This window comes from Echiichthys vipera (assembly GCF_963691815.1).
Source record: "Echiichthys vipera genome assembly, chromosome: 23".
Classification (NCBI taxonomy): Eukaryota; Metazoa; Chordata; class Actinopteri; order Perciformes; family Trachinidae; genus Echiichthys; species Echiichthys vipera.
The window spans coordinates 6,017,521-6,071,097 of record NC_139848.1 but is presented as its reverse complement, the minus strand read 5'-3'; the positions used below and the strand labels follow the sequence as shown (position 1 = coordinate 6,071,097).

The window sequence follows — 53,577 nt, the reverse complement described above, 5'->3', positions numbered from 1 at the left end:
AACTCACAACAGAAATCGTCAGACAAATTCGAGGAACGGTGAGAGAGTGCGTCACGCTCTGCCTCCTGCACGCTCTGCCTCCTGCACTTCCTGCCTCCTGCACGCTCTTCCGCCTGCAGGCTCTGCCTCCTGCCTCCTGCACGTTCTGCCCAGGCACCAATGCCTGGTGCATCAATTCTCCGAAAGGTGAAAGCTCACAAAGCGCAGATATTCAGCATCGGGGAGCACTAATGTTGTTTACACACCGTTGTATCCTTTGTCTCCTGTGAGATGCTCGGCTTCACCACAGGCGGTCGCGTTGACCTTTTAACCGTCTTCCTGACACGCTGCTCGAGACCATTATGAATCTGTTTTGTCGAGCGCCGATATTGACTGTCAGGCTTTGAGCTCTGATCCCAGGAGTTGACCTCGCCATGACCTGCAGTTTCGGCTGCACAAAGCCTCGGGAAATCACTGCTGCGGGCTCAGAGCTGTTCGAGTCCGTCTCCGTCTAATGCAACATTGTCAGTTGAGAAGACGACAACTGCCTCAGAGTCATGGGACCTGGAGAACTACTACGCTGCAGTCAAGCTGTATGCTTTCTGCTTTCTGTTTTGCAGTTTTTCACATGCTTTAATGCTCAAAAACACATTATTTTGAGTTAATATACCCGTACACCTGTCTCTTTACAGGCTGTTCTCATGCAGTTTTCGAACATATAACAACAACGAAAAGTAATGTGCAGATATTTGTGTGTATTCCACATATTTATTGTGTGTCTGTCCTCATAAGGGTGTTGGCATGATCCTAAACACAGGACTTTAAGCCAGGGGAGCGTACTAAACCAATTCTCGGCCTCTTTTCTGATCCTAACCAAGTTTTTATGCCCTAACTTTCACCTTATGTTGGCTAAAATCACTCACGTCACGTTGTTTTTCGCAGTGTTGCACTTCCGGTGTTGCGTATTTTCACTTCCGGTCCGTCCTGTGGTCAGTACGCGTGTTTTTCTGTACGGATCTCTGTATTTCTTATATCACCTTTAAAACAAACGGTCAGTTGTTTGAATGCAACATGAAGAAAGCTGAAGGTAGCTCAACTGTAGCTGCAGTGCACATCATTTCAATGTTGCAGCCCTGTTTTCCATCCTGCAGCGTGAAAACTATCTAGCCTTGAAATACAAAAGCAGTAAACACATTCACAGTGTGTCTATTTTGTATATTTTTCTTACTGGCGTCATGAAACGAGTCAAACATTCTCCTGCGAGCGACAGTGTGTCCGATCGCAGCTGGATGTTATCTGTCTCCAGTAGTGAAATAGAAGTGTTTTATCAGTAAACATACAGACTCTCTCTCTCTCTCTCTCTCTCTGTCATACACACACACACACAAACATGCAGTGTCTCAGCCTCGGCTTTGTGAGCTTCCCGCTGTCGCTTTAGTCTAATCCTTGCTATTTTAATGGGCTTCTGGCTTCGTCTAAAAGGGAAACCTTTGGCAGAGAGTCGGATCAAAGCATTGCACCTTGCATTGTCTTCTCTCTCGCCTGGGAAGTTCCTCCAATGTCTCTGCAGTGATAGTGTGTGTGTGTGAGTGTCTATGAGTGTGTGTTCTTTGGTGTGTGTGTGTGTGTGTGTTCAGATCCGGGCCCTTAATCTGTGGTGGTGATGATGACCCAGTTTTCCCCCCCACACACATACACACCCCACCCTCAGCTGTCGGTCGCCAAGGAGACACTTCCCTCTCATCACTGGAAAAATGAGTCCGTCTCAAACACACACTCCTCCTCCAGATATCAGCACAAAACACTTTTCGTTGAAAATGCACTAAGTCTTATTTGGATTTGGAGTTTTACGGTGAATTCCTTCCTGTCTTTCTCTCCCTCCCTACGCCTTTTTCCAACCCACAGTTGAAACGGGAAGCAGCAACTTGATTGCAAATTCATGCAAACTGATCACATCATGCTGTGTCATGATCTGCTGCCTGAAACACCTGCACCTCCGTGTGCACTGGATTTGCATGCAAAGTTTCACTTCAATGTGTGTGTGTGTGTGTGTGTGTCTGCACGCAAACAAATGCCTAATCGAACATTTACTAGAACCACCTACAGAAAATAATAGTGAGTGCCTCCATACCTCGCTTTATTTACAATATCTGACTCCTCAGTATGGATGGCTTAGCCCAGGGGTTTCCAGATGTTTCCATGCCAAGGCCCCCAAACAGCATTAGCTTCTGGTCGGGGACCCCCCTTTGCAAACCCAATGACAATGCTACAAAATGATCACACATCAACTTTACAAAAGTTTTTGTTTGTTGGTAAAAGCAAATCCTCTCCGATTGGGTGAGTTTTTTTTGCACGAGCAATGAGGTACGAAGCTAAAAATGATGCCTTCAGGGCCCGCTCGGGAACAGAAGCTTGCTGTGTGAATGCTGCAGATTTCATGACCAAATGCTCTTCTACGTCTGAAGAAGTCTGACGTTTTTTGGCCTCTGACGGACGTTTTTGTATCAAGTGACGGTGAAGTTTGGAAGGTCTCCAGACAGAGCACACATTATGGGGCAATCATGGCTGTGTGTGAAGCCATACTTAATGTACGCTGCCTCATACCTTAGGTCAGTTCTCAGGTGTTTCTGCAACAGTGTCCTCCACAGCCGGGCTGTTGGTCTGCTCCTTTGCTCTCTCTCTTGTCCGTTTTGAGCTAGCTTGCTAGCTTGAGGAGTAAAGCAGCTTGAGAAATGGTGCAAACCACCAGGTCTATACGTGACGTCATGAATGATGTTTTGATTGGCAGGCAATTAGAAAGATGAGCATGCAAAAAACATTTTCATATGTTCTTTTATTATAAATCATAGATATTTTTAAATAATCAGATTATATATTATTTCAATCTAATTAAAAATCAATTCGATTATATATATTTTTGTCTTTCCTTTTTTTTCTTATCTGCTCTCAACTTTTCTGAGGGGCCCCCCTAACGCCCCCTGGTGGTCCCCCATTGGACTGTGGCCCCCACTTTAAAAAACGATGGATTAACCTACACTCACCTCCACAAACCCACGCACACACACACACACACACACACACACACACACATCCCTCTACAGCCCCCTCCATCCAGCAGTTTATCCGACGAGCCGCTAATCCCGCTGGCCCAGATTTGGTCCACAGTCTGCTCCACATGATGTTATGTTGTTGTCATCGTCATCCCAACAACTGCACACACACCCCACCCCCTCCCGAGGCCGCCTGCCCGCATCATGTGACCTCGAAAGTCATGTGACTGACGCACCTGTGACCTACTGTACCCGACTGCAGCACACGCCAGCAGCAATGTGGGAGATGAGCTGCTTCCCTCTACAGTGTGCACCGTGAGTCACCGTGCGGAGGAAATGCAAAACAGGGTGGGTTCATCATCTTCATCATCAGCGTCACTCCAGGGGTAGAAGATCAGCTGGGGGAGGTGATGGAGAATAGCTCTGCTGTGTGTGTGTGTGTGTATGTGTATGTGTATGTGTATGTGTGTGTGTGTGTGTGTGTGTGTGTGTGTGTGTGTGTGTGTGTGTGTGTGTGTGCGTGTGTGCGTGTGTGCGTGTGTGCGTGTGTGCGTGTGTGCGTGTGTGCGTGTGTGCGTGTGTGCGTGTGTGCGCGTGTGCGCGTGTGTGCATTCACTTACCGTCTATTTTTTGCGTGTGGGGCTCGTTCAATGTGGCGGGATTTGAGATGACGCTTGCCTCGGAGCTTTGTGCATCGCCATGGCAACAGGTCCTCTCGACGACGACTGATTCTGACACGAGAGAGTTGCTGTTGGGCTGAGCTTAAAACGCTCACATGCGGGACGATGAAAGCAGACTGAATATGAAAGCAAATATGACTTTTGGGAGGTGGGCGTATTGAAGACATGGATGCATGTTTGAAATAGTGCAAAAGAAATATGCTTTGGCTCCTCTACGGCTTCTAGTCAAGTCAACATAAGAAATATGAGGTGCTTCAACCAAAGAGTGGCTTTCAAAACCTTTAAAAAAACAACAACAAATCAGAGAGCGAAGGACATAAAATCAATAAGGCACATAGAAGAAAGGCAACAAAGACAAAAACAGAAATATGTCTCGACATCAGGTTGTAGGTTTCTGTGATATAGTGAAACTGGACCAGTCCCAGCCTGGTCCCGGACCAGTCCCAGCCTGGTCCTGGTCCTGGTCCTGGTCCAGTCCCAGCCTGGTCCTGGTCCTGGTCCTGGTCAAGTCCCAGCCTGGTCAGATGCGTACATGAACTGATGAAGCCTCTTGGATGAGAGGTGAAACGTCTTCCTAGACAAATAACCAAGTCCAGTTGCTTTTGACTGAAATTGCTTTGAGGAGAACGACGACAGACTTAGTGAAACCAGATCTATTACGCCCTAAAAGTGATCAATACAACCACAAAATCAATTCTGCGACAGGAGGATGAAGCACAGGGGCTGGAGATGTTTGAGATGAGAACACGTTAATGAAACACAGAAGTCACAGAAGCAGTTCGTCACTGGAGCTGCACACCTGTTCCCAGTCCCCTCGTCAACACTTCAGTTTACAAACAGACTCTTTTTACTCACTTCTTTAGCCGTGGTCACACCAGCATCTGAAATCCACTACACTGGATCTAAGTATCGCATTCAAATTTAGGCGGTTGACCTATCCGGCTGTTCAGTCTGACGTAACACCCTTTCAAAATAAGATTTCCGGGTCCAAACAGACAACAACGGCCGAACATGTGAGCAATTACGATCCCCTCTAACCTCAGTCAGACATCTTTTACATCCATAAGAAAGAGATGAAATGACAATTACATCGTTTAAAAATTCAGATCAGTTCAAACAACGGGGAACACGGCACTGCTGCGCTGTAGAAACACGAGGCTTGGACTGGGAAATCATATATTGAAAGGGCGCTATGTCACGACTTAGCCAGTCTTGAAACTACTGACTGTTGGATGGCCTCAAGATGAAGCCAATTTGACAAAGTCGCCAATAAGTTGTAAAATCCGGGTCTGTCATGTGATGCAGTTTGGCTCGAAAACGCTTTTTTCCCATTGACTTACATCGTGAAAGTGACAGCTGTAAGTCAGTGGCTCGTTTCACTTCCAGAATGTGATCCATTCGGTCTTATAACTTTATTTAATTTAACATTTAATCGTCATTCGCGTTAGCCAGAGTGCTAAACAGGAAGTAGCCAGCTCGGCCGGCTGAAGTCTCTAGTGCTCCTGCTCTATGGGTCCAACAGTCTGGGTATTTTTGGACTCATTTTAGTTCAACTCTGTCGGATTTATGCACCAATGAGCAACTTATGAATGAACGGTGCCCTGCCTTGAATGCTGTTTCCAGTTGTCTTTACACATCCATGGCTTTTGGGGGGATGTGAAGTCCAAAACAGAGGCAGCAGACAGTATTTGAACCATTTGCTTCGTATTTGGCCGTCCACAGACTGTTATTATGACACTACCAGAGCATTTTAAGTGTTGGTACACTGTTATTCTAATCAGGTCGGTGGATCGTTCCACTTTTCCAGCTGAGTGATCATTTATTCCTTCAGAATAAAACAATCCTTTCAAACGCGCGGCCTTTGAAGTCTGCCTGCTCGACGGCTGTTGCGCGTTCACTCATTCTGCACGTCGGCGGACCCACAGGAGAGGATGCAATAGAGGATATGAGTTTACACATATCCACGGAGAGGAAGCTGCAGAGAGCACAAAGAGAGAATTCATGAAGGAGGCGGCACGGGAGGGGGAGGAGAGGCAAAGGAAATGGGGGGAAAAAAAAAATAATGATGAAGACAACGAGAGGAGCAGATGCAGACGAAAGACGAGACGATGATGCTGACGATGATGAGACTAAAGTAGCAGTTTGTGGGAATAACAAGAAAAAGAGGGGAGCTGAAAGAAGAGAACTTTACGACGGCTTCCTGCAGAGGAATGGCTCCAGTAAATCATGTCACTTGGCTACATCCTGTCTGTTCTCAACTTCTCACCGGCCTGAAGCCGATAAACAGCCCGGCTGCCTTATTGGAAACAGATGTGAATGGGAAAGAGAGACAAAGACAGAGAGAGAGAGAGAGAGAGAGGGAGAGAGAGGTAGGGAGAGAGAGAAACGCTTGGCTGTGGGATAAGTGGCCTAATGAGATCAAGCTGAGTGCCACTGGTTCCGATGCTGAACGTGCGCCATTACACTGCGGTTTGATCTCTTCTTCTGAAACAAATTGGAAACCAGTGGCGATCGCGTCCACGGCCTGTTTTCTATTATCTCAACCGCGGCCCCTTTCTCTGCCGTTTGCCCGTCTCTGCTTGGCTTTCCCGCGCAACAAGAAACTGGTGTTATCAATGTCAACATCCACCTGTACTTAGAAGTGTCCACATAAATAAGTAAAACCTTTTTATGGCCTTTCCCGCACTGGTTTGAACGTTTTTGTGTATTTATGTTAGAGACAGACGCCTGTTGTGTTGCTAGATGCTTTCCAGTGCTGCTAGGTTCATGAATAATTGCTCTAAAGCCAAATTAAAGCTGTAAACACTTCAAATTTTAACCCTTAACAGCTCTTTCTACCTGTATGAGAGTTGTGACATGTGCACAACAAATGTGCACAACCCTGCACTTCCCGCGGCTTGCATCCACATCTTCCGTGCTTCGACCTTGTCCAGCCTGTTTAATCCACAGCGAGGGAGCGGATCACTCCCTCTTAATCCAATCAACGTCAACTCTCACATGAGGAGGTGACGTGGGAAGGATACAGTCAGGCGAGCTCCCATTTTACCTTGAAAGAGGACAAAAGTGCATCTGTATATATTGAATTTACGTTAATATTCAGGTATAACTTTCATTTAAAACTTAAAACTTTAGAGAAACGTCTGGGAAATGAATGCAGGAATGGGACGTTTTGAAAGTAAGTTGGGAAATCTTCATTTGCTTCTGTCTTTATCTTTAAAAACCTTAAACCCTGCCCTGTGAAGTGACATGCAACACACACACACACACGCACACACACACACGCACACACACACAGTTACAATTAACAACTGATAATTGTGCACAAGCCAAAGTAAAACTGCCCAATGTCCAAAACTAACAGTGCGGAGGATATTCTCCAGAGATAATAGATAGATAATGTGTGTCCGTGGTGAAAATGAGTAGCCTGATGAAGTTCCACCCTTTGTTTGAGCCTTTAAACTGATTAGCAGACATGAGAATTACGAGTCAAACAAGGTGCATCACCCCGCGGAGCGCGCACGAGCACAAAAGGGCCGTGCAGCATCCAAACCAACCAAAAAACAACATTCCTTCTGCAGTCGAAGCGAGAGTGAACATGCATGAGAGGATAAAATGTGTAGAAACAGTCATCCTACCCATTCTGCAGCTAACCCTGACACACAAAACAGTGACGGGTCTCCAGGATGACGTCCACAGGCTGTTTGGAGGGGGGCCGCATACAAACAACTGGACGTCCCGGTTAGGAATGGAGGGAGGGGTCTAGAAATGGATCAGACTTCATCATGAATCCCCAAAGAGCTACCCGGTGTAATCTACACAAGGATATTGACCCTCAACAGACACTTTACAGAGATGGAATCCAATTTATTAGTTACAAATGTACAGCAGTAGCTCAGTCCATAGGTGACTCGGCTGGGTACAGTAGGGTCGCTGGTTCAAGTCCCTGTGTGGACCATGGACGGAGCGTGGACTGGTGGCTGGAGAGGTGCCAGTTCATCTGAGGTGCTGTTGAGCAAGGCAATGGACCCTCAACTGCTCGGGGCACCGATCCAATGGCAGCCCCCTCGCTCTGACATCTCTCAATTAATTGCATGTATATAGGTCCTGTTTGTGCATGTGTGTGTGTATTTCAGGCCTGTGTGTGTAACATGTATAATCCCGTTGCGGAATAATAAAGTAATAATTCTTCTAAACACAAGAACTCTCTTCAATGATACAAACTGGAGTAGAGCTTTTCTTATAAACCGTGATTCTATAAATTAAATAAGTGTTTCCCAAACTCATCTACCTTCACTTTCAAGCAGATTTTGAATGGAGGGTTTTAAAGTATAATAAGTTTAAAAATGTGTACTTTTACTAAATAAAAGGATCAGAGTCCCCAGTCCTTTACACTTCCTAAATCAAGCGCAAACATGATAATAAAATAGTTTCTCTTGGATGTAGAAATGTGTTGCCTTAGTATAATCATGAGCCAGACTCTGCGTAGAGAAGTTAATAAGAAATCACTTTATTATAAACAGAATTTATATTAAAACACATGCTTCTGTCTAAAAAAGGGGCGCGAGCACACGATAAAAGAGAATATTCAACGTCCCTCCTGAGAAACAACACGAACGGCTTTGAACTGGATGAAGCGTCGGAAACCAGAGACGCAAAGTCTGAAGCAGCAACAACAAATCGCTCTTCGTGTTTCTTAAAAAGTGAGAATATCGGATGCGGCCGTGCGGGAATGCGTCTACGTTTGAACAGAGGAGGGTGGTTGAAAATGTTTCTGCGGTTAAACTGAGTTGACAGGCATAAGAGGAGCCAAAGGGTAAACAGGGACGGATTAGGAGGAAACATGTTTGGATGCATTTACATCACCTGCAGCGCAGAGGCAGATTTACTGTACCACTGAACCTCAGCCCACATTTTTATTCTTTTGTCCTGAAATCTGGGAAAAACACAAGTGGGAGGGCGACGCACGTTTAAAAAAACACACAAACAAACATTATGTAGCATCAAAATGATGGAATTTCATTTAGAGCAGCAGCTGACAGGTCAGCGACATCCACGTCTGGCTCAGCAGAAGCTCAGCTAATTTATGCCACTTTTTGGTGCTTAAAATAACGTGTAACCCTCGGCTAACCCACGCCATTAGCTCTCCATCAGCAGCGTAGACGGCCGCAATCCATTACACGACAAAGCTGCTGTCTCACCGAGAGATCAGAGGAGGGATTTCCTCTGATTCTAAAGCGTTCACAGTTTCAGTGGGATGACGGGCCAGTACTTGGGCTGTTTGAGGTCACAGTTTCTGTCAAAATTGAGCTGCATCGCCGTCTCCATGGCCACGATCTTGGCCGCGTCCTCGCCGTACAGCTTCTGCATCTCAGCGCCGCGCCTCTCCCCGGGTCGCTCTATCGGTGGAGCCATGCTGCTTCGCCAGGAGGCCGCGCGCAGGTCCTGGTCGTCCGGCACGTAGCTGTTGTGCTGCTCGTCCTCGATCTGCTGCTGCTTCTCTGCAAAGACAAGGAAACAGATTATTAGGGTGCACTCACACTGTCCGTCCGTACCGTGCCCCGTGCTTTAGGGTCCTTGTCCCCCCTCCAGGCCTGTTTGTACTCACACTACCTGGGCCTCGGCGAATGCTTCTTGCTGCCTATACGTCATCACGCCCTAACACGTCACATGCATTGATGACTTAATTGCGATGCGTGGCTTTGTTTACAAATCTTTCCGTAGACCTCGGAGTTTTTGTGCGTGTTGTCGACTGTTTTTGAATCTTTTCATCGACCAAATCTGCAGTAAACACTCCACGTCCGCATCACACCAACGTGAACCTTTCACCGCCATTGTTTTAAATGTCCGCGCATGGTCCCTCCTTATTTTTTCTGTGTCCCAACAGGCGCACATAAATGACGTCAGAGCCGCCGTAGGCCTCGTGCTCGTGCACTTGCGCACGCTCGTGCTCGTACATGTGCAAACGTGCTTTACAAAAGCCCACCTCTCTCAAACGGGCCGTCGACGGCAGGCGCGGTACGGTTTCACTCACACTGGTCAAACGAACTAGACATTAGCCGTGAAGCATGCTTGGGCACGGTACGGATGGACAGTGTGAGTGCGCCCTACACAGCCGTCTCTTCACCTCATCTGCACTACAGAGTGTGCACCCCGACACAAAGCTGATTTGTCGATAAAGACGGAGAAGTTTGGAGACTCTATTCTGTCACAATCTTTAACTTTTCCTCTTACTCAGCTCCTCTCTGTGTTTCTCCGTCTGGGCGAAGTACTGCCGAAGCTCCTCGCTGATCTCCATGTTGCTGACGTCGCACTCAATCTCACTGTCCGAGCTGCTCTCCTCTTCCCCGTCCTCCGCCTCTTCGCTGTCACCCTCGCCTGAGTTCCAGTCTGCGTAGCGCTGCTGCTGTCGTTGCTGGTGGCTGCTGCTGGGACGCTGCTCCTGGCTGTAAGCGGGGCCGTAGGCAGCCTCCAGGGCCTTTTGGTAGGCTCGTCTATGCCTCTGGTGCCAGGCCATAGCCTGCTGGTAGTGCTGCCAGTAGCGCCTGTAGACAGGGCTGGAGAACCAGGACATCACAGTGCTTACGTCCTCCTGCAGATGAGAAAAATCAGTACATCTTTAATGCTTAGATCGTGATTAATCAGCTAGTTTACATTTGAATTCAAAAGGGACAATATACTGGACGCTAACGCACAAGGATGTCTCAAAAATGCAGTAAATCTGTAGTTCAAAAGGAACTAATTAATTAATTTAATTGTCATTAATTTGATGCTGAAAGGTCTCTGCTGCAGTCATGCATCATTACTTTACCACAACATCATCACGCAGAGTCCACCTTTAATGCGCAAAAGTCTAAAAACGGTGAGATTTGACCTTCTCGGCTCCCTTACCATGACTGAAGACGCCTGCAGTTGAGTGGAGCTTCTTGCAAACCTGCTAATAATGAATTCTGCGAGATAAAGAACAATGAGTTATTAACAAATATGTAATGACGAGACACTTAAGTAACACCTGCCTCTGGTGAGTTAAAACGCGACTCTAAACACAACAATGAAGCCAACTTTGAGGCTTGAGGAAGACTTACATGAGCACGCGGACCTCTGGAAAACAAAAATGGACGCCAGCGAGAGAAACACCAGTTTATTTAACATATAAAGTTTATCTAACATATAAAGTCTGTTTCCATGCTGAGTGCCTTAATATAACAACCATTACCTGCTTTGGTTTCGGACTCGTTCACCAGCTCGCGGTGCTTCCGGGAAGACAGATTTCCCAGCATCCTTTGAGCCAAAGCAACATAAACTCTATGCGTGTGGCGCCACCTGGTGGACACTCTGCGCATGTGCAGCTGCTGTTTCATGTTTTCAGCAGCACAAATATAATTTAGAGAAATGTTAAAGTGACAAAAGCTTAATTACAGACTAATAGAAAGGGAGATAAACTCTTTATTACATTTTATTAGGTCTCCATATTCCCAGATACTCCGTCTTTTTAGCTTCCACTCTTCTGTTGCTCCTGAAAAAGAAGAAGAATCTGCCAGATTCATTATTTTCGCTGTACTGAACGTACAAAATAGATGAAATCCTGACCTTTAACCTCTCTCTGGGTTGTGGTGATGCAGGAAAAATAACTGAACTCTTAGTAAATAAATACAGAACGTAAAAAAAAAAGAATAAACAGTAAACGATAAACTCTTAGTCAAATATATATGACGTAGATGTAAGATAAATAAACTCACAGAAAGTTAAATCAGGTAAGTTTAAGTTATGACTGTATATGACAGAAATGAGCATTAAAGGGGTGGATAAAGTTATTGCACAAAAAAGAAGATAAGTGTCCAGGTGTGTGAGATTAATAAATAAAGTCATAATAATAATAAAAGGCCTTGCTTTCACCATCATAAACTGTTAGTATTAGCAGCTACTGTACCTCTGATGCACCAAATGAACTGTATATTTTCTGTCTTAAGGTTTTTTTTAGGGTGAAGCTGCTGATATAAGACTGTGGACGTGATGCGCGGGACGTGTGTGAGGGTCAAAGGTGAAGGTCAGTCTCCTTAAAACCAGGGAAGACAGTTCTTTATCTGTTGCTCAGACATTCAAGTTCATTCATTCATCTTCACCCGCTTGTCCCTGTCGGGGTCGCGGGGGGCTGGAGCCGATCCCAGCTGACATTGGGCGTGAGGCGGGGTCCACCCTGGACAGGACGGCAGTCTATCACAGGACACATAGAGACGAACAGAGACAGACAACCATTCACACCTACGGGGGATTTAGAGTCATCAATGAACCGAACACCTGCACGTCTTTGGATTGTGGGAGGAAACCGGAGAACCAGGAGAAAACCCACACAGACACGGGGAGAACATGCAAACTCCACACAGAAGGGCCCCAGCCGGGATTCAAACCAGGAACCCTCTTGCTGTGAGGCCATAGTGCTAACCACCACTGCACCGTGTCACCCCTCATTTAAGTTCATGTTCATTATAAATGTGTCTGGATTAAGTGCATTTCTCATTTAATTTAGTCGTACACTATTGTTTTAAGACTGCAGTTGAGTTTTTCATATTTTTGTAAATGTAACATTACGTCAGCGAGGACTCTGTGATGTTCCAGGCTGGTGTAAGTCCGAGTGTTCGAGCGCTGTGAGACACGTTTGACTGTAAATCTGGGTCACGCTTCGGCTTCAGGCTCCAGAGCTTTCAGAGGAAACGCAGAAAGACAGATGTGCCTCTTCAAAACACATTTCCTCCTTGTGACGTTTGAGTGGATGATGGTTCACAAAAGAACAAGTGTTTCTCTTTTCCAGAACATGGAAGTATTTCATGAATTACATCACTGAATACGTCCTCAGAGCGCTGTGTAAGTAATAGGACATGTATGCATTGCTTATTAAATGTGACCCAGTGCTGTATTTCATCATTCATTTCATAATTGTCCAGATAAACTTTATATTCTTTTATCATTTACAGCTGAAGGTGAATGAAATACCATGGATCACGAGAGGTAAGTTTTATCCGTGACACCATTGATGAACCTAAAGTCAGTGAAATGAAAACAATAATCTCTATAATAATAAATGAGTTAATTAAAAACACAACAATCAAGCAAAGTGTTATGGGTCAAATGCTTTTATTTTGAAACATAATTTCCAAAGACAACAAAATATGGCACACGTCTTTTCCACTTAAAGAAGAAGAAGAAGAAGAACTCCTTTATTAGTCCCGCAACGAGGACACACACACACACACACACACACACACGCACACACACACACACACACGACCTATATACATGCAATTAATGCAGAGATGTCTGAGCGAGGGGGCTGCCAATGGATCGTGCTCAACAGCACTGAAGGCAGTGCCGAGGAGATGAACTGGCACCTCTCCAGACACCAGTCCACGCTCCATTCATGGTCCACACAGGGACTTGAGCCGGCGACCCTCCGGTTCCCAGCCAAGTCACCTATGGACTGAACTACTGCCGCCCCCCAAAAACAAACATAGTGTCAAAATGACACAGGAAGAACACACTTTAATGTTTTTTAATTAAATTAAGTGAATACAGACAAATTAAGTTCAATATTAAATAAAATTAATATAAAAGTTTTAAAGAAGTGTATTGAAGTATGAGTCTAAATGAAGTAGTGATGCTGATATTTGGATGTGTCTTTACCCAAATGTGGAGTTCTTCAAACACCGGGGGTAAATCTGTGGGGTACCACTTGATTAAATTATTCAACACAATGCTGGAGGAGGCAGAGGAGATCTAATCTGATACCTCTGTGTTGGCGTAACACAGTCTTTGACCTTTACCTGTGTGTTTTCTGTCATCGGTGAGAACTTCAGCCTCACAGGAGCAAAGGGTGAAGCCTGGAAACAGCCGCTGTGCAGCTGGGACCCCCGTGGAGACCGTCCTGTTCCTGTGTGAAGGTAGAGCATCCACCCAGCAACATTCAGCTTCACTGTGCTCATATTCATTTTATATTAAAGCTCATAATGAATTTGTGCACTGTCGTTCGAAGCCCTTCATGGCTGCTGAGATGGAATCCAGTAACCAGGACCTGGACCGGTTCTGGGAGGAGATCGCCGCGGTGCAAAGGTCAGACTGACGAAAGCTGTTTAACACAACAACGGATTCATATTTTGTGAATTTTGCACGTGTTCTGTGTGTAGCAATGTGTGTTTAGTCCTGCCTTGAAGAAAGAAACACACTAGAAACACAAAGGCACGAGCAAACTCATCTTTAATGCTTTTGTTTTTCAGACTGAAGTCTCACGTCCTCAGAGAGACGACCAACAACCACCACGCGCCGGCAACCAGCAGCGATCATCAACGGATTCATGCAACAGTGAGTTGTGTAGCAGCGTCCTTGGGTCTACATAGCAACAACCCACTAATATTTAAAGGTCCCATATCATGCTCGTGTTCAGGTTCATACTTGTTTTTGGAGTTTCTACTAGAACATGTTTAGATGCTTTAATGTTCAAAAAATACCTGTACATTCACCCTCTGTATGAAACGCTGCGTTTAAGTGACTGTTGCTTTCAGCCCCCCTCCTGCAAGCCCAGTCTGCTCTGATTGGACGGCACTTTTTACATATATGTATATATATTGTGACATCACAAGCGTACAGAAGTCCTGACGGCTCGTTTCACAGTATTGATATAACACCTCAACCTGCTTTAAAGTCAAAAAAATACATGGAAATCTTATTTTTTATGATGTGGGACCTTTATATATAATCATGGATGGATTACTGAACGGGCCTACCGGGCCCAGGCCCAGGGCCCATGAAGTCAGGGGCCCTGACTCAAAATGTTGCTGATAAAAAAGTATGCACTAAAGGACCAAAAATGACCACAAAGAGACACAAAATGACTATATAGGGAGGCAAAAGGACCACAAACGGATGCTGTATGACTGAAAATAGACATAAAACAACCACACAGAGACAGAAATTATGACAAAGACATGCAAAATGATTAGAAATAGATGACCAGAGAGAGAAACAAAACAATGAGGTAGAACCATTAAATATCTAAAAATAGATGCAAAACCATCACAAAAGGATCCCAAATAACTTTAAATATATGCCACAAACCACCACCAAATGATGCAAAATGACTAAAATAGATGCAAAACCATCACAAAATGATGAAAAATGACTAAAATAGATGCAAAACCACCACAAAATGATGCAAAATGACTAAAATAGATGCAAAACCATCACAAAATGATGAAAAATGACTAAAATTCATACAAAACTATTACAAAAAGAGCCAAAATGACTAAAATTTGATGCAAAACCCCCAGAAAAAGAATCAAAATGACTTAAAATAGATGCAAAACCACCACAAAAAAATCCAAAACAGTCACAGAGATGCAAAACAATTACAAAAACATAGAAAACAACTCAAAATGGACGTAAAATTAGCAAAATAAGTGCAGAATGACTACAGAGAGACTTTCTACTTTCTTGCCCTCAGCTCCTGCAGGTGATGGCCTGCAGCAGTCGCCTGGAGCAGAAGGTGGATCGCTGCCTTTGGACCCAGAAGGTTTTTGTTGCCCTGGTAACGGCGTTGACAGCTTTGTGGGGCTTGAACGTCTACATCCACTATTCAGCCGGCTACAACAACTTCATCACGGCTACAAACTGAGGCCGTCTGTGAACGTTGTGTCCAGTGTCTTGCATCTTTAAATGTGACCGGCATGAAGTCTGGACTCCTGGAACGTCTCATGTTTTGAATCTGTGAAGTTTGATGTGGGTGTGTATGGATGCGTGTACACTCCAGGGGCACACACCTCCTCATGGGAACAATAAAGTCTGTCTAATCTATTCACCTCGTTCATGAATTCCTTAACCCGTGAAAATACCTTCCGACCATGATCGTGTAATATATTTCATTTGAATGAAGATGATGTCCCTCAGACGATCTTCTTTGGGCCCGATCCTCGAGCAGAAGACCTCAGACTGTGAGTTTTGTCTTCCAGTCCATGCTCCATAGTGCTGCTGTTGGTTTAATGTATGCGGTATGACGCAGTGTATTTCTTAAGGAGTGACGCTTTAACATAAACGTGTGCTTCTCAGTGAAACCAGCCTTAGACATTTCCCCCTGAACTTGAAACTTTGCACTTTCTTTCGTAGAACACGTCGTCGACATCATCAGCTCACAAGTTAAACATTGTTGCTATTTTTGCTAATGTTTGTCACATTAACACGTTAATACCCTGTGTTTTTGATGCCGTATTTCTAAAAAAGGTTGGTTGAATAAAAAAGTCAAAGATAAAAAAGTGTCCTAACTGCAAAGCAGAAGTGGTCATGTGTTGCATTTCCTTTTTAGACCATTTTACCCGCAGCCCATGTGCCTTAAAGGTATTTTAGCTCGTTTGAGGTTTCCCCTTCTCGACTGCAACACTGTTTTTCAGATCTCTCTATCATCATTGTCATTATTGTTATTATTATTGTCAGTATGGATCAATGGACTCTGTGTTCTTTGCTGCTTCTGTCTCTCTGTTTCAGCTCTGAAGGTGCTGCAGTCAGCTGGTTTTTGCAGTTCATTACAGTAACGAGTAATCTGTAATAAGTTTCCTAACTTCCCTCTTTTCTTTGCAGAGACTCTTGTGAAAACCATCGGGAGCGAAGCAGATGTCACTCCCATATGCAGAAATGAAACGCTCGATCCCGTCCTGTTCTTAGTGTGTAAGATCCGCACAGAGGTGAGCAGGGGAGACGAGTGTCGTCTGCTGTATCGATATGGGGCGGACTTTGTGCACAGATGTGACCCCAGATTCACACTGATGATGGAGAATCACACCGTGTTTCTTCATGTGATGAATTTAACACCTGCGGACAGTGGGGCCTACACCTGTGAGTGTTCAATTCAGGAGGGAACATACATTCTCCATCTGAACATCACTGTGGAAGGTAAGGGTTTGAGTTATTCCTGCTTTTCTGATTCACTCTTTATTCTTTTCTCATATTTGAGCTCAGCTAAAGACGCTCATTTTCCACTGCAGTGTTAACATTTTGATTGATATTAAGTGGAATTTATATATTAAATTAGACAAGTTTTAATCCATAGAATAAAAAGTGGGTATTCAAATAGTCTATTTTGTTATATTCACAGCAGTTCTCACACAGCTTAATGTACCGTGTGCTTCAGTTGAGATAGTATAGTGCAGATATAACATATGGGGTTATGTAAATAATGTTTTAGATAAATTATAATGTATTTGATTTGCACATGATGTCAGTTATAGAATACTTAAAGCATTGTTATGTCTGTCCCAGTGCCGTTTTACTGACAAATGTTTTTACCTGTTAACGTTTCAGCGGATGCAAACATCAGCCCTTCAGCATCAGCAACTTTCCCTTCCTTTGTTGTGATTGGCGTGACTGTGTTCATCGTTATAATTGGAGTTATCCTCGGCTTTATCTGCAGAAGAACCCGCTGTTGGTGAGACACTGCTGTTACATCACGGATATGTTCTGCGTGTGTGTTTGATGTTTCACTAATGACTCGTTTTATTCAAAGCCGTTCAACCACAGCTGCATCATCTGCACGTGAAACTGCTGGCTCGTCGGTGAGGAATTCTTATTTTCTGTCCATTTAAACTCAGAAATAAACTAGTTTAAAGTTTGCAATCACACACATTAACAGCTCAACCATTGTTCAACTGAATTCACTTTAAAAACATGATGCGTAAGGATTGTTTTTTGGTTTTAATAGAACCAAGATGAGCCAGATGATCACTACATGAGCCTCCAGCAGCCAGCCAGTGATCTCTACCACACTATCTCTTATTCAGCAGGCAACAGGACGGTCTGCGCGGACAACCAGGAAATGGATAAAAGAGACACAAGCTGGGAAATATATGAAAATATGTGAAGCAGACAAAATAATCAAGATATCGTGACATGGGTGCTGAACTATTGGCAGCCCCCTCGCTCTGACATCTCTCCATTAACTGCATGTATACAGGTCCTGTTTGTGCATGTGTGTATTTCAGGCCTCTGTGTGTGTGTAACCAGTATAACAGGGGTGTCAAAGTGATCCAGTAAAGAGCCGCTGTGGCTGCAGGTTTTCATTCCAACCAGGCAAGAACACACCTGACTCGACTTATTCAACCACCTGAACTGTCTTCACACGGTTGATTTGTTGGACCAGGTGTGTTTTTGATTGGTTGGAATGAAAACCTGCAGCCACGCAGCCCTTTACTGGATCACTTTGACACCCTTGCTGTATAATAACCGAGTGAAAAAATTTAATTTCCCCTTGCGGGATAAATAAAAGGAATTCTTCTTCTTCTTCGTAACATGTGGATGTTCTAAAGGTAACAGTTATAATATCGTCACGATCTCAAAATGCTGGATCATAATTAAACGTGTCATCTCTCAGATAGGAGTTAATCAGTAATATGACGCCTAAACGCCTCTAATTCTGAGTTCTAGGATTTTCTAGTTTGTTCATAAATGCTCTGTATAAAACTATTGCAGTGGTTGACAATAAAGTTTGTCAAATATATAATGACTTTCATAGTCTTTTGTGCTTGAAACTGTGAAAAAGTGAAGAAGTTTGGGGTCTTTTGGGTTTGATTGAACCTGATTAATAACTGGAATTTCTAAATTATTTTCAGTCATTGCAACTGCATTATTGCCTCAAAATATCTCAAAAGCTTTTAACAACAGCAACGGTTTGTTTCTTCATGCGAACAACAGTGAGATGTGTCTCTATGAAGACGATGCAGTGGTTTCCTGTGACGGGGGAGCGTGACAATAATTGTGCTGCTGAAACTCTGCTATCTCTAAATATATGACCACAAAAGCAAACAAACAGTTTCAGTTAGACGAGTGCAGGCATTACTTTATAAACACCTGATGTTTGCTGGCTTGACACGTATACTGTCAGACATTTGGTCTTAATATGAAAGCAGAAGCTCCTGCAGCAGCACTTCCTTTATCGGACAGTTCACACCAGCTTGTACCTTTGAGGGTTTGAAGTTTAGAGAACAGGGCATCGAGACTTCGAGCCCGCCTCCCGCCAGTACAGGATACTGCAGCTGCTTCTTGGCCGCTATGGCAAAGTGGAAAGTGGGCTTTGTTCTGCTTCTGCTGCTGATCGTGCCTTGTGACAGCGAAGGTAATGTACGCACACTATTCTACATTGTTGTTTTTCTCTAATTGTCATCTCATCTTCATCCACTTATCCGGGGTCGGGTCGCGGGGGCAGCAGCTTTAGCAGGGGACCCCAAACTTCCCTTTCCCGGGCCACATTAACCAGCTCTAACTGGGGGATCCTGAGGCGTTCCCAGGCCAGTGTGGAGATCTAATCTCTCCACCTGGTCCTGGGTCTTCCCCGAGGCCTGCTCCCAGCTGGACGTGCCTGGAACACCTCCCTAGGGAGGCGCCCAGGGTTCATCCTTACCAGATGATCCTGAACCACCTCAACTGGCTCCATTCAACGCAAAGGAGCAGCGGCTCTACTCCGAGTTCCTCGCGGATGCTGAACTTCTCCCCCTCTCTCTAAGGGAGACTCTACCCGCGACCTTGTTCTTTGGGTCCTTACCCAGCTTTCAATTGTCCTGTCTTCATTTTTTATTGTATTTGATTGATTGCAGAGACTCTTGTGAAAACAATTGGGAGCGAACCAGATGTCACCCCAGTATGCACCAATACAACACTTGATCAAATCACGCTCATAGTGTGTAAGATCCGCACAGAGGTGAGCAGGGGACACGAGTGTCGTCTGCTGTATCGATATGGGGCGGACTTTGTGCGCGAATGTGACCCCAGATTCACACTGATGATGGAGCATCACACTGTGTTTCTTCATGTGATGGATTTAACACCAGCGGACAGTGGGAACTACACCTGTGAGTGTTCAATTCACCGGGGAACATACATTCTCCATTTGAACATCACTGTGGAAGGTAAACACTCTTCTTAAAGTCCATGTTATGCTCATTTTCAGGTTCTGCTAGAACATGTTTTCATGCTTTAATGTTCAAAAACACATTACTTTTCTCATACTGTCTGAATAAACCTGTATTCGCCCTCTGTCTGAAACGTTATGTTTACATTTTCACTGTATTTTTACACCACCTAGATCTGCTTTTTTAAACAAAGACTGCAGAACCTCACTTTTTACTTCATGGGATATTTGATGCTAGTTACTCCCCACTCTACTATAGCTGTATTTTACTGCTCATATGGTACTTATAGCTTGTTAAGCTTGCTTTACATACTCTTGTGTCATTTGTTCACAATGTTTCAGGCGATGAAGACGCCAGCAGATCAGCGCAAACGCAGGTTGCAAATGTGTTGATCGTCGCAACTCTAGTCTTCACTATAACCGCAGTCATCTTTGGGTTTATCTACAGACGAATATGTCATTTGTGAGATTTACACACACACACACACACACACACACACACACACACGTGTATATACGTATATACACAGTACACTGTATATTGTCTTTCCATTGCATATGGAGTTGCAAGGACAGCCTACAGACTGTCTACACATCAAGATTCATTGTTTTTTTTGTTTTTCAGAAGACAACCTCAACCCCCGAGCAGTCAACCAAACACGGTAATTTCACTTAAACATCTCCACATCTTTATTTATGTGATTCATTAAACATTATTTTAAAAAAAGCAAAAACAAATACATGTCTCTCTGCAGGAGCCAGAACACACTGAGCCGTACAGCACCTTCATCCAGACAGAGAACGGGCTTTATTATAACTGTCAGGGTGCACTACACTAATAACTCAAACATGTCTCCATACTGCGTCTGTTCTGAGTGAAGCGGGGCCTTTTGTCCACAAGGGGGAAGTCTTGTGCTTTGTATCATTCATATAATGTGGAAAACTGAGCATGTGTAAAGCATTACACTGTTAAAGTATACAAGTAAGCTCATCAGAACAAACTGTCTAACAAATAAACACTTAAAACTAAATTACTGGTCTTTTTGTATATTGCTTAATTATACTTTGAATATAATTCCAATTTAATTAAGTGCACTTAATTAAGGTTTGTTGCAGAACTGATTTTATCGTTGCATCATCTGCAAATGCAACAAATACTAATGTTCATTATGGGAAATATTTTTTATTTTTTTTAGTGAAACCTAAACATTTGCTTTAAATAACTCAATGTCGCTGATTTACAGTGTATGATTATTAAATTATATGATTATTAAATTTATGTATGTGTCTGGGAGTAACCATCTGTCATGTAAACCATTGCTTAGATGCATGAATTTGGTTCATAAATGGATGTTCATCTAAGATTATGGAACAATTACGTCTGAATTGGGATCAAGTGCAGTACACCTGATTAAGGAGGAAGACATTTTGCACCTTTAAATGAAAGGAAATCAAATCTCTAAACGTGTTTCATGAATCAAAGGTGGATGTTATGAACTTGTTTGTCTTTACACATCCACATGAAGAGAACGCTCCTTCAGTTTTAACCACGCACGTCTGTGTTGTTGTTATCTTTCTCTGGTGTTCCCCCGCAGGGATTCCTCTTTATTTACAGAGGAAGTACGGCGGTTTGAGAAAAGACAGATACAGTGGATGTTATTACGGGTTAAGAGAAGAGATTCTCTCAGCACCACTGAGGGAAGTGACTCAGCTGTCCTGATTGGAACAGCAAATTCAGCAAATGCATGCTACAAGGTTAACCACGTCCACCTGTCAGCCATGAGCGAATCTGTGCAAAAATGCCTTGTAGCTAAAAAATGAAGTGTGTTATGCATTTTCTCAGACACTTGACTTCTGCATCAAGGATTCAACAGGAAAAATACTTTCACTTTCTAAGTTACTATGCTTTAAAACATTATCTTTTATGGTTCAAGCTGCTTATAATCATCAAATAGATGATAACATTCAGTCAAATACAGAAATTGATGAAATATTGTTTATGATGGTTTGATTTGTTGCGCAAAATCAGTTCTTTGGTGTTCCCCAAGGTTCGATCCTTGGCCCCATTCTGTTTGCATCCCCTTGGAGACGTTATTACTGTCACTGCTATGCTGATTATATTCTGCTTTACGTTTGATTTACGCCTTAAAATGTAGTAGATTTTAAACAGCTGCTAAACGCTGTACAAACCGGACACCTTTACAGCCTTTACTCTTACTTTAATGTATTTCTATTTTTCTTTTAATGTCACTTAATTTCTTTTGTGAAGCACTTTAGAGGTTTATAGCGGTTGATGTTAGCCAGTGATGCAGACAGAAGTAAGTACGGCCCTCCAGTTATTGGTCGCTCTCCTGAGAGACTTGTTTAGACTCACACAAGACTTCATATTGAAACCATGCTATTGTCTTTGGTTAGTCCAGGAACGTGACTCATGACATGATTCTGATACCAGAGGTGATACGTAATGAGTAATGATTACGTAACCAGGCAAAAAGTACATATAAGGCAGGGTCATGCTTGGAGTATCTGCTCTCGGTCCGGGTGAAGGATGGAAGAACTTATTTCACTGTGTAAAATGCTTTTTCTTCCAAACACTACCAGCCTCTCAATGTGAAGTTGTTTTGCGTCTGCCTGTCAGGCCGTGACTTTCTGCTGCACAGAGATAAGTTTCACAATCAGAGAAGTGGAACTTGTAACCAAAATAACAACAGTCACAATCTAGATCACAGGGCTGGGGCTTTAATTTTGAACCGCGACCTGTTAGCTGGGCTTCGGCTTCTGCGTCACATGGTTTAAAATTACATAGGTGTCGAGTGTGTCAGGCAGTGCCGGTACTTTCCACGTGTAAATAATAGTTTGGAATGGATTTTTTTAAGTTTACAAAAAAAATTGGGGCTCCTCAATATCCAGGAAACCTTGCAATTGCTGCATTAAGTTATGTCGTCTATGTAATCCATCTGTAACACACCTATATTCATAATGCAGGCGCTCAAACCTGGAACTTTGCTGTTTTGTACTATGTTTATGACTTTACAGTTTTTTTATAGCGTGAATAAATGTAATGCTGAACATGAAAAAGGTTCATAGTTGAGGAGAGTTCGCTGGACGGTTCAAGACAAAAGAAGAAAATCAGTTTAAGTTGTTTATTTCCATCATCTTCGAACATGTTTTCCAAAGATGTGACTCCACTGAGACATTGTGTAACCTTTCCACAGAGCAGTCAGGTTCTTTCCAGGAGTACGACGTTGCTTCCAGTGAATTATTCAGTGACTTTCCCTCTGCGCTATTTTGTAAACAAGAACACACAAGACATTTATGAGGTTGTTTATTGCCATCAAACCTACAGATGCATCATGGGAGTTTGCATCCTGGGTTCGCACTTCCCCTGAGGCCTCATTCACCATGTGATCCCACTGTTGTTCTTTCCTGTTGTACCTCTAACCAGATACAGGACAGGACATCAGCGACAAAGGGACAGATTTCCTGAAGATAAATAACAGTTTCATGGTTTTAATATGACTGAATGATGGTCCTATGGGACGACACAGTGGTATGATGGTTAGCACTGTCACCTCACAGCGAGAGGGTTCCTGGTTCGTATCCTGGCTGGGGCCCTCCTGTGTGGAGCTTGTATGTTTTCTCCGTGTCTGCGTGGGTTCTCTCCGGGTTCTCCGGTTTCCTCCCACAGTCCAAAGACGTGCTAGTATTAGGTTAATGGTGGGTGAATGGTTGTGTGTCCTGTGATAGACTGGCGTCCTGTCCAGGGTGGACCCCGCCTCACGCCCGATGTCATCTGGGATGACCCCGCGACCCTGACAGGGACAAGAGGTTGAAGATGAATGATGGTCCTACATTGTAAAAAGAGAGATTAACATGTCTTGTATTATAAAGCAGGGTGAGAAAGAAATCGCCTTTAAACGAGCCGTCGGGACTTCTGTACAATGGTGATGTCACAAATATATATATGTTTAGGTAGAAATTGTTGTTATGAGAGAGCATTTCAGACAGAGGGTGAATACAAGTTTCAGACAGACATGAGAAATGTCTTTTTGAACATTAAAGCAAGCAAACGTGTTCTAGTACAAACCCAAAATACCTTAAAAAGACAATAATACTGGGCCTTTAAAGGGAGTAAGATTGCTATTTTAATTGTCAGTTGTCATGGTAACCCAAAGCCATGATGAAGCATCCTCATAGGCAGTGACATAAGAGTCCACTGTTTCCCGCAATCCCACTAAAATGCACTTGTTTTCACATTTGTAATAATGTCCGGAAAGTACTCTCAAGCCAATGTGATCAAACTGAGGATGGGCCAAATGGATGATTAGCAGTGGAAATGATAATACAGTAGAGCCATTACGGGATAATAAAACTTTCAAGAGCTGCCTGGGAAATGAATGTGAATGATTAATGCAGTGTTTTCTCCTATTCTTCTGAATCTGTGGCCTCTGGAAGAGCATGCAAGTGGGCTGCTGTCTTCCCATCACGGCGGACTTTCCCGAGCGACAAATATCAAGCATCACATGTTTGCAATCACACAGATGAGTGTGTGTGCAGTATGTGACGACATACATGCAACCTTTGGTGTGAAAACCTCAACACTCCAATGGCCACAGCCACTTCTGCTTCTGCTACGGGATTTTTTTTTGAGTCTCTTGAGATTCACTGGAGTTGCTGTGCCTTTGGACTGTAAGTAGACAATTTACTGGATTTACTGCATCATATTCAAACAAGTCATTTGATATGACCTCACCCTTTAATGACACTGTTATTTCTTGATTTATTCATAAAACAATTATCTGATAAAGAGGGGAACTTGGACATACAAAACTATCTTTTAAATTGATAGAATAGGTGTAATTACAATAAAAACAAATTTAAAAAAAACCTCTGGATGTGTGTTTTGTATCTCGTATGAGTGGGTTTCTTTGATAACCCGGGCCCCGTACATCTATGTGCTAAATAATGTGCAACAGTGCGTAGGTAAATAAAGCTGTACGCTCACCCGGTGCAGTACGCCCTGCACTTAAACGTCTGCGTGTGCAAAACCTGTGCAATAGGGCGATGTGCAATCTACATCAGCACTTTATACGTTTGTGCAGGAGGGTAAAGTGTAGCAGTTTAACACTTTAGCACTTAACTGGTATCTCCTCTTCCTCCTCCTCCTCCATTTCTAGTCTGTCATAAGCAGCATTGTTTGTGTTTATGGTACTCTGTTATCATTACATTTCTTATTTTATTGTTTGTCTTTTCTTATTGACTGATGGAGTTGTGACGTGTTTACCTTTGCTGATGATGTTTGCTTCATTAACATCATTCACAGATTATATTTACATACTTAGCTTTAAGGCTAATGACAGAAATCCCCCTCTCTCTCTCTCTCTCTCTCTCTCTCTATCAGTTTCATTTAAGGACCTTTAAAAGCTCGCTCAGAGACAAAACTGAAAGTGTTCTCTGTGCACCAGTAAATGATGATGTTGTGGATCCTGATTCTGACGGGTTTGCTCCTCAAAGGTAAGAGACAGGAGAGGGGGACCCCTTCTTTATCCTTACCTCCAGAGGGTTCAGCCTTATACTTTTGTAGTCAGACATGATCACGTTGCCTGTTGGATCAGTATTTATGCTCTGTTTTTTATACACAGTCACAGCACATTATAATAAATAGATATTTTAATTAAAGTCTGCATTTCTACTCACAAGCAGCTGTTTTTTATTTCAGCCTCCACGTCGCAAATCACCGGTTATGGAAACAGAACAGCTGAGTACAACGGGGACGCGCACTACAGCTGTGCAGTAGCCGACCCAACAGGTGCAGTGCTCTTTTTTTATACTTAAAGTGAAGTGAAAGCTCTAATACCACAATGTAAAACTACTTTGTCCTCTGTACTCTGCTTACTTAAGTGAGTATCATCAGGAATACAGAGGCTGTTATATCCTTAGATAATTAGTACAAGATTTAACTGCTGTAGTTGAGGTAGAGCTCATTTTAAATAATGAATTCATTATTACTTTCATCTTGTATTCAGCTGGGGATTATTCTTCAATTAATCGATTGTATTGTTAAATTTGAATATATATATATATATATATATTTATATTACTGCTTTGATGTGTCTGTGTGTAATGCTGCTGTTACACTGCAATTTCCCAGCTTGGGATCAATAAAGTATTTATATTATGTTTTATATGAATTGAAATAATTAAAACAATTCAGAGTAAAAGCAGCAAATCCTCACATTTGAAAAGCTGGAACCAGGAAATGTTTTTGCATTTTCAGCACCAGTTAACTAATCAGTTAATCGCCTAACCCTTAGATGTACTTGGCAGCTGTATTAATAAGAAAGCATCACATTTGATGTGTTTTGTATGCAATAATCCTAATGTTTGAAGTAAATAAAGCTGTCATGTAACAGTGCAGTGTCATGACAACCAAATATCCAAGTCTGTACGTCAGCACTTGGGTAAATAACTGGAGGGTTACCAACAGGAGTGCTGCAGGTCACCTGGCAGAGGCTTTTCAAAGAGGAGTCCCTGGAGAACTTGGCAACTTACAGCAAGCGCTTCGGACAGCAGGTGAACGAGCCGTACAGGGGGAAAGTGATCTTCACAGAGGCGTCCCTCGTCTCCACGTCCATCACTGTAAAGAACGTGACGTGGGGCGATGAAAGCTGCTACATTTGCTCCTTCAACGTGTATCCTGAAGGGTCCACGAGAAGGCAGACTTGCCTCACGGTGCAAGGTAAATGTAAATTTTGATATGACGCTTATTCTGTCAGGTTATGAGGAAGGCTTCAGCCCTCAAAATGACCACTTTTCATTCTCTCTGAAGGGATATCCCAGTTTAAAACAGAAGTGCAGACTCCCAGCAGTGAGCAAGAGGAAGAGGACTTGGAGGTTGTGTTCAGCTGCTTAGCCACGGGTAAACCAGCTCCAACCATTCAATGGGACTTCTCGGATGGTGCCACCGCCTCAGACCAACCACGGACTGTTACAGTAACAAACAGCGACCGCACCTTTACCAGCAGCAGCAACATCACTCTGCAAGTACCTCCAGAGTGGAAGGGACATGTGTATTGTCTGCTGAACAGTGGCGTGACGGGTCAAAGGCGGGAAAGGATACATTTTTCTTTACCTGCCGGAAAGGAGGAGAAAGAGGAAGGTATGCATGTCATTACTTTGTATTGGCCTTTGTGTGTGTGTGTGTGTGTGTGTGTGTGTGTGTGTGTGTGTGTGTGTGTGTGTGTGTGTGTGTGTGTGTGTGTGTGTGTGTGTGTGTGTGTGTGTGTGTGTGTGTGTGTGTGTGTGTGTGTGTGTGTGTGTGTGTGTGTGTGTGTGTGTGTTTACTTGGAAGTCAATCTTGTTGTAGTATCAGCTTCCTGGAAAATCCCCAGTTTGCTAAATTAGCCTGACTGACTGGAAGGGATGTCACACATCCACCACACCCTTCAGAATAAAACAAGTAGTACATGTGATAAGTGTGCCTGTACGCACCCATTAGTCATTTGATTGCATTTCAATTTGTAATCAAACTTTGAAGTATACCATTATTCTGAGCTGCCTGGTTGTGTGCCAGCGGGTGCCAGCGCTAATTAAGCCTGGACCTCCCGACAAGACTGTCTTCAAGAGGCTGTTGCAAGAAAGACTGTTGTGACCTTATATGATAATCACAGCCAGTGGCGTGCACAGACTTTATGAAGGGCTGGGGAGAAAAGAAAAAAAAGGCACATATAATGTGACTTTGCCACTAAAGAGGGCACTTTAGCACATCTTTAAGCTCCTAGGGGGCACTTTAACACGGGTTTTGGCTTCTAGAGGGCACTTTAGCACACGTTTTGGCTTCTAGAGGGCACTTTAGCACACATTTTGGCTCCTTGAGGATGGTTTAACATGCGTTTTGGCTCCTAGAGGGCACTTTAGCACATGTTTTGGCTCCTTGAGGATGCTTTAACATGCGTTTTGGCTCCTAGAGAGCACTTTAGCACCTGTTTTGGCTCCTTGAGGATGCTTTAACATGTGGTTTGGCTCCTAGAGGGCACTTTAGCACCTGTTTTGGCTTCTTGAGGATGCTTTAACATGCGTTTTGGCTCCTAGAGGGCACTTTAACACGGGGTTTGGCTCCTTGAGGATGCTTTAACATGTGTTTTGGCTCCTAGAGGGCACTTTAACACGTATTTTGGCTTCCATGAGGGCACTTTAGCCAGCATTTTTCACCAATTGGGCCACGGGGGCTCTCCTGGGTTTCTGAGCGATTTTGAATATCAAATGTTTTTGACACCAGATCAAAGCATGTTAAGGTGGAGCTGCTTACACTTTGCGCTGTGACTGTAAACAGAATCAGCTGTGCAGTGACTCATCAACTTAGTTTTACTTTCACTTCCTTCTAGCTTTCACAATGAAAAACAACTGTGACAGTACAGTGAGTGTGTCATTCGAGCTCAAGTGACAAATCAGGGAAGTTCATTCTCAGAATTTAAGAGTGAGAATATTACCCTGAAAATTTCCCACCTTCCTCTTCCTGGAGGGAAATGTCACTGACCTCTTTCCAGTACAGACTAACGCTGCTGCTTCTGTCTCCAGGGAAAGGACTGTCGTCATCGGGGATCGCACTGGTCGTCTTTGCTGTGATGTTTATTTCATTCATCATCGGTGCCGCTGCAATTAAGCGAAAGAGGTGAGGTACTTGTCTCCATGTATTCATAAATGTACATGTTGTATAATAATTATAATAATGTTTAATCAACTTGTCTCTCCTTCTGGCAGGTTTAAGGGGACCAGAAGAGCTGTAGATGTTTGATCTTAGACTGTCACTGTGGACATTTGAGCATTATACACATCTGCGTTAAACTGTAGAGGTGAAACAGTGAGTTAAGCTGCTATCTGAGATCTATTTTACACAGATAGCTTTCAAAACTGTATTAAAAAACATTGTATTTTGAATTTCAATACTCAGAGCTTTAACTTTGTTTAGGGAGCAGCAAGCAAAGCTCCTTTTCTGACTTTGTAGAATGTAAAAATGCAGCAAAAGTGACCGGTAAAGACTTTGTGAGTAGGCAAATAGTTTATATTTTATCTTAATTAACTGTAGAACTTCTCAGCAGTGACCAACCCTCCTATTTACAGTGACAGTGACTGCAACACAGTGCAATATAAGATAACATTCAGATTATCATAGAAACATAGAAAATAGTTTTGGTGAAAACAAGGAAATGTTTCATGGAGCAATAGCGCCATCTTGTGTTCTTCGTGAGGAAAAAGAGAGAAGAAGAAGAAGAAGAAGATCACGTGAACCCGAGTGAGTCTCACCAAGGAATATCGATTTTGCACAATAACTTTAAACCATTTATTTGATCGAGTGATATATACAGTAGTATTAGTCCAAAATCAACATATTTATATCCAACTGTATGTATATGTATCCATAAATGTTTCAATTATACATAATATATGACATCATAGACATAATATATAAGTGTGTTGGTGTTTTTCACGCGTTTTGCACATTAATGTTTGATGTTTCTTGTGTTATTTATTGCTTAATAGGCCTCACATGAACTGTTGTATGTAATGGTTGTAAGTGTAAATGGATAAGTATTGTTTTGCATCCGTCCATTAGGCTAACCCTGGATTATTATGTCTAATGATCTAATCTCTGAGTTGATGTGCTTTCGTTAGTGTATTCTCTGACTCTCTATTTATTTTTGTTCCGATGATTAAAACCTGATGAATGTGTTTTTTACTGGCCCTGGATTCTGCTTGAAATGTTGGGGATCACTTTTTACGAATTCAATTCATATGTAGAAGTAGAAGAATAAGTCAGATATTAGAGTATAGGCCTACCACGTGTCTAAATACTCAGCTACAAGTAAAAATCCTGCATTAAAAATCTGAATTCTCACTTTGCAGAGTGGACAAATTCAGAAAAACTGGATTGTAACAAAAAAACTTTGATGCATAAAAGGTTGAATATGGAGAATGAACAGAACACCGCCATCTAGTGTCTAAAGATCGTCATTGCAACAACAAAAACAATTAAAAGCACTTGGGTTGCCAGGTTGGTCAGACCCGGCCCAGTATCCTACAGGAGACCGGAGTCTGCTTGAGCCTGTTTGAACCCGTCCTCTCAGCAAATCACACCATAAAAACAAGTATTAGAGGAGTTTGACTGTTAGTTAGCATTAGCGTTAGCCGTTACAGCTAAATGAACATGAAGCCAAAGTAGCCATTTGGGCGTGTGTTTTAATGCTGTTGAACTCCTTTCTCTCAGTCCATGAAGTGAATGCTCGGCCTGTATTGACTCTGGTTTTTACCCGTCCCTGCTCACTCAGCTGCTGGGACAAATAAGCAGCTGCAGGATCGGCAAACTCCATTTCACCCAGTGCCAGCCCACAGTAGCTGCACCCAACAACAGACAACCCTGGCAACCTGCAACGCCCAACGCTATTGGCTGCTACCATGGAAACAGAACGTGACAGAAAGTCATTGACAAACCTGTCAAAAAAAATTTAATATTTATTCAGACTAAATATATTTTGCATGGGAAAACAACACTTTCATTCTGTACTCCCTGCTGTACCTTTTTTAAATATAGCTTTGAATGAGGATTCTACATATTCACCCTTTAATGTTGCAGCTGCTAAAGGTGGGGGTGAACTAATTACGTCATAAACTGCCGGATGAGTCCACTACAGTAGCTCTAGGCTGCTGCAGTACTTGAATAAACCCTCTAAATGAATTTTCATATCAAAACAAATCAAAACCGAAAGTGGTTTAAAAACGGCCGTTGGATCAATCAACGTACCAATAGTGAAATAGGGGACAGTCAGACTCGTGCGCTGTCAATTCAGTATTTTTTACAGTGAATGTAATCGTTAATAAAGTCACCAGTGTATTTGAAATTAAAGTGGATTAATATATAAATATATGTATAGGCGTATATGTGCTCTAGGGATCAGCTTTTACATCGTATTTCTTATATCGACCCCCGTATTCGCAGATAATGGTCTGTCCCACCTGTACACTTCGGTAATTTGAATTTCTCGGCGCTCAAACAGTCAAACAGGTCAAAGTCATACAGGTGTGTATAGTTATAGTGGTGTTTAAAAGGTAGCAGCAATATGGTTAACGGCATGTTTATGCGTGTCCTTTTTGTGTCGGGGCTCTTTCAACCAGGTACATATTCATTGAATGCTGTAATAGTATTGTTTATAGTTATTTAGATGGATGCATGTAGGGTGTTTTATTTACTGGGAAATCTTATGTTGCAAACAGCACTGAAGGGAATTACACTTTTGCATAACAAGGGTGCTAAAAAATATATAATATTTAACAATATGCAGAAGTGTTTTATGAAGTATTTTGATTTTAATAGATATATTTGCTCGATCCATGTTGTTTTTTTCTGTTAATAAGCTTTGAAATCACTTAAAACACATTTTAAACTGTTAATAGTTGCAATAAAATCACGTTCTAAGCAATTGTAACCCTATAATATCCTGTTATTTTAGGCATTTTATTCTATATTTAACATGTTTGACCATGCACACCTTTTTTCTTGCCTCCGATACAATAATCCACACAACTACGTTCACTTGTACTAGTATTTATAAGTGACTGTGTACGAATAAAATTAAATAAACTGGACTGAAAATGAATGTCCCGTTTTACAGAGGAGTGTTTTTGGTGATTTTGAAGGTCTAAACCACAAAAACAGAAATATTGGTGTGTTTAAACGTGTCACAACACACATGCTCAGTCTCTTTATTAACGTGCTTTATGTCATTTCCTGTCCTCCGTGCAGGTCTCACAGCTCTGATAGACACGACTCGCACCGTGTTTGCAGCCGCAGGAGACGAAGCATGCTTAAAGTGTCAGCTGCTGCAATCCAAGGACGTCCTGCAGGTCACGTGGCAGAAAATCTCACCCGAGGGGGACAAGAACCTCGCTTCCTACAGCAGATACTTTGGTGAGCGAGTGAACGCTGGTTTTGAGAGGAAAGTGGCGTTTGCAGACGCCGGGCTGCAGAACTGCTCCATATCTATCAGGGAGGTGACGGAGGAGGATGAAGGATGCTATCGTTGTTTGTTTAACACCTACCCTGATGGTGCTCTCACTGCTACAACCTGCCTCCTCCTCTACGGTGAGAGCTTTACTGTGTTGGTAAAGACACCTACGTAGTCCTCTCTGTCATGAGTGCTCGCCACTTACAGCGTTTCTTTCCTCCGCAGAGCTGCATGAACCCGTTCTACGTGTTGAAGTAAACTCTCCTGAAGAGGCAGCTGTGTCCTGCTCCGCCACAGGTCGACCCACTCCCACGGTCACACTGACTGCCCCTCACTACAACTCTTCCAGCGTCGCCAACGCCAACGGCACAGTCACTGTCACCGTCACAGCCGTGCTGCCTCGTCTTCAAGACGAGAGCACAGTTGGATGCTCAGCGCGGGTGCTCTCTGGTCCTCAGGTGGAGAGAAGAGCGACCATTCCTGAGGTCAAACAGTGGTCTGCTGATGGTGAGAGACACTTCACACACATACGGATTTGAAGATGATGAATACTTGATCGCTCACGTCTTTTCTTTTCAGGTTTTTATCGGAAAACCAGATCCAATAACAGAAATCACAGTGAGTTAACCTTTAGGTGGGGTCGAGTCGCTGTTAGCTTTTGATCTGTAGTTGCTTTGGTGTCACTCGTTTCCCTTTTTTTACACAGATTTCATTGTGTTGCCCTTGATTTGTGCCTGTGCTTGTCTTGTTCCTGCAATCCTCACGTGGTTTATAAGAAAGCACCTGAACAGGTAATTTAAACGTTTAACTCAACACCTGTTTTGTTGTTTCAGACTTAAAGTAAAATTCTGGCGTAAAATCATCCCAGGGTCCTTTAAGGCAAATACACCCATCAACTAGGGCACAGACAGAGACAGTTTTTTCTGTGTAACAACTATTAACAGAGAAATCCTGGTAAGTCGCTAACAGCTGGACGTGGCTAATACTGATTAGCTCGGGGCAGCACAGTGAAGGCATTCAAACGTCTTTTTTAACCACTAATGCTGCTGAAAATAACAGCAAACCTCTGCAGCAGCATGAGAAGAGTCCCTACACAGAAAACAAAGCACCAACAACATAGTGAGTGAACCCAGAGTTTATTAAAAGAGTGTTTTAAAGACTTACCTTCTGGCCCCTGTACCAGCTCTTCTCATAGTAAAGTCCATTCAAGTGGATCCAATCCCAAAGGAAGGAGCCCATTGGTGCTTTGTTTTGTGTGTAGGGACTCTTCTCATGCTGCTGCAGAGGTTTGCTGTTATTTTGAGCAACATTAATGGTTAAAAAAGACGTTTAATGCCTTCACCGTGCTGCCCCGAGCTAATCACTGTTAGCCACGCCCGGCTGTTAGCGTTCTCTGGGATTTCTCGTTAATAGTTGTTTCACGAGAAAGAACTGGACGGCATATTTGATGTATGTAAGTGCTGAAAAAGACCCTGGGATGATGTTACGTTGGAATTTCTCCTTAATGTGGTAATGACTGATCGAGATCTTTTCAGACACAACACATCGTCTCACGAGGACACAGAGAAGAACAAGACACCACAAAAAACAAACAAAAACACTGATGCGTAAGTCAGTTCATTCATTCTTCCTCCATACTTGCGTCTGTAGCGCTCTCTAATGTGTTATTTATTCATGAAGCCAGTCGTGATGTTGTTTACTCTGCACGGATCATTGTGTATCCACAGTCAGCATCACTGCTCAGAGACATTTAGAAATGGACTGATGCCTTTTTATTCTCTTTATCTGAAGTCCCCGAACACCTTTATTGGGAGGGAGTGGATTGAACGTGCTTCGAGAACGGCCGTCTACTGGGAAAAAAGAATCCGGACGTCCAGAAGAATCATCTCCAATATTGACGTGTCCGCGACAGCTTGATTTCACCAAATAGCATCGCTGTGACACAGAGAGACCCTCAGGGCTGTCGTGGCTAAATGAAGACAGACGGACTTGAACAAAACTGCCTAAAAAGCCTGAAATCTAAACCTTTTCATTAAGACACAGGGAACGTGTGTGTGTGTGTGTGTACCGGCTGATGGATCATGATTCATGTAAACACTAGTTTCTTTTTCTATTATAACATTTTACTGTAATATTGTTTATATACTGCTGCTTCTTTTTGTATTGTTTTTTACTATAAACTAAAAAATGTCAAAGATGAAATGACTGTACACACTGAATCTACACAATAAACAAGAATAAAAACATGTTTTAAATGAATGTTTTTATCATCTTATAAACGACTTGTAGCGTATGGATGCAGTTGTGGGCGTTGTATTTTGAAAGCATATCTTTCTTTGACAAAGGAACATTTAACAAAATAAGGGTTTCATTCAAAAGAGTCACTGAAAATCTTAATGTTTGGTATTTTAAATATCTGGAAAGCTTTAAATCCTCACATTATATTTGATGTTGATGTATTAGGGCTGTGTAAATGGGACTGAATAAGGTAACTCCCAGCACTGTTTTGGGCGGCAGTAGGTGCCTCGGCTGGGAACCGGAGGGTCACTGGTTCGAGTCCCTGTTTGGACCATGAATGGGGTGTGGACTGGTGGCTGGAGGAGTAGCATCCAGCTGCAGCCCCGGAGCACAAGCTGGATAGTATTGGGCTGGAGAGGTGCCAGTTCATCTCCTGGGCACTGCCGAGGTGCTGTTGAGCAAGCCACCGAACCCCCAACTGCTCGGGGCACTGAGCCACTGGCAGCCCCCTCGCTCTAACATCTCTCCATTAATTGCATGTATACAGGTCCTGTTTGTGCATGTGTGTGTATTTGGGGCCTTCTTCTTCACTGCAGAATCTGTGCTGCAGCTTTTTAGCAGCAGGTGCAGAAAGTGGCCACTGGGGGTCCTCCTTTCCTCAAATACACCCGAGGAAGAGTTGAGGGAATGAAAGGCTGCAGCAGGAAACCGTGTGGTGGTTAAATCTGTGAAGCATGGATCCTCCTGCTCCAGTCTCACTCCATCTGCAGCACAGGGAGCACCTCTGTCTTCACTGCGAGCGTCTCCTGTGGACTTTGATCTGTCAGCGGGTGAGTTTGTGGTCTTTTATTGTGAAAAACTTAAATTGGAAAAGTTGGTTTGGAGCTTGAAATGTTTGTAGGTTTTCTTTCTTAACCCAGGAATGTCAGCACGTTCAAATGCATGTCAGACTTGTCATAGAGTACTTGTCCTCCCCTATAATGAACTCATGTAGCTGTATCTGTGACCTACACTAAAGTATGAGTTTAAATCCACTTAAATGAATGAACTTGTATATTTGCCCGGTTTATTGTACTCGCTGTAACCTTTGTATAATGATTTATGAAGTGGTGTATGTTTCATTTGATCATAAATAAGTCATATAGTGTTTCATACATACTCTGTAAAGTGTCCTGAGATAACTTTTGTTATGATTTGGCACTGTAAATAAAATAGAATTGAATTGAAATTTAATTATTTATCTGTATCATGATTTCTATGTGTTAAACCTGCAAGAGGTGAATTTATACCCACACATTTTGCTTAATTATGTGGAAAAAAAACAACCAAAAGCTTCTTCTCTCTCTCTCTCTCTTTCTCTTTCTCTCTCTCTCTCTCTCTCTCTCTCTCTCTCTCTCTCTCTCTCTCTCTCTCTCTCTCTCTCTCTCTCTCACACACACACACATAACATGCGTCCTCTGGGACTAAACTCCCTGTAGTTAACATATCCAGTGCACATCTGGATGTAGAACCAATCAAAAGGATCCAGGTCGCCCGCCTTGGTTCAGACCCTCTTTTTTTAGTCTCTCCTCAATGTGACTCTACCTCCCTCTGCCTATATTTCACATTAAAAGCCTCCGGTTGATTGATTGAGTGAGACATCAGTGGCGTTTTTGTAGAGAAGAGGTGATTAAACCGTTGCCCAATGCAGGAGCATGCTGCACGGTTGAAGCCAGATGGTTGGCGCTGTTAAAGAGCCCATAACGCCCGTAAAGCTCCCAGGTCTGGACCTGCTCTGTGTTGTGGCTTTTTTAGGTGGTTTGGTTGAGTCGGATCAAAGGCCAGTTCATGCCTGACCCCTGCTGTTTCCACCTTTTGTGTCCAGGATGTAGAACAGTAGACGGAGTAGAGAGATAATGGGATGTTTACAGCGTGTGTGTGCACCCTCCACACCTTTACCTACAAATCATAATGACTCACGCCTCCTCATCTCCTCGTCTTGCATCATTCGGCCACTGTCGTTTCTTTGAGGTTGGATTTCATGCGTTGTTGTGTTTTGAAATCTCGAGGTCGCCGCTGTCTAGACATCAAAGTGTGGCAGCTTGTTCTGTTCTGCTGCCGGGTGATTGTGGCTGATGTTTACTGGACGGGGTGTGCATGCTGTGGACTAACGTGGGAAAACCTCAGTTAGACCTCAGGTGCTGTTTATCGAATCAGCAGCTGTTGTTGTTGTGGATGCTCACACTTTGTATTACCATGGCAACTAATAATCCCAAACCTAAAGATCCCATATTACGCTAATTTTCAGCTCTATACTTCCAACAACCTGCTTTATGTTTAAAAAAAGTACATGGGACCTTTAATGCACAGAGAGTGTGATGTGTTATGATGCTGCTGAGACGATGCTGTCATTGCTAATGTCATCCTCTGGCTTCATGTTTCCCACAACAGCAGACAGACTGTCAGTAAGATGCAGCCACAACTGTGCTGACCATCAGCAGCTCAACAAGTCACAACACTGGACAGCTGACGGGGGGGTACGTCTGCAAAACAGCCTCTTCATTCACACTTTGCTTTTTTGCTAATGTTCTTTATTCTGTATTCAGCCACTCACTTGTTGTAGATTTAGGTCGTGGTTGAGGCTGTTTCAGTGCTCTGACAGTGTCTGTGTTTGCAGCTGCTGCCTGGATGTGATACTGGGTCAGCGTGTGAGTTGGTAACCCAGCCTCAGTGTGCCATGAGTGGACCTGCCCTGCCCCTGTGTCTGCTGCTGTGGATAGCAGGGACGGCCATTTCCAGGACGAAAGGTACCGTCTCCATCCGATTAGTGCTTCTTGGTTGGGAACCACTGATCTAAACTGTACGTTAAGTAGTTAAAACAGTAAACTGCTATACATGAATGCATTGGTTTAACAATCTAGTATAATATATCAGTCACAGGGGCAGTTTTTCAGCTGAACAAGTACTTTTACTTTAAGTATATTTTGATGATAATCTCTACTTTTACTTTACAGTTTTGACCAAATGACTTTAACTCGTGATGGAGTCTTTTTCAATGTTGTATTGACACTTTTGTTTCATTTGTTCTACTTGAAATTTAAAATGTAATACGTTCTCAGGTCAGGTCATGGCTCCCGCCAGTCTGAGCGCAGAGGTCGGTCATTCCCTGCTGCTTGGCTGCAACGTCACCACGGAAACAGGCGACACCGTCCGGCAAGTGCGCTGGCTCAACAGGCACAAGAAGGTCGTCCTGGCGTATGAGCAGAGCGCGCCGATCCGCGTCAGCCATCAAGAGCCCAACGTGCAGCTCACGGCGTCCCACAACGACGCCAGCTACATCACCATCAAGAGGGTGCGGCCTGATGACGAGGGCTGCTACCGCTGCATCTTCGATGTGTACCCGAGGGGCCCGCTAGAAGGCACCACGTGCATCAGCGTCACAGGTCAGTCCGGCTTCAAATCTCACCCCAAATCTACTTCCATCCTCAGAGAGAGAGACACATGTTCCAAGATGATAAATCATGTTTATGGATTTTGGCTCCTTGCGTCTGTTATTCTAAAGACGTTATCTCAAATAAGCATTTTCCAGTGCAGCCGCTCGCACCTAACATTTGAACCTTTGTTCTTTTTTTCCACAGAGACAAATTAGGGTCACGGAGAGTGTTTGTTTCTCTTATTAGACTCCTTGTGAGACAGGAAGTAGTAGGCTCGAGTCTGAACAGGCAGAGCAGCAGGGGAGAAAGCCCACCCACCAGCTAGCCTCAGCACTTCCTGTTGTTCCTATTAAACGCACACACACACTTTTATTACACCCAGACTCCGCCTGTTGCACAGAAGCAGCAGTCCTGTAAAGTTTATTGCTCATTTTGATGCCAGCAGAAATAAATCAACACAGCCAGTCACATTTTGTATCCTCCTCTAACAGAAGCATTCCCTTTGTCCCAGGTAAAGTGCGCCTGGAGGGCAACAAGACGGTCGTGAGCGGGAAGCCGACCACCCTGTCCTGCTGGTACAGCCTCCCCGAGAAGGTGCACCAGGTGCTGTGGAGGAAGACGGCCGAGCAGGGCGACACCACCACAGTGGCCTTCTACACCAAGCGCGGCCACCGGAACACAGAGGAGCAGTACAAGGGTCGGGTGAGCTTGAGCCCTACCCTGAGCGACACCCAACTGACCATCAAGGCGGTGAGGACGGAGGACGAGGCCTGCTACACCTGCGAGTTCCACACGTACCCAGACGGCACCAGAAGTGGCACCGCCTGCCTCTCTGTTTATGGTGAGTACAACTCTCTCTTTCCTTTTTGTAAATCTGCCTCAAATGTGAACGCAATAGTGTACAATATAACATATTATTTAAAGCGTGTTTGCATGCTTTAAAGTTCAACAGACACTTCATTTTTCTCATCCTGTCGGTCTGAATAAACCTGTAGTCACCCTCTGACTGAAATGTTGCGTTTTAGTGCCTGTCTCTTTAAGATGCCATCCTGAAAAAGCCCAGTCTGCTCTGATTGGTCAGCGTTTCCGCGTCTGTACCGTCACTGCAGTCGGGGAATGACATTAGCTGCACTGTAACAACACTTTCTACATGTATACATAGTATACTTGTGACATCACAACTGTACAGAAGTCCTGACTTTAAAGGTTTAAAGGCACAGTTTCTGAATACGGTCTGTGCATTTCTCTGTGGACTGAGGGTTTTGATACTTTTACAGTATTTTTACAGCACCTTATAATAAAAAAAGACTCGTTTTTAAAATATGGGACCATTTAAACTACAGTATATCATTTATTGAGATCCTTTAATTACACTTGGGCATATTAAACTGGTCCTTAATGGGTGATGCCATCGCATATGAATTTCCATGTTTGCTGTAGCTATTTTTGACGAAATGTTTGGTATTTCCAGACATTGTTCTGAACATTGAGATGTTTTTGGGGGAAAAAATGCCACCAGGGTGTTAAAAGATACATGTTTTTTAGTCATAATTGCCTTTTAAAGCAAATGTGTACAGATCAGGCTGAAGACAAACACTGTGCACTTCAGGGATCATTATCTAAATGATCAGGACACATGGAGATACACTGTAAGAGGAAGTGTGTGCTCGTGCATGTGTGTGTATCCCAGACAAAGCTCAGGAAAGGGAAGGAAGCTGTGTGTATAAACAAACCCTGAGGTGAGAGTTTCTCCAGTAGGTCATTAAACTACTGTTTTAGTGACGGCGCTTGGTGTCCCCTCGCCAACGCTTAACCTCGTCCTCTATCTTCTCCCCCTCAGTGCTGCTGTGCCAGAGAGGTGTAGACATTATAAAAGAGCCTTTTTTTAAGCAGGAGTGTGTGGGTCTTTCTGTGTGTGTGTGTGTGTTTTTGGAGTGATAATGTTGACAGAGGGAGGGGTGTCACTGAGGTGAAAGGGGTGAGTAATTTGGGAGAAAGCCCAGGGGATTAGTGGCTCACTGTTTCCCCAGACACAAGGCCTCAGTGTGTGTGTGTGTCCTTCGCCTTGCTCTGCTTAACAAGCTTTGTCTCCGCTGACAGGAGCTCCAGACACACAAACGCAACCACACAGAGTTGGTAAAAGCTGCTTTGCCTCTGTTTTTTTGGCGCCCCGTCGGAGGACAACTTGTGTCATTGTGTCCTCGGGGGGGAAAGAGATTGACAGGCGATGTGCTCTGTCTCTCCATCTCCATTATAAAGGCAGAGGAACAAATCTCTGCTTTCTGCTGTCTGTGATTGGCAGACACAATACAGAGCGTCTGCCAGCATCTCGAAGAAACAACATACGCTTCGTTTATTACAAGAAAAAGTTAATATCTGAATGTTAACACAAATTCTGTCTGTCACCAGTTTTACCCAAGCCAGAGGTGAGCCACGCCCCCTCGTCCTCAGGAGTCACTGAGGCGAACTGCACGGCCCAGTCCCGACCTGCAGCAGAGATCATGTGGAACGTCAACGGGGACAACCGGACACTGGGGCCGCCCATGTTATCCACCTACGACCAGGGCGACGGCACGACGGTGGTGACCAGCACGCTGTTCTTCCAATCAGCGCTGCTCAACGAGGTGTCCGTCAAGTGCATCGTGCACCACCCAGGTCTGGAGAAACCCATGACGATGTTCCTCAACACAAACGGTGAGGAGATCCTACGTAAACGCTGCTCTAAAGGGTTTTTAATACATTAAGCCATCCACTTTACTTAGATTAAAGGTTGAATATGGAGATTGAGCAGAAAACCGGGATCTAGTGTCTCAAGATCGTAGTCGCAACAACAAAAAAGAATTAAAAGCACTCGGGTTGCCAGGTTCGATGCCGAGTGTGTCAAGCCTGCTCCATGTCAGTGATGAATCATACAGGGTAGAGACGTAAGTGACTAATCAATTCATTTTACAACAGTATTTAATGTCAGCCAGTCCTCAACTGGAAGTCTTTCTTTGAGTGCTGTGTGATCGATTTGCTAGCTCTCAACTTTAAATGATTCCTTGTTTCTGTAGCCTAGCAACAGACAACCCTGGCAACCAGCAACGCCCAACGCTATTGGCTGTTACATTTTAAACAGAACGTGAAAGGAAGTCATTGTCAAACCCGTCAAAAAATGTTTTAAATATTAATTCATACTTAATATATTTTTTTATGGAAAAGCAATACTTTTGTTCTGTACCCCTCAAAACGCCCCGTGGGTGTATTATTTCTTTATTTTTCAACCTTTAACTCACAGCTACATTATGTGTGTTCACTTTTTCTGGGTGTTTAAAAGTTGAAGTTGGATGGAGCTACGCTGGGAAGTAATGTGAGGAAAAAGGCTCTGTCTCAACACACAAAAAGGGGATCTTAAAATGGTTCAAATCCAGAGGTATCAGCTCCTGACTAAAGCAAGCGAAATGAAGTTCAACCACAAAAAAAGCTGGACTTCACGGTGATTTGTTTGTGAAACGTGAACAAGCCAGAAGTAGAACAATGCACCATGCCTGTCTCAAAATGTGTGGAAACCAGTTATATTTCCCACTCTCGGTTTCTGAGGTGAAGCAGGAAGAGGCTTTGTGTTTTCCACATGTGTGTGTTCTCCGCTATTTCAGTCTCGGGGTAATTACGGCTGCTTTGATGGGGTCCTGAATCCTGTAATGTCGCAGCATACGAGAAGGATTATTTTTCTCCTGAGAGAGCCGTTACTCTGCTACCACATCACCTAACATGTTTAGTCCAGATGGCATGAAACATAAACAGTGTTTTTTATATAAGTGCCTGTGTGTGTGTGTGTGTGTGTGTGTGTGTGCTGCAGTGAGTCCAGCCATGGTCATCCTCCTGTCAGTGTGCGGTGTGGCAGCGGTCCTCCTCCTGTGTCTTTGCGTGTGCCTCTGCAAATGCTTCATCTGCACTGACGGTGAGTCCCAGCTCTGCAGCGCCACATTCACTCGTCTGAAAGGACGACAGTTTAAAGTTTAAAGTTTAAATTCAGCCACCTGAGCAGTACTTTGCTGCAGCCGTGTGCATCGAGGTCACGCCTGCTCTCTAGTGGCTTTCCAAAGGGATTCTGGGAAGTGCACGGGGCGGTTGCAAAAGAGTAAATTAGAGCACGTCATCAATAATACTCTAACTCATGTAATGAGAGTATATGAAGGTGGAGGATTTCTTTAAAGGCTGCCAACAGTTCAGGAAAAGGTGGGTGAAGAAAGTGAATAAGAGCGGAGTTCAGCAGAAGTCTGAGGTGGAGCTGCAAAAACAGGAGCTCCCATATCGTGCTCACATCAGCTTCATACTCGGGTTTCTACTGGAACATGTTGAGTTACCTTTTTGGGAATCTACCTCCTCAAATGTGAACGTAATAGTGAACTCAAGGTGTATTTAAAGGTCCCATATTAGGCTCATTCTTGTATTTTGGGTTTCTACTAGAACCTGTTTTAGAAGTTCAAAAAACACATTATTGTTGTCATCCTGTCTGTCTGAACGTACCTGTGTTCACTCTGTGTCTGAAACGCTCCGTTTTACCGTCCGTCTCATTAAGAGCCTGGACTTTTGGCCTCTTTTTATAGTAAAAAAAAAAAAAAAGTATTTTCTTTGGGCTTTTCTTTCGCACAGGCTCTCTATCATGAGAGAAGTCAAGTCAAGTCAGGAGATCTTTACTGTCTCCGGAGGGCAACTTACGGTGCAGCAAGCAGCGAATTTTTTTTTTTACCATCAATTCAACAACAAACAAACAAACAAAGTGCAACAGTGCCTCACTGGATAAAAACTTGGATAAAAATAAGGAGCTTAAGCGACCACAGTGCTTTCAAACCCCTCATCTGAGAAGCGGTGCATCGTCGGTCATGTGACCTGTTGTGCTGGCCAACTTGTGAGTGCCTCTTGTCATAGTCGTGATTATGATGAAGCGTTCACATTTCTCCTGGTTACATAAACATCCTGGAAAATAACTTGAGCAAAGACGATTCGACGTGTTAAAGCTGCTGTAGTTCATGCTTTTACATTAACGCCGGATCACATGAAAGGGGTCGATCGTAGTGACAGTAATCTCTATTTTAACTGTTACTTCTGGACAAAAACAACAGATTTTGGTACTGGGGAATGGTAAAGACATCTCAGAGGGAGTGAATATGGTGTAGGTGCATGCAGGCAGAAAAAGAAACCATGAAATACCTCGTGTTACTCTGAAAACACACTCTAAAGGTCAACTCGCAGGTCTCACAGTGACTTTCCACACAGAGGTGGCATGCTCACTCATGTTCTATCATCAACACTTCCTTGACTCCTGTTAACACCTTTCCCACAATCCTCTCTGGGTGTCGTGGAAACGGCGTATGGTGTGCGTGTGGAGCGCTGCCCAGTTCCTCTTTATCATAAATTTGCTGCCCACCGGAGAGGAGGAGGGGAAAACCAACAAGTTATCGCCCCGATGACAGAAGCTTTGGCTGACGCCGGTGCTTCTGCCGGCCAAACAAAAGTCACGAGGGACGAAAAACAAAAGTGGGAGCTGACGCGTCGAGGTCAGGACGCTCCCACGGATTCTCTGGATTTTTCACAATTTTAGCTTTGTGTCACACGAGCCGACGTTACATAAGTTATATTTTTATACCTGCGTGGACCTTTTTAAAATGCGTCTGAAAAGCCACATTCTTTAGGAGCGATGCATTTCCTAAATAGCAGAGATTTATTCGTTTCCTTTTCCCCTTCAGCTCCTCCTCGTCTTTGTTTTCTCGTGCGATAAGAAAGCAGAGTGCACGGACGCCCATTTCCCTCATATCTTAAAGACGGAAACCCAATGACACGTCGTTTTGATTCCTACTTTATTGGTCACCCCATCCAGTCAAGCCTGGCTCGCACACAACAAACGCCTCAATCGTGCTGTTGATTTGAGAGTGTTTGTGTCTTGACACTCTTAAATACTGTGTTTGCATGTGATTGATGGTGTTGTGTGGGACCTTGCTCAAGTATCTGTGGGATGTCTTGAAGAGAACGCAGCTGCTGGGCCAAAAAAATAGATTTATTTCAGGGAGAGAAAAAAAAAGGAGCTCAAATTAGCCTGAGACTTTCTACGTTACTTGAAAGTCTTCCCTCATCTTCAACTCCGCGGATCCTGAGCAGAATAACAAGTGGCTGCGCTAAGCGTCTTAAGAAAAGACCCTCTCTCTCTGTCTAATCCTTTGGACTGTGTGGGGGAAGACAGACATTAGAGGCCTGCAGGAGGGAGCAGTGACGACGACGAACACAGAGTTGAGAGCCTGCCCAGTTGATAACAACACTCGACTGTACAGACACACACGTACTGTATTTCCCAGTCTGAGCTTGGCTGAGATGTGCCAGAACCACAGGCTTTAACTGTGTGTGTGATGTGAGTCAGATTGCAGTTTAAAGGTCCCATAGTTTAAAAAGTGCGATTCACGTGTCTTTTTTTTTAATTGTAAAGCAGCTCAAGGTGCAATTTAAATACTGTGAAAGTCTAAAAACACACATTACACACAGCCAGCACACAGCCTGCCCTATGCTTCTGTCCGGTTGTGACGTCACAACTCTACTCTTCATAGGTAGAAAGTGCGGTCACAGTCATTCCCCGGCTGCAGTGATGGCGCAGATGTAGAAGACGCCGAAACGCTGACCAATCAGAGCAGGCTGGGTCTTTTTCAGGAGGGGTTTCTTAAAGAGACAGGCGTTTTTAAAGCCCCTGGAAACGAAATCATTATATTTTTTATGGCATTTAATATCGGCAACAATCACCAACAATCAGAGTAAAATATTACTTTTCATTTATATACATTCAAAAACTCAAAGCACTATCGTTTTTTTCTGGCAGCTTCAAACCTGTAAGACGAGCAGAGGGGGAAAGAACACAAATGTATATGTTTCATGTGAAATAACCCCGGAGTGGTGGCACGGATCACACGGACTGGTGCACATGCTGCAGAAGAGTAGACATTTGAAGCCACTGCTGGAGAGATGCAGTACATTTAAAGTGTGTCGAGCTGCAGAGAAACACGCTGCGGACGGCCTGTAAAGTTGTGATGTCTGCGGCTGAAGTCAAACCGCGGGCCAGCCACAAATAGGCTTTGGTGGTTCCCTCTGAATCAGTGGGCGTGCAACTCGGCTTTCAATCACGGCTGGGAAGAAGAGCCGAGGTCTGAGGTTCTTCCAGTAAAACGCAGCCCGTCTATTTGTGTCTGTGTTGCCATGTGGTGTTTTTTTTGGTGTAGCCGGATGGAGATGTACAGACTGTAAGGTACGGTGGTGGCACAACTACCGGGACAGGGCGTTAACTTCAGATAAGAGGCATTTGTTCATGAAAGCCGGTGTTTTCAGTGGCACCTTCTAATCTGGGGCGCCGCAGGAAGTACAGGGGAGTGACCACATCCGGTCATACGGGCAGAACAGATTAGAAAACAGGAGACTAAATTATCAACATGATGAAAGTGACACCTGCTGTTCGCTCGCAACACTTTTCAGAAACATGTTTTGTGGCCTGTGCCGTGTTGATTGATTTTCCAGGTGCTCTTTCACGCTCTGAACTCGTCACCAATGCTCTAATTGGCTTTTACACGTGCTGAGTCAACGCTACAGGCCGAGTGAGCCGCCTCTGAATTACTCACATTGCCGCCACATGTACATTTGAGGCGCGGCGGGCACTTAATCACGGCAGAGGAATTCTTGCAATGTTTCATTACTTTTGTGGTGTTTATGGACGCGAGTGGGCACACAGACGCGCCTGTGCTCGCTGTGTTTGTTTTTGCATTCCTGCGTGGGATTTAGAGCAAGTAAATCCAACCTCTGCATGTGACGGTGGGACATTCTTCATGAGAAACTCTCGTTCTTCACTGGAGAAACAACGGTTTGAATTCCTGCCTCGTCGCTGCACCAACTTCCACCTCATATACTCATATCATATAATAATAGCCGACTGGCATTATGCCATTGATTCATTCATCTTCAACCGCTAAGGGGTCACGGGGGGCTGGAGCCGATCCCAGCTGACATCGGGTGTGAGGCGGGGTACACCCTGGACAGGACGCCAGTCTATCACAGGACACATAGAGACAAACAGAGACAGACAACCATTCACACCTACGGGTGATTTAGAGTCATCAATGAACCGAACACCTGCACGTCTTTGGACTGTGGGAGGAAACCGGAGAACCCGGAGAAAACCCACGCAGACACAGGGACAACATGCAAACTTCACACAGAAGGGCCCCAGCCAGGATTCAAACCAGGAACCCTCTTGCTGTGAGGCGACAGTGCTGCCACCACACAAAATTAGAACTTGTTGGAGCTGTTAGATGGAGGAGTAAAGCTGCCATTATAACATATAATAAATAAATACAATAGTAAAAAAAGAAATGTAGAAATAAAAGCCTCAATTAGCAAATAAATGTGCAGATCAATTTTTAAATAAATGTGCACAGAAATAGAAAAATAAATGAATAAAATGTATTTATTTATTTGACAAATTGCATTCATTTATATTCATGTTACATTTATTTCTGTTTTTATCTATTTCCCTTTGTTTTATTTATGTATTTCTGTATTTCTTCGCCCATATGTTGGTGTCACATCTATATTTTTCTATTTCTGTGCACATTTATTTAAATATTTATTTAAATGCAAATGAACCTGCACATTTGTCTTTCTTTATTATTTTATTCATTTACGGTAATGGCAGCTTTAGTCCGACGTCACTTTGCTTTTACTAGGATAAAAAACATGATGTCTTCCTGTCGAACTCCCTGTCACAGCCCGGCGGGACATGCAGAGGAAGGATTTGTGTTGATTAATGAAAAACTGGGCAGTGAAACGTGGTGGAAAGTTTCTCGGGGACAAAGCGGACCAACTAACTGTGTCTCTCCCTCTTCTGTCCAGACTGATTTGGAGGCGGACGTCACTGCTGCTTTGATGAAGGTCCAGCGGAGCTCTGAGTCTGCCCTGGCTGCTCGGCACCGTTGGCCTCCAGCTCAGCGTGCAGAGAGAGAGGGGGGAACAGAGCCGCCACAGAGCTGAGCCAACACTGCGGGTTCTGCTTCACATGAGCTGGGACGATCCCGCAGACACGCACTTCTCTTGTCATTGACTACAAAGTAAACAGAACTAAAACACGCATTATTTAAAGCTAGATATAACACTTACAGCAGACGTATGCATTGATGATTGATCAAATCCTTGTGATATGAGTGGAGGGGTTTCGGCGTATCTTATGGCATCGTGGAGGTCCAGTGGTGTGTTTGTGTGTGTGTGTGTGTGTGTTTGTGTGTTTGTAAGGTCAATTCTCAGATGTTGAACAGTGTGATAAGTTAGATATTTAGCGAGCGAGTCGTCCAAACATGGTGTTCAATCTTAATTCTGTCCGTCACATGGATTTGCATGGCTGCATAAGCAGAATTAAAGCTGACGAGTGTTCAGAGATAATGTTTTTTTACACTTTAATGCTCAAAAACTCATCAGGTGATTGTGCTTTGCTCACCTTTAACTGATGCACGGACGAACGTACTAAAATAAACAACCAAAACCGTTCTAACCGGCAGATTTCTGCATGTACAGTAGGACCCCGTGGATGAGGAGAGAATCGTTTTCCAGGGCCGGGCTGAAACGTTAAAGTTCACGCTCGTTGCTGCCTGATTGCTGTTGACCACCACAGGGCGCTACGTCACCTGGAAACCCTCTATTTGTGGTCGTCAACGAGAGGAACCCCCTTTTTTTTTTTGGTACACTAGAAGAAAGATGATTTTTACAAGTTACAGGAAACCCGAAAGATTCAAGAGGGGATGGAGGCTGGAATGTGACTTTGAGTGAACCGGCGGTGGTGTGACTCAGACTGAAAGGACGGGTTTGAGTGGGCAAGAGTGAAAGGTTTGTTATTTATAGCTGCTGAGCTGTGCGGGACGGAGAAGAGTGGTCGACCTGTAGCCGCCGTGCCCTCGGTGGTTAACACCGCCCAAACGGTTCCTGAGTGAAGCGCTGTGTGTGTGTGCGTGTGTGAGACTGTGTGTGCCTGTGTGTGAGACTGTGTGCGTGTGTGTGTGAGACTGTGTGCGTGTGTGTGTGAGACTGTGTGTGTGTGTGTGTGAGACTGTGTGCATGTGTGCTTGTGTGTGAGACTGTGTGCGTGTGTTTGTGTGAGACTGTGTGCATGTGTGCCTGTGTGTGAGACTGTGTGCATGTGTGTGAGACTGTGTGTGTGTGTGCGCCTGTGTGTGTGTGCGTGTGTGTGCGTGCGTGTGTGTGTGTGTGCATGTGTGTGAGACTGTGTGTGTGTGTGTGAGACTGTGTGCATGTGTGTGTGCCTGTGTGTGAGACTGTGTGCATGTGTGTGTGCCTGTGTGTGAGACTGTGTGCATGTGTGTGTGTGTGTGTGCATGTGTGTGAGACTGTGTGTGTGCCTGTGTGTGAGACTGTGTGCATGTGTGCATGTGTGTGTGCCTGTGTGTGAGGCTGTGTGCATGTGTGCCTGTGTGTGAGACTGTGTGCGTGTGTGTGTGAGACTGTGTGCGTGTGTGTGTGCCTGTGTGTGCGTGCGTGCGTGTGTGTGTGTGACTGTGTGTGTGTGTTGTACAGTATTTCCTGACTGTAGGGAGCACCAGTGTTAGAATTTCACTTTTTTGGGGGGGATATTAATCCAGGCCTGTGTACAGTACAGTTAACTGTAGAACATGTTTATATTTTCTATTAACACATAAACGGGTGGTTTTACAGTGAAGTCAATTATCTGTATATAAAGAGGATTATGAATGCCTACATTGATGTTATAAAAACTGAGCTAAACCGTCGACCTGCTGTTTAATCATTTCTCTTTCATTTTAACATTCATGATTTCAGTGTTTTTGAACAGTGTTCACCTTTTTAGAGTAGATCAAAAGCTTTCTTTACGGATAAACCTGAAGGTAAAAGTGGATTAGAAATATAAAAAGGAGGCTTTATTTACTACGTCATTGCGTATTTGTATCGTCCGTGTTAACGTGGAGGTATTTAGAAGATCAGATGCACCTAAGTTCCTTCAAACCTGCTTGGGTTCTTTGGACATTGTTGGAGACTGTGGGTGGTACAGTAACCTCACCGAAACGTTGCACAATAGGAAACTCATTTCCTCCACAGCCCACTCCAGTGACTTTACTCTTTCACTCCCAGACCTTGTGAGTGGCACACCGCGTCTTAAATGACCTATGGCGAACCAATGCAAATACTTAAAGCTCGAAAAAGCCTTAAATGAACACAATGAGTGAGTGAGTCGACTCTTGGATGGATTTAAAACACTCATCTGATTAAAAAACAACAACCACAGGATGCACTTGCTGTTATTGTTCCTTTTTAAATGACTTTAGAAACGTGTTTGTCATTCATGTTTCAGCCCCTTGCTACGTTTTTTTTTTACATTTTTTTTAACTTTTGAAGAAGAAGAAGAAGAAGAATTCAATTTTTTCAGTCTGTTAATATTCAGGTTACACACACAGGCCAGAAATACACACACACATGCACAAATAGGACCTATGTACATGCAATTAATGGAGAGATGTCAGAGTGAGGGGGCTGCCAATCGATCGGCGCCCCGAGCAGTTGGGGGTTCGGTGCCTTGCTCAACAGCACCTCGGCAGTGCCCAGGAGATGAACTGGCACCTCTCCAGTCCACACTCCATTCATGGTCCACACAGGGACTCTACTGCCGCCCCACCCTTTGTAGGGGATCTCAATGAAAATATTAATCCTAACAGAGTATTTTTACACACTTTACATCGTGTCTTAATGAGGACTTTAATCTATGTTAATGTAGAATAGGCCTAATAGATTCAAAAGGTCAATAATAATAATAATAATAAAGGGTGGAAATAGTTTGAAGTAATGAGTCGACTTCACAGCTTTTATTTTGGTCCCAGTCACACTGAAGGTAAATAGCGATTTCAGTCATCACTCGACTTTTCTTCAAACTGAATTTATCCTGTTTTGGAAAAAAAGGAACTCTCTCAGTCTCAACTGAACCATTGTAACGTTTTCCCAAAACACCTCTCATGTCACCGGACTGTTTTTCCTTTCACAGTTTCCACAAAGACAGGAAAAGGTAAGGAGTTCCTTTGTTACTGGGAGGCACTTTGTGACACTTCATTCAAGTGTTATCAGTGATGTGATTAAAGCAAATAATTAGACTAATAATGACAAACACACACAGGCTTATCTGGAGGAAACTGCTAATCTGAAACAATAACATCACTCTGTTTTGGCCCCTCGTGGCTTTTAAGGTGTATGCTAGGAAATAATAATTATAATAATAATAATCTGTGGCTTTGTGTCACCAAGATTAGATATTTTTTACAAGTTCCCTTTATAAACTCAGAATACAATTTTACTCTTCCACCACTAGATGGCGACCATGTTGAGTTTGCTCTAAAGTGAGAGTTCTCGAGTTTTTCCTTGTCCCATTCAGCCTTAAATCAAATTTTATGCATAATTTCTGCACAACTTCTCCACTGTGCTTGAATCACACAATGAAGAAAGTAGCACAGCTGTTAAAACATCTGGAAACCGCTCCACACACAAAGGGTTTTGTGCTTTGGGGCTTAAAGGGGCAAAGAGTCTCTACCTGCATGTGTCACATGGGTGGTGGGCGAGACGGCATGTTCAGTGGGGTCTATGTTTGTGCAAGTGTGTGTGTGTGTGTGTGTGTGTGTGTGTGTGTGTGTGTTTGTGTGTGTGTGTGTGTGTGTGTGTGTGTGTGTGTGCTACATTGTGCAAGCAGTGCAGCACTTTACGTCAGCTTTTAGCACTTTCAAAACCGCAGAGGTAGCACATCCCACAGGCCACGCGGCTCCTCGTGCTGCACGCAGCCCTTCACTGTAAGGCCGACTCACTACTACCACTATACTTCACTCTCCACTTATCTACAAATCACTTCTGAACTGGGTTTGTTTTGGCCATTTTACCAGCTGCAAACTCTCTTTTCTGACACTGCTTCTGTTGATCATAGAGGTCCACAAAACATTATCAGACAGTCGGCGTGGTGACATCTTTGCTGCTGCAAAATCACAAGTTAAAGTAAAATGCCTCAGGTTCTGAGAGACTCTCACGCTTGTGCCACCTTGTTCTTGTACACTCATTTGAAATTTCCTTCCACTCTCCTTTAATATATGATAAATATTGTTTTTTGTGTGTTTATTATCATATCTTGGTCGTAGAAACAGAATGATTGGTGACCTTTAGAGTCACACTTCGAAAGGTGATTTTTGGTTCAGTTTTTATTGACGCTGTAGCGGGTTTCAGTCTGAAGTGAAAGGTGTCATTTCCTGGATTCAGGGTGGGAGAGAGTTGATCTTGTGCTCCAGCACCTGTTCGTTAAAGGTGACTCATACTGAAATATGGAAGATTAGCACCTTTCAGTGTTGAAATCACAGAATGGAAAATGTTCAGGTGATGCAGCTCTCCCTGCAACAACAATAGCATTAAACAAACTGAAATTGGTTTGGGTCATCACTATGTTCCCCGAGTGGGGAACCTAGGATCCGGACATAGTGATAGGGCTTTTTCACAAAAAAGGTCCTATGTTCCCCGGACGCATAAGCCTCTGCCTCCGCTGATTTAATTCAGCATTTTGTTAGGGTAAGAGGTTACGGTTAGGGTCAGGGTTAGACGTTAGAGTCAGGGTTAGAGGTTAGGGTCAGGGTTAGAGGTTAGGGTCAGGGTTAGAGGTTAGGGTCAGGGTTAGGGTCAGGGTTAGAGGTTAGGGTCAGGGTTAGAGGTTAGGGTCAGGGTTAGGGTCAGGGTTAGAGGTTAGGGTCAGGGTTAGAGGTTAGAGTCAGGGTTAGAGGTTAGGGTCAGGGTTAGAGGTTAGGGTCAGGGTTAGACGTTAGAGTCAGGGTTAGAGGTTAGGGTCAGGGTTAGACGTTAGAGTCAGGGTTAGAGGTTAGGGTCAGGGTTAGAGGTTAGGGTCAGGGTTAGACGTTAGAGTCAGAGTTAGAGGTTAGGGTCAGGGTTAGACGTTAGAGTCAGGGTTAGAGGTTAGAGTCAGGGTTAGAGGTTAGGGTCAGGGTTAGAGGTTGGGGTTAGAGATTAGGGTTAGGATTAGAGGTTAGAGGTTAGGGTTAGGGGTTAGGGGTCAGGGTTAGAGGTTAGGGTCAGGGTTAGAGGTTACGGTTAAGGTTTGGGTTAGAGATTAGGGTTAGGGTTAGAGGTTATAGGTTATAGGTTAGGGTTAGAGGTTATAGGTTAGGGTTAGAGGTTAGGGTTAGAGGTCAGGGTCAGGGTTAAAGGTTAGGGTCGGGTTAGAGTTTAGAGGTTAGGGTTGGAGGTTAAGGTCAGGGTTAAAGGTTAGGGTCAGGATTAGGGGGTAGTGTTAGGGTCTACATAAGCCCATTGTTGGGGAATTCGGCACTGACTGTGGAGAACTTTCTATCTTTGTTTTTGTCAGTCTAATAATGGGGAATGTTTATGATGTATATTCTGAACTGTAAAACAACTTTCAGTCTCTGTTTTTTACACAGAAATATGTAACGTGTGGTTTAATTTCGCTTCCTGTTCAACAGTCTATCTGCTCCCAGATGCACACCAGACACCATCACATGTATGAAACGGTATCTGCACCAGACGTGTGAACACAAGTTGTTAATCTGCACAGGAAACAAAACTATTCACCTGTGAATGTGTTACATTCTTCACACACGCATGGCAGATCTAAACAATAGTGGTTTCTCATGTGAAAGATTTCACTTCTCACTTATTACAGATGGATTTACAGGAACACCAAATACAAAATGCACAGCGAGAACACAGCAAGAACAGCAATATGCACGACAGTAAACGCATCATTGTCAAAGGGATGTATCATATTAAAAAATGATTGGTTTATTGTGAGGCCATTAAAACACATTAATTCCATGTTGCATGTTATATAAAAACACAAAACATAATTACTAAAAACCAAGCACTCTGAAGTTAATAATCAAATTTAGCAGTTTGAGTTCAAGGCCCATTCGTAGGCCGGTCGTTTTCACAGATATGGATGGTAGGCGTGGCGTCACGGCAGGTATGGCGGCTCAGATCTGGTGTGTCCCTGCGTTTTCCTGCATCAGAAGAATCATCAGAATCATTAAAGTGAAGACCACATTACGTGTTTGTCACTGTCTTACTGCTGAAAGATCCCTGTTTGTGAAAAATCAAAAATCCTCACCTTTACGTCGACATCTTGATGCAACACATATGGTAAGTATTACGATGACAAACACCGTGAATCCGACAGCCCGGTACACACATGGCCAGAAAGTGTCGTGTGGGATTTCTGCAAGATAACACAAGACAAGATCTGACTTCAGTACAGACTGTATTAAGGACTATGAGAGCCAATTAAGTATGTGTACAGTCCATTATGAGTATAATCGTGCAGAAAGGATCACTCACCATGGGCAGAGACATTTACTTTAGTTTCAACTTCACCTTCAAAAGACAATATATTAAATTTAAAAGGACGGGGAGAGTCTAATACCAGCTGGTGATGTGATATAAGAGCAGTGAAAAGTTAGTCAGGCTGTGACTTTCTAAGTTAATCAAAGAGTCGGTGGGTCCATAAATGTTCATCAGTGTTTCCCAAAGCTCATGATGACGTCTTTAAACGTCTTGTTTTACCCACAACCCAAAAGATAACATGCAAAACATAATTAATCTTATTCCTACTTGCGATTACGTAACTGAATGAAAGAGAAACAAAGATTGGTGAAAGTATAATCATGCAAAAAGTCACACTCACCACGGGCAGGGACGTTTACTTCAGTTTCAACTTCACCTGCAAACGGAAAATGGCAAACTATTTAAAATGGCGGGGACAGTCTAATACCAGCCAGGGATGTAAATGTATCTAACGTTTTCAAAATCAGACTGGAGGGTACAGAAAAGGAAATGTTTTAGAGGTTTTCATGCTGCAGCTACAGCCACCAAACCAAAAAAAGAACCAGGTCAGCAAGTCATACGTGTCTATCTTTGTGGTCAAGGCGCTGTTTTTGTATTTGCTTCTGTGCTACCTAATGTTTTAAATGAAATGTGTTTAAGTTGACATTAATGAACGAATGTGTGGGTGTTGGAGTTATGGTTGGGTTCAGGGTCTGCCAGTCTTAAAGAGAAAGTGCTGCCCAACAGGCTCCAATTTGAGGCAAAAGAGTCGCTGCAATGTCGTTGATGGTTCTCTTTGCAGATGTAGCCATCCTCAGAAAAAGGCATAAAAGGCTGTAACTTTCTCAGTTAGGGGTCCATAAAAGATCCCTCAGTGTTTCCCAAAGC

At 43.6% G+C, this 53,577-nt stretch overlaps 5 protein-coding genes and 2 long non-coding RNA genes across 8 annotated transcripts; 5 read left to right on the top strand and 2 right to left on the bottom strand.

The window, feature by feature from the left end:
• Nucleotides 1-8,271: 8,271 nt before the first annotated feature.
• gemin8 (gem (nuclear organelle) associated protein 8) lies at nt 8,272-10,968 on the bottom strand. 2 transcript variants are annotated; one of them, XM_083937782.1, is made up of 4 exons: nt 10,923-10,968; nt 10,598-10,656; nt 9,941-10,298; nt 8,272-9,207 (listed from the first exon to the last, which is right to left on the bottom strand). In XM_083937782.1, the coding sequence occupies exons 2-4, from the start codon at nt 10,598-10,600 to the stop codon at nt 8,948-8,950; spliced, it is 621 nt and encodes a 206-aa protein (XP_083793908.1). In that variant the 5' UTR covers nt 10,601-10,656; nt 10,923-10,968; the 3' UTR covers nt 8,272-8,947. The 2 variants fall into 2 exon arrangements, with proteins under 2 accessions (XP_083793908.1, XP_083793909.1); XM_083937783.1 differs by having other exon boundaries at nt 10,792-10,929.
• Nucleotides 10,969-12,692: 1,724 nt separating this feature from the next.
• On the top strand, nt 12,693-15,499 carry LOC310964661 (uncharacterized protein). Its single transcript, XM_083937870.1, has 5 exons — nt 12,693-12,712; nt 13,558-13,641; nt 13,734-13,810; nt 13,975-14,059; nt 15,198-15,499. The coding sequence occupies exons 3-5, from the start codon at nt 13,740-13,742 to the stop codon at nt 15,366-15,368; spliced, it is 327 nt and encodes a 108-aa protein (XP_083793996.1). The 5' UTR covers nt 12,693-12,712; nt 13,558-13,641; nt 13,734-13,739; the 3' UTR covers nt 15,369-15,499.
• A 1,004-nt stretch (nt 15,500-16,503) lies between these two features.
• On the top strand, nt 16,504-18,119 carry LOC310964890. Its single transcript, XR_014593766.1, has 4 exons — nt 16,504-16,636; nt 17,045-17,168; nt 17,247-17,295; nt 17,442-18,119. It is a non-coding gene; the product is annotated as an uncharacterized lncRNA (long non-coding RNA).
• Nucleotides 18,120-25,114: 6,995 nt separating this feature from the next.
• LOC310964735 (OX-2 membrane glycoprotein-like) lies at nt 25,115-28,929 on the top strand (the record flags this gene model as incomplete). The annotated part of the gene is made up of 6 exons (XM_083937991.1): nt 25,115-25,157; nt 25,363-25,452; nt 26,131-26,382; nt 26,473-26,802; nt 28,221-28,314; nt 28,404-28,929. 6 exons carry the CDS (start codon nt 25,115-25,117, stop codon nt 28,435-28,437), a joined length of 843 nt encoding a protein of 280 aa, XP_083794117.1. The 3' UTR covers nt 28,438-28,929.
• Nucleotides 28,930-30,757: 1,828 nt separating this feature from the next.
• On the top strand, nt 30,758-33,407 carry LOC310964734 (OX-2 membrane glycoprotein-like; the record flags this gene model as incomplete). The annotated part of the gene is made up of 5 exons (XM_083937990.1): nt 30,758-30,812; nt 31,441-31,779; nt 31,868-32,149; nt 32,222-32,260; nt 33,370-33,407. 5 exons carry the CDS (start codon nt 30,758-30,760, stop codon nt 33,405-33,407), a joined length of 753 nt encoding a protein of 250 aa, XP_083794116.1.
• A 1,245-nt stretch (nt 33,408-34,652) lies between these two features.
• On the top strand, nt 34,653-48,027 carry LOC310964553 (OX-2 membrane glycoprotein). Its single transcript, XM_083937730.1, has 8 exons — nt 34,653-34,710; nt 36,311-36,396; nt 36,537-36,666; nt 36,979-37,302; nt 37,805-38,134; nt 39,703-39,987; nt 41,132-41,233; nt 46,195-48,027. The coding sequence occupies exons 3-8, from the start codon at nt 36,597-36,599 to the stop codon at nt 46,197-46,199; spliced, it is 1,116 nt and encodes a 371-aa protein (XP_083793856.1). The 5' UTR covers nt 34,653-34,710; nt 36,311-36,396; nt 36,537-36,596; the 3' UTR covers nt 46,200-48,027.
• Nucleotides 48,028-52,195: 4,168 nt separating this feature from the next.
• LOC310964541 lies at nt 52,196-53,265 on the bottom strand. Its single transcript, XR_014593751.1, has 4 exons — nt 53,051-53,265; nt 52,705-52,740; nt 52,478-52,585; nt 52,196-52,370 (listed from the first exon to the last, which is right to left on the bottom strand). It is a non-coding gene; the product is annotated as an uncharacterized lncRNA (long non-coding RNA).
• Between the last annotated feature and the right edge of the window lie 312 nt (nt 53,266-53,577).

Bases quoted from the DNA above. Each gene is read 5' to 3' on its own strand.
- LOC310964553 (XM_083937730.1), top strand. From the start codon at position 36,597: ATGAGTGGACCTGCCCTGCCCCTGTGTCTGCTGCTGTGGATAGCAGGG. The intron at 38,135-39,702 runs GTGAGTACAACT...GTCTGTCACCAG, and splicing joins CGCCTGCCTCTCTGTTTATG to TTTTACCCAAGCCAGAGGTG. The intron at 39,988-41,131 runs GTGAGGAGATCC...TGTGTGCTGCAG, and splicing joins GATGTTCCTCAACACAAACG to TGAGTCCAGCCATGGTCATC.
- LOC310964661 (XM_083937870.1), top strand. From the start codon at position 13,740: ATGGCTGCTGAGATGGAATCCAGTAACCAGGACCTGGACCGGTTCTGG. The intron at 13,811-13,974 runs GTCAGACTGACG...TTTGTTTTTCAG, and splicing joins GAGATCGCCGCGGTGCAAAG to ACTGAAGTCTCACGTCCTCA. The intron at 14,060-15,197 runs GTGAGTTGTGTA...TCTTGCCCTCAG, and splicing joins ATCAACGGATTCATGCAACA to CTCCTGCAGGTGATGGCCTG.
- gemin8 (XM_083937782.1), bottom strand. The intron at 9,208-9,940 runs GTAAGAGGAAAA...TTGTCTTTGCAG, and splicing joins GAAACACAGAGAGGAGCTGA to AGAAGCAGCAGCAGATCGAG.